This window comes from Helicoverpa zea, chromosome 15 (assembly GCF_022581195.2).
Source record: "Helicoverpa zea isolate HzStark_Cry1AcR chromosome 15, ilHelZeax1.1, whole genome shotgun sequence".
Classification (NCBI taxonomy): domain Eukaryota; kingdom Metazoa; phylum Arthropoda; class Insecta; order Lepidoptera; family Noctuidae; genus Helicoverpa; species Helicoverpa zea.
This window is the reverse complement of record NC_061466.1, coordinates 2,633,277-2,705,365: the sequence shown is the minus strand read 5'-3', so window position 1 is coordinate 2,705,365 and position 72,089 is coordinate 2,633,277. Positions and strand designations below refer to the sequence as shown.

At 34.4% G+C, this 72,089-nt stretch overlaps 1 protein-coding gene across 1 annotated transcript; it reads right to left on the bottom strand.

Moving 5' to 3' along the window:
- Window positions 1-28,656: 28,656 nt before the first annotated feature.
- On the bottom strand, window positions 28,657-69,261 carry LOC124636758 (furin-like protease 2). The gene is made up of 12 exons (XM_047172889.1): window positions 69,096-69,261; window positions 43,165-43,269; window positions 39,759-39,890; window positions 36,723-36,857; window positions 36,256-36,563; window positions 34,425-36,185; window positions 34,128-34,243; window positions 33,940-34,057; window positions 33,309-33,863; window positions 32,732-32,829; window positions 31,081-31,268; window positions 28,657-30,434 (listed from the first exon to the last, which is right to left on the bottom strand). The coding sequence occupies exons 1-12, from the start codon at window positions 69,237-69,239 to the stop codon at window positions 30,270-30,272; spliced, it is 3,825 nt and encodes a 1,274-aa protein (XP_047028845.1). The 5' UTR covers window positions 69,240-69,261; the 3' UTR covers window positions 28,657-30,269.
- Between the last annotated feature and the right edge of the window lie 2,828 nt (window positions 69,262-72,089).

Here is a 72,089-nt window from a genome sequence, read left to right as displayed (position 1 = left end):
TCTGGCATTTGTTCGGTGTCTGACCGGCTATAGTTCGGCCGTTCAGAGAATGCGTTCCTGACACCTATCAGTTAGTCAGGACTAGTGATGGGCACAACATAACACTGAGTTCGTTACCGTTCCCCCAAAATAAACCGCCGCATTATTTTAAGATTATTTTCGTTTTAAATTGGCGGAATCATTTAAAATTTATATTTTAGTTATTTAAGTGGAAACCAAAAAAAGGTAATATTCATATAATAAAATCGTTTTATTTATTCTTTGTTACAAAGTTACAATCTGTATTTCTATGCAATAAAGTAAGTACATTGAATTGAATGTGCGTACAGAATATTAATCAGACTCCGATTCGCTTGAGGAGGTGGTGTCTTCATCATCATCTTCGCCTACGTGTATAATTATATTAGGTATTATCAATAACAGAATCAATCCTGATATCTCGGTCAAAACCTTCCAAAATCAGGTTTTTAGAGCTCTACCTCACTGGGACGCCATGGCGACGTCGCAAGCGGCACAGGTCTGGCTACTTCTGGCATCCAAATGTCGCCAAGTCGAGTGGCCATGGCGTCTCGACAGTCAATTGTTTACGTCGTCGCTCAAGAAATTGCAAGCTAATTGGCGACCACATTGGCGACTGTGTGAGGGAGGTGCGCTTTAACGTGTACATTATAGTGGCTACTGTGGCCACGTCGCGTCGCCAAGTTGCCACGGTAGCCAGAAGCCACATAGGGAACTGTAGCTCGTGGCCACGCCTCCAATTTGGCGACGTTGCGACGTTCCATACATTTCAATACTAACTGCTTGGATACGTAGCCGGCGACGTCGTCATTGGCGTCCTAATGAGGCAGGGCACTTAGTCTTAGCGCACGAAACGACAACAAACGACTATTTAGCGTCACAAAATGACGGCCCATGATGCCATTTGGGGTTACCAATTTCAACCTAAATATAAAAATGCTACTTTCTTTCGCGCGTTCAGTTTGATCATACTTTTATTTTTATATTTCATAAAAGTTATCCTATAGTCCATTATTTTCAAATTCTTAAAAAGAAAAACAAAAAGTATTATTTTATATTATAAGTATAACTGTATAAGAACCATCAACCAGAACAGATTACGATACTTGCCTGTTATTTTTAGCACAGCACTACAAATATAAAGCGCTGACATAACCTTGTAATAGCGCAGTATAGATTTAGAAAAATATTGTTTACCAAGTTATTTGACACTCAATTTGGCACAAAATTACAACATTCATTGATTATTATTGATATAATAATGTTGTTTTAATGCTCAACAATTGTTAAAACGATAAACAACCAGCAAAAATATTTTTATCGTACTGCAACGCCATTACAAAGTTACGTCGTCAGTTCAATCGCGATGTGTCAGAAACGCATTCTCTGAGCGGCCGAACTATAACAACTTTGATTGAATTCACGATTTTCGACTGTTTAGTTTGCAGTATGCGCGCACGCTTAATGGCTACCTATCATGAACCGTGACAGCTAGTCTAAACATGATTTTCAATTTTGCATAACTCTAGCAAATTGATATTAAATTCTGATTGTATGGACATTTGCATGTCCGGCGATTAGAATGTTTTTGGCGGGTACATTTGTAATTTGGTAATTAATTGAGTTTGTATGATGTAATAATATATTAAACTGTTGATGCTGTTCTACTCAAAAAGGTAGTCACAAATTAACATAATTATAATGTTAAGGGTAGAATTAATAAATTGTCTCGTCTTCTTTATTATTCACAAATATTTGTGGCTATATATTTTTTGAGCAAAATCTATTTTTTAACGTTAGTTCTTAAGTGCTAAAAATAGCTAGCAAAATTATTGGAAGGTTTGGCATTTTGCAAGTGTCAATTTAGTCTGCGAGATTGAAAAACAGACTATAACTACTTCTACTAACTAACTACCGAATACTTTTCTTACTTATGCTATATCTATACTCCGATTATATCTATCTAATCTTTGATTTTCATACTTACGTACTTAATATTAACCTCCTAATACTACTTATATAACTTAACATATATAATACTAATATTACATATATAATTACATATATAATACTAATATATATATAATATAATACTAATATATACTAATATATTAATTTTATAATTATTGTAAACTTAACTTAATAGAACCTATAATAGTAAGTCAATAGTTTAGAAATCTGATCCAACAGATAAACTGTGTATACAGTTTTGTTGGACATTTTATATTTTTTATAATGTAAAATGTACCTTCTAAGCAATAAATAAATAAATAAATAAATAATAAATAGTTAATATTTTTTATTCTGCTAGACGAGTTATCCGCTGCCTACATCAAAACTGCTACACTAATTTTCATCTCAAAAAACAGGCGGTGATGCAGTAAATCACCCAGCACGAGACTATATGACTATACTATCCAGTATATTGAAGTCCGTGAGATTAAACCGACGTTATTAAACCTTACTAGCGAACACGCCGCGCGAAGCTCTGACACATTTTATTTACGTACATAAGTATATTTGGGGGCACACCTTCCTAGAACATTCAACCTTAAAGCTAAGAAGTTTGAGTTCAAATTTGAATGACAGTTGTGGTTATTTAGTACCAATAGAACGGTATGTAGTATCCTATCAATTTTTATTCAACTCTTTGCTTAGATGTCTTGTTTATTGATGTTAATGTTGCATGGCTACGATATTTTGCGACAATGACAATCATTTCGTTGGGTCTGCAAATTATTTTATTTTAAATTTCAATATATAGATGGTATAACAAAGCTATAGTATAAGCTAGAGGAAAGTTTTCAAATTATTTTATTGAAAAATGTGCTATTTCTCGAGAATAGTAGCGGCAATCATAGGAGAAACAATATTCTAGGCGACTTTAATAACACTTTTAATTCATAATAATGTTAAAATTTGTCTTCGTGGTAATTAATTGTACGAAATATGCTGTATGTATGTAATATGCTGTTTATGCTGTATTTTTCAAAGATGTTAAGTATCTAGACACACGGCAGTGTGTCCGCCAAGTTCGAGCAAAAAAAGCGACACACTGGCCGTGGGTTATATTACACGAACCATTTCGGGCCAAATTCGACCCCCCTGAAACTCAAAATCTATTTTATTTATGCATATCAAATTTCTAGTATCTGTTGAGACCCCCTCCCTTATCTAAAATACAAAATTTCATTAATATACCTATTGTAGGTCTTGAGATATAGACGTCAGAAAATAGCTATTTTAACTATACACTCACTGACTGACTGATTCACTGACTCACTCATCAAAAACCTAGACCACTTCCAATGGTCGTATTGACTTGAAATTTGGCATGGAGGTAGGTCTTTATGTCAAGGTAAAGGGAAAAATCTGAAAATGGCCAAGTGTGAGTCGGTTTCAAAATAATGAAGGTGTTTTATACCCGGTGTAAGTTTATACCCCTAAGGAACTAAAACTACTAAATTTATCTATATTTATATAATATATCTTCGAATGGTACAAAGGTTTGTATTTAGTCAAAGTAAAGTAAAAATCAGAAAACGGCCAAGTGTGAATCACTTTCGAAAATAACGAATGTGTAACTTTGATCCACGAACATAATATATGATAACATGTCATGTCAGTCAGTTGGTAAATCTAGTCCATTTATTTAATCTAGTTCATTTCTTTGTAAGAAACATAGTGCATATAAAAAAATCTAAAAGATAGTATAAATGAGACATTTCTTTAACTAACTTCATCATAAGAAAAAATAAAAATAAACAACCTTACAAAAATAAATGAAATCCCACCCAAAACAAAAATGTGAAAGACTGCCAAGTTCGATAATATGGGAATGCTTCGCCTATAAAAGAAGTGAGATCTGAATAAGTACCAAGTTCCATACACATACCTCAGTTAAAAATAGTTGCTTTTTAATGATGTTACTTGGCAAGTTTTAATAGAAAATTAAATACTTGATTCATTGCGTTTAGTAGGTTTATAACGGTGTATGAAAACTTGCCAAGTAACATCATTAAAAAGCAACTATTTTTAACTGAGGTATGTGTATGGAACTTGGTACTTATTCAGATCTCACTTCTTTTATAGGCGAAGCATTCCCATATTATCGAACTTGGCAGTCTTTCACATTTTTGTTTTGGGTGGGTAGCTACTTACACTTAACACAAAAGACATAAAAAGTTTTTAAACCTCCTTTTACACGTCATTGTGAGTTATATAGCATCCGCCACTTAAGCAAGATTAGCTTTTACTATCCAGAGCTTAAGGAAAAACAAACTTTTAATATTAGAGGTATATGAGTTTAAAAATAAAGTCAATAATTACTTATACACAGTGCAATTTTACTTACTGTAAATCTCATATCATCATCATCATTATCTGGTCATTAAAAAAAATATTTTCAAAATTGGCCTTCAGATTTCACAAAACATGATTGGTTGTTAATCCAACTTCAGTTTTTCAATTCGGGAATGTCTAAGTAGTTTCAAATTCAGACGAAAATAGCCTCATGAATCAACAAAGACTAGCCTCCGTTTTCCTTAACTGATCCGTTTGTCGAAGGAAAACTCAATACTAAATTTTATGTTTTACCCCAGCAAATACAATTAAGTATGTTTTGAAGGACAACTGAAGCTTAAAACTCAAGCTAAAATGGTAATAGTATTTTTATAAGTAAAATGGTTTCATATCTTAAAAGAAAAAGTACCGATGAGGTATAAATAATATCTTTAGTTTACAAGTTAATATAAATTAAGGAGAACAAAAGAAGTTCGTTCATCCTAAAACTTTTAAAAGCGTAATAACTTGGATAAAAATTATGAGTCCGTCTATTATATTTTTTGGTTAATTTTAGTTATAAACAAGATAGCAGTATCTCACTGATATCTTGATTAAATTGTTCGTAGAATATTTTAAAGGAGGTCTTCGAGACCTTTGTTGTCTTGCTGCATGGTGCAAAACAAAGCGAATTGGGCAGCGTTTTAAAGTCCGTATGAGTGTAATGCCCAATAGCTGGTATGTAGCAGTCGTTTATTCCCCAAAAGCAAGCAATAATGTTTTGTTTTTAATGTTGTCTGTGTGAATAGACAAACTGTCATTTCTAGCCTAGGTAAAGGCATTTATATACCTAAATCTCACTAAGCTGCTCAAACTTTTTTACACGTGTTATTTTTTAACGATCTACTGACCAATTTATTTTTTACTGAACGAATTAAGTAATTTACTACAAAAAAATTAAGATATTATCAAACGACAAAATCAAACCCTTACACATCATTAAACAATGAAAATACAGCAGAAAACTATAGTACCTTTTCCAAAGTGATTCACAAACTTACCTACAGATATTCAGTAGACCCCAGCCACACTTTGAAGCCCCCGAGTCAATGGTAATAGTTGCAGAACTTTGACAAAAGTTAACTTTACCATAAATTCTGTGAAGTGGGGTATCGTAATTTGAAGGCTAGTGTAATGGATCAAACTGATACCATTATAAATGGATTGGTGATTTATTGTGTTCGGAACTGCTTTTAAGTTAGGAAGGTTTAGTTACGATGGTGTTACCGGTTTATTGCATTACTTAAAAAATGCTAGTAAAAAGCTAGAACATATTTTCAAGTCTGATTTTTTTGGTCTTCGCGTTAAAACCTAGATTTTTTGCGAAATAATATGTTAAAACTCACAATGTAAAAAAAGATCTTGTCCGAAGAAAATTGCTCGTGTATCCCTCTCCGACTCTTAACTTAAGACACTACACCACCATTGTATTCTAAACGAATTTCAACCCTAAATTTTCGTAATCCGAGTATGAGTTACGACTCAAGTACCAATTATTAAATTATATGACGTTTTTATCTTTATGTTTTGTACTACTGCTATACTGACTACACAAACATATTAAAAAAAATGTTTAAGCTTAAAGCAATTGCATATTGAAACAAATGTTTGAGAAACCAAGATGTTTTCCTAGCGGGTTACCTAAGAATAACATTTGCCTAGTTGTACGCTTCATTTGAAGAGCAATATTGCAAAATACAGGACTAACAATTAGGTATTATTTACTCTTTAAATTTATTCCTTTTACATTATTAAGAAGTATTTGCAGCAAATAGAACATTAATTATATAATTTGTATCTACATTATATCTTTAAATAAAAAAGTGATTGTGAGAATCCAAAATGTTTATTTTGATTTTTGTTTTACTTTATGTTATCGCATAGTATAAGTTATATGCAGAAACAACAATAAACAAGTCATGATTTATGAAAAGCCATTCGATATTTTTGATGTCAATCGTAAAACTGTATATCTACTATTTTGAATGTTTAAATGATTTACAGATAAAGTTGATTGCATTGCTCAGAAAAATAGAATATGCTTTGTGCGGTTTCTTAGTACCTTTATCCTTAACTATTCATTTTTAAGAGAAAGTTAGTAGAAGTATACAGTAGACACTAATTTACATACGAACAATGAACATATCTACTTGTATGACTACTTACTAAATACTCAGTTTATCTGTATCTCATTGTAAAAAAAAACATATATATATATAATTAACGACAGATATCTTGTTTCCCGCATAAAAATAAAAACAAAACGAACAAATTAGTAAAATAAATTAATCTGAGGCCGCCAATACGACCCAAAGATTTTGTATATTTTTAATTGAGATGGCTGAAATGATACCTCATTTGGCAAAAATATAAAATCATTATGAAACATGAGAATATCTATTTTAATGTTTCAGCGAATTTAATACCAATGAGGTTCGTTATAATTTAATTGGTGTCTGAAATCTCCTTTTCTGGGATACAGTTCATTCCATTAGTCACCCTGCGTACTAAGTTTCTTGTTAAGTATTCATTAATTTTCATTATTTTTGTCAATACATATACAGATATTCTACGTAGAAAAATATTTAAAAAGTAATTTTTGAAGACTAGAAATTTTCTAAAATGTAGAAAATAATAAATTGAATATTTACGATGATTTTATTTTTAGCGCACACGTAAATTAGTCCAATGTAGCTTCAAATAAGTTACTTAAATGTACCTTTCTCATAGCAAAACTCACAAACAATTAGTCTTTTTTAGAGAAATATTGAAAGTTCCTTCTTCCTTCAAACACCAAAATATAAACAAAAGCCAACGAGAACCTTCTGCCCGATATAATGAGTAAAGATAATTATTATTATTACGCAGATAACCGTTGTACAAGGGGTACGCTCATCTCAGTTGTTCCGTCTAACATGACTAAAACATAGTTTAGTTATGCTCTAATAATTTAAACTTACTCCTAACTTATTCGTTTGTTTAGATAATTTTCAGCTCCGCTTCTCATTATAACGCGAATTAAATAGAATTTGCTACCTCAGTGCTGATACATACGGTTGCTTCAAATTAGTGTAACAAGTTGTAAAGTAGGTATGTACTTGGAATGTAATAAATAGTCAATTATGTGTTATATTTTTAGATTTCATATTCAGAAGTCCTTAGAAATATATATTTCGACACTATGGTAGCACATTTTTTTTTTCTTAAAGGGCTTACCGCAATTTACACATTCACTATTCAGGTACAAAAGACTAATGAGAAGGAAATGCATATACTTTTCAATTAAACATTGAAAACTGTGGCGATTCTTACCAGATTACATTTTTAAGACTATCATTTTCTATCTTTCATAAAATTATACATGAATTGCGCTCTTATTTTAATTTTACTTTTTAATTGGCTTGTTATCTTTCACGGCCGTGTATCTCCACGATCGAGACGCGGCAAACAGTAGGTTTTACTCCGTCAGCACCCCAGGGGTGTAACACGCAGATTTACGCTATTATCTTCCCGCGACTCCGCCTTCACATAATTAATTGGACAATTCTTACTGTTAAGACCTCGCTCTATATAATTTATATTACTTTAAGGTGATGCTTATGTTTCCTTGTAATTGTATGTGTGTAAGGACAACGTACTTTACACATTCATGGTTATTTTCATGGAGACATCTAGATGGTGTTCTATCCTTTTATGCCGTCTAAAAATATTTTTAACATAAAGATTATCTATTTTCTGAATAAATGTTTTGAACATGAATGTTTTTTACATTTATTTCTTTGTTAAATACTTTTAATTTGTTCACTTAAAAAATAAATATAAAACTAATTCTGCATGAATTGACTCTAATGCAAATATCTAAACTATAAAATGTCTATTTGACTGACTGTAATTTTTATCGACGAAACAACTTATAATTACATGTCATAAACAGTTGTTGAATTACAAAACTCATTATCGATAAAAGAACATTTCTTCGAAACCATGATTAAATTATGATGAGATCCGTTTAAGAAGATAAAATACTTATTTTATGATCTTTTACATGTCTTTTGTTTTATCTTCAGATATTCAAAAAAGGTTTCTAAGGTATTAAATAAATATATTTTAATAAGCTTAACAAAAACAGTTATCTTTAATTTGTTGCAATTTTTTAGTTTATTGTTATTCAGTACGATTAAAAAAGATATTTTAAAAAACTGTAACGTAAAGTGCGGGTTGCAAAGATAATTTAGCTAATATGATCTTTCTCCTATGGGAATAAGTAATTAATTGCATCGCTCTTTGACCCATAATCCCTTAGTTTTACTTCTAACTACACTCACGGGAGATGTTTAGTTAACTACATTATTTGGTCCACTCAGTCCTTTAAACATAAAACTTTTTAAAGTTAAATAATTTGTACGAAAAGCCTCCAACCACTTGACCATCATTTTATGTCCTTCAATAGCGTATTTAAGTCTTCGTGGTTGCTTTAGATTACTCGCACAATACATATAAAAGAATAACCAATATCGGCCAAATACCAGATCATTATTATGTGCATACTACCATTCCTCTTCACACTGATTTATAAGCCCGAACAAACTATCGCCCGACTAAAAGTTTGTAGTGTATGGAAACTCTTAACCCTAATATACTCATGATTGTTTTTTTCTCTATTTCCAATGATTTGTGCAAATATTTAGTTTGTGTGAATAGTGTATAGAGCAAATATTATCCGACCAAACATAATTCTCGTTGCATACATATTTTATGCGCCCTGTTTTAGGGTTCACTATTATATATTCATTGTAATACGATGTTCCTGGTATTTGCAATGGAATTAAATAGATCATTAATGGAGGTGTTATGTTATATTAGCTATAATTGTTTGAGTTGGTTTTAATTTATAATATGATCAAAAAAATATTAAATGTGAAATCACATTCACCCAGTGTAAGAGAGGTAAAGTAATTAAATGAACCCTTTCAATCTTATCAGTTCTAAATCGCCAAATAATAAATTACAAAACAAATGAACCACCATAGCTTAGGCAACCCACCTGAACATTTCCAATCACATAATTAAATAATTAAAACGTAAGCCACAAAACCAATACAGGCTTGTTTTTCTTTAATCCCATGATCAGGGCCGAAAAAATATATACGGAACCCTCTTTCTAACTCACGATTCGATATTGCCGATATTACTTTATAGAGTATAGGTATATTTATGGGTCTATTGTTATTTAAACTTAACGAGGTATGTGTAAGGGGGTAGGTATATAAAAAAATCTATTGAATCCGTAGAAGCAGATTTCCCCAGTGTACTCACGGCGACTGACCGTTGGTTTACCGAGTAGAATTGGAAAAAATGGCGCTGGCAATTTTTTGCTTTTTTCCATTCGTATACCTAGTGGAGTGTAAGTAATTTCGTTAATTAGTAGTTGTTTTGTAGCGCTGTACTATTTTTAGTTGGGGAAATCCCTGGACAGCCGTTTTCATTTTATCTGTGTGATAAATTCAGTCGGACTGCGCTTTCATATTGCAAAGGAAATAAAATTATTGTATGTACGTATAGGAAAATGAAACATTTGAGAAAAAATAGTGTTTTGCGTGCTGAAAGGCGAGTAAATAGGTTAAGCAATAATTATTATGATATTCTTAGTTGATTATAATTTTTTACTCATATTATGTTGCTTTGAATTATGTACCAGCTATCGTTGTAATGAATACGCCAAAAAGCGAGTCCTTATATAAAAAAAAGAATTGAATAATGATATTCTCAAAAAGTTTGTTAGTTAAAAATTGAATAGACTTAGAAAAGTAACTTCAAAACAACACAAAAACATTTCACATTTTCGCAAAAAATCCACTCAACCCTTACACAAAACTATAATTTGATAATCAAAAATATACGTTACACTAGCGAGTAGCCCCAAATGAAACCATTTCGCATTACCGTCGACTCGAAAACTTATTTAATCTAACTTTTGATAATTTTCACGTTTTTTTTTCTGCATCCCTGTGGAGAGACCTAGCTAATGTCACTTTTGCATTACATTTAAAGTTCCTTAGTATTTGGGTATAGAATCACTTTATCCACATTACATCCTTGGCCTCACGCCAGGACGTTGCTGTTTTCATTTTACTGCCAACCATATTCTGAATACTCCAAGACTTTATTGTAATAACAAAGGAAAAATTGAAAACGAAGTGGCTTGATATTTTGTCTGTGAGGGGGTAATTTTGACACACTGTGCGCCGAAGAGCGATTTCGAACGACGCTTGTTTACTGATGGTAAAAGCTATGCACGCACGAGTCTTGCTTTGCTACATGATAAATATTTAAGGGTACACTGCAAACTTTTAGTCGGTTGATAGTTTGGACTCATAAACCAGTATAAAAATGAATAAGCACATTACAAAGATATTTAGCCGCTATCACACCGACTGAAAACTTTAATTGGAATCAAGATCTTAAAGAAAAAAAGATTCCAAGATTTTCTTACATACATTGTTACAAGTGAAGCTAATGTAAGCGTGTTAAAAATGGGCTAAATGTCGGCGGACTGTTTTTATCTGCATTGTGTGGGTACAGAAGGTGAAAATTTCATCTGTTCCACTATTCGGTTATTTGTCAAATATTATAATGATCAACTAAGTGATTCCTTAAAAACATCGTATTTATTAAAACATCTCAACAATGCCATTACTAAACTGTAACTTCCCTTTCAAATAAAACCTGTCCACTTTTAGTTCTCATCCTCTTATCTAAAGTACACAAGAATAAAAATAACGAACAATGACACCCGTGTCCCAGGCACAGTAAACTGTTGCAACTTGCAACAAACTTAATCAACAAAAAGGTGCAGTGGGACAACTAGTTTTTTTCCTATAAAAAGAACTTAGCGTAACTTTTTGAAACAACTAAAAAATGTAGTTTTAAAATCTCTTGCCAAAATGATGTTGTAAAATCATGCCCACTTTTTTAAATTGCAAAAAGGATCAGAAAGAGCAAGCTTAAAATGGATGGCCTAATAATTTTACATAAAAGCTATAAGTTTACATAAAATAGGGTGTTATGTTTTCAGTAGTTATTTGAGTATATCATCACCACACTTTCTCCTGTTCAACTTTAAACACAAGCCTCTTCATACACAGAAGGAAAGGGCGTTTAACTAAGCTTACCCAGGGAGGATTACAAATTCAAAATCAATCTTTCCTCTACGATGTTTTCCTTCACCGAAAACCAAGATACACTTGAAAGAAAATTATAACTTTAAAAGTTACACTGATATTTACTAGATCTGAAATTAAACCCGCACACTCCTCTCGAGATTCAACTGTTTTAACCACTAGGTCACCACAACTCGTAATATAATATTCACGTCAATACACTATCCAGGTGGGTTTCCTTATCCACAATACAAACAAACAGCCAGTCATTTCATACGTCTGTTGTTTACCCAGTTAATTCGGGTTTCTCTAAGAGATTAGCAAGGGCGGGATATGAGCAAGTTCAACCTTGCTACATTAATCATCTCCAAAGATATCGTTGTGAAACAATAGAACTAGTTATTGTTTTACTAGCGTATCTCTCCCTAATATAGTCGCTGTTCTAACAAGAGTATTAATAATTGTCACGTCATTATAAACTTTAACATTTGATAAGATAAGGGTATTAATACGAAGTGGCGGCCTGGAGCAGTTAATCAAATGAAGCACAATGTTACTGGTTCAAATTCTTATACGTATTTAGGAAGTTATGAAAGAAACGACAGTCAGGGTAAGAAAAAAATCTTGATCAGTGCTTTTAGCTTCTTAGTATGAAAAGGGCAACCAACAATGGAACATAACAATTTAAATAGAATACTCAAGACTCAAAATGACAATTGACAATCTCATCTCCACAATGTAAATGTAAAATCTCCTAAAATGTAATTAAAAAACTTCCACCATTATTAAAACGTCCACATACTGGGGATTATGAAAAAAGTTCCGTATTTCGTTCAATATGTTAAACTTCCTCAAGGATCGGTTACACGGACGAAAGTTCGCGCAAACTTAAGTCTTGGTTTATTGTGATTGCTCTTAATACTTTTAAGACGGTCGGCGCATTGCGGTGTAACTGTACAATCGGAACTTAGTCAAAGAGAATAAAACTCGCAACAATATGCAATGGCTGCTTTTACTCGGGCGAAAGCGTAAACTGAGTTTAGTCGTTATTCTTAAAATGGGGCAATCGAATGGTTCGGAATCACGATATTCTGTGATTGTGTTGATTGTTCAAACTTTTTGGTTAGGGTTTGCGCTTTCTCAGAATTTTATTCGAATTAATGTGTTTTATGTTTTATGTTCGACGACCTCTGTGGCGCAAAGGTCACCAAGCCGGACTGCCGAATCTGAGGTCCCGGGTTCGATTCCCGGTTCGATCGACATTTGTGTGATGAGCATGCTTGTTGGTCGTGGTCTGGGTGTTACAATATGTATTTATAAATATGTATATATGTAGCTATATGTAGTTTATCAGTTGTGTTAGCACCCATAACACAAGTTAATTAATAACTTAGCGTGGGGCTAACCGACCGTGTGTGAAAAGGTGTCCCGACATTATTATTATATTATATTATATTATTATTTAGTTCGAAGTAAATGCAGTTTTATTGGTTCAATGACTCGTATTCTGTTTTGATTATGTAATCGTTGTTAGGTGCGCGTAAACGTTTGAAAAATAATAATTTGTCTTCTCAAGAACGTCAGTATATCAAAAGCAAATATAAAGCTCATTCAGTGTACAATGATGGAGATTTAAAGAATCCCAAAACCTTAATGAACCAACCACCCACCACAATCACACTAAAAACCAGCTAAATAAACAACCGAAAATAAAATTTGTCACACAAAATTCACCATTAAACTTTATTAATAACTCGAGTTTCGGTCGAATATCGCTTGTCACCGAATTTAATGCAATTCATTTAATACTGACACAAAATAACTAGCGGTTATTGTTTCCAATACGAATTCAATGGAATAAATTCAGTCGATGATTATTTTTATAAATACATCATTCATCGGTTTCATTTTACAAAATCGTTTTAATTGGACTGATTCCGATAATGGTGTTGTTAATTGTGAAATTGGTCGCTTTTAATGAACTTCGGGTAATTACTTAGTGACAATGAAGGTCGTTGGTCGCGGCATTCTGAACTTTGTGGTTAGGGAAAATGTAGTGTTAGTATTTACATAGAATACAATATTTAACATACATTCTTTTCTAAAAGACCAAATTTAATTTTCACTTTAATAAATTCAATTTTATATTTAGTTTATAAAGTAGGTAAAGTTCTTCCTTTGTGGATTAAAATCGTTAGTAAAATTACCCCTCTAAAATGCACTCAATTAAGCCCCTAATGAAGGCATCGTATTAAAGGCCGGTTTTGTTAGTTGCAGAAGAACCTTGTATCACAAGATGTCCGTAGTACAATGAAGAGCCTGTTGTGTACCATTGTTAGAGCCACCATTGTTCCAAACTCCAGCCAAAGGGTTTCGCCTTTTACGCCACGAGGAGAGCCCTCGCCGCCTCTGATAAATTTACTTATAGCTGCAAGTGAAGTGAATGGCAATGAAAAGTTAAGCGGTGCCTTTTTTTTAATGAAGAATTTTTGGCAAAGGAAATAAATCTGACAGCCTTTTATGCCAGTATTAACACGCAATGGGGTGCGATAAAAAAATAATTGCTTTTTTAAGAAGGTTCAAAAATATTAAGGTTTTAATATACCTAGCTAAGATGTGGTGAGATAAGTGAATACATACGTTTTATATTAAATAAAGTTATGGCTCATAATTCTTAGGATTATGTCTCCTTCGTAACGGAAGCTTAAGAAATGTTTGCTTGGAAATTTGGTAATTAGGTTGCTCAAGTATTTAAGATTAATTTAAAGCAGGGTAAGCACAGCTCCAGTGCCGTTTTTGAAACCAAGTTTATCTGGCTCCAACAAAAACTCCATCCATAATATAAGCTGAAATATTTCAGCAATTTAATTAACAAAATTCCAAACTAACAAAGTGAGCGTTGAAAAAAGCAAAAAAGCGTTAATTTGCGAGTTAAACCGATAGTTCATGTTCACCATTTTGTTAGACTAGACTTCGAATCTATAAAATAACAAGACCAGCTGAAGTATTAATAAAATTATTTTATAATTTGTTAGGTACGTTAGACGAATAAAGGCGGAAAGGTAGTGAAAAGTTATAAGGTTTTAACTTTTCTCTAAACTAGTGGCTTGAGGTAAAGGAAAACGTAACGTAGCGTAAAGTCGTAGACACAATATAGGTATAATATACCTAGGCACTTAAGACCAAATCATACACAAAGCTGGTAAGCTGTGATACCTTTATTTTAAAGTTTTACAAACGTAGTGAAAAACATTGGTGACACAGAGAAAAGAATACAGGTGGTACAGAGAAAAGAATTGGTGACATCGAAATAATAAAATAATCTGTCGTCATCACAATTGTCGATACATTTCGCTCCAATAGGATGGAATGCGTGAAAAATCAAGTGTTTCCACTTGAGAGCGCCGTAACCGTAGACCGACGAACCCTTTTTTTTTAATCGCATAGGTAGCAGATTTTCAATCAATAAACCACACATTTCCTACATTACACGCGAGGTTCCCTCGGGGACCTAGGAACCGTTAGAAAATATCAAAGCTAAAACCACGTTTATTGCATTCGTTGCGTTTTTTCTTCAATCTCCGCGTATTTTTATTTTTAGAAAACGGCGATGGATCGTAGAAAAAATATAGGGCTATAGATCGTTTTGTATAGGGTCTTTGGGGCCATTAATCTCCGTCAGAAGTCAGAGAGCCGACCTCAAAAATTCAACGTCCTTGCATTGTCCAGCCTTTCTGTGCCGAGTCATGGCGAGACCATGGTACCGAGATGTGATTGATAAGTTTCACCAACTTTATTATAAATAACTCCTCTTTTGTATACGACGTTTGACATAGTCACAACAAAAATATCCCACATCGCATTGAAAATGTTCTGCACAATGTAAAATTAATCACGAAGTGTTATTAATTAGGTTGGCAAAACCGTAAAACTGATTAATTTATTCAGGTAACACAAATATTCATTAACCGATATTGACCAAACTTTCATGTATTATTATAATAATATGGTCACCGTATTAGTTGTGAATATTATCAAACCAGTGCAGTTAATTATGGAGTAATACATTTTTTTATTTATAATTAGGTAAGTAACTTTTAGATGTAGAATATGCCTGCTTACGGAAAATGAACTAAAAAGTAGGATCTCGAACATTGCAATAATAACTAAGAAGATGTATGATACAAGAGCCTGTTTTAAGGCTATACATTATTTAATAACAAAGGAAGAGTTTTGCAAAGCGTATAATGATCACACGTTGTTCCAGAACTTTTGCATCGAGTTTCAACTCCACCAAAGTCACAGACATGACGCGATATAATAATTCAAAATTTCAAGACATCTCACTTCTGTTACAAAAGTAATTTGCAACAAAACATTTAATTACAGTCACAATCTTACATACAGTTCGTAACTCGATCCAATTCGAACAATGGTATCTCCCTCGTCAAATCATAAAAGATTATTCTAAGTCACTCTTAAAGTTATTAATTCGACATGAAACGTTAGATAAATCAGTACACAATTCCTCGAGGGGGGAACGGATCCTCACTGAGAAATGGCCTGTTTTGTTTAAAACCATCATTATACTTGATGGAGTCTATTGTTTTGCGAAAGTGCGGGTCGAAATGGAAAGGATTATTCATTTCTCTCAGTCAAAAGACAGTTTCTAAAGTTCCGCAACTTAAAATGTGATGACTGGGAATAAATTCCATTTGTTTGGCATCGAACTTTGTGCTAATTAGCATAGTGCTATGTAAGTAGCGGCGCATTAAACTAGCTATAACTCGCGGCTCCTGCCATATCTATCACACTTAAATGTGAGAGCTTACGTAGGCGCCAGTTCAAGTTTGCAATATTAGCTTTTCTGCACACCAATAAAAAACAGCGCGACTTACGAATGTACTCAACTGAATAGCAGTCGCACATAACCCTTGGCCCATTTCATAATTTATTTCCCGTGATAAAATAAAGCAAGCACATTTTCGAACGCAATTTCTATATTTAAAGGCTTTCCGTTTCGTTCCTTCGTCGGAATTTTATTTGAATAAAAATGTTTCTTTCATTACGGACATAAAAAGTGTTTGAGCATACATGGCCGTTCGCGCTGGACCAAGTGCCGCCACTAATATCTTTATTGCGTCTATACCAAATGTTTACGAGCCCTGCCCACGCTTATTGTGGCCCAACACGACACAACAAGCCGCTCTTTTCGTAATATACTGTCGATTTAGTTTGTCGTTCGCCATTTTTTTTATCTTAATAACACTATTTACTGTTATTGCTCTCACAAACTATTAATGTATTATTGGAAGACGTAGCGAATTGACAGCCGTCTTTATTTTCATGATTCTTCTTTATTATTTGCCTGAGTTTCATTTGTTTATTGTTTGTGTCCTTTGATGATAATGGACCGCAGACTTTGCCAAACTCGATACTTAGTTTTCAACTTAATTCTTTTCTGTTTTTTATTTATTCCAAAATCAAGTTTATTGATGGGAGTAATTTTTGTTCGCTAATTTTAAAAACACATATTCTGTAAGGCTTCCATTTCTTTTGGTTTAAAGTTCCTGAAAAATTAAGGTTTATGAGTTGGTAATATAAAATATCATCTGTCATGCCAACCTTAAGGGTTTCCTAAGATGCACTTTAAACTCGTAAGTACAATTTGAAGCACTTACGTTTATGTACCCCATAAACATTTGAGCGTCATCCCGCAAGTGTTAAATATATGCAAGTTTATAACAAGTACCTAAAGGCAGGAGATAAGCTTCATTCACGTCAGGATATCATATTTCTCTGATGATGAAATACCTTATGAATTCATGAGGTAAGTAAAAAGCACCACACTTTAATTTATTCAAAAATATTTTACATGCACTGGTATTATGTAAACTTTTAATTAATTGAACTTTTTGTTTCATGTACCTATATCATATCAATAATATAGTGACAGTTACAATTACCACCAAATCGAGTGCGTACATCAATTGCAAAATTAGAGTGGCTGCCAGCGCCACACCCAAGGGATGGCTAAGTATATCATTATAAATCATCCCATGCCAATTTCGGGCACTTCATTACCAAACGATATGTGTTCGCGTAATATATGGAGGTCACTTCAGTCCACGACTGTCAGCTCGACAAAAAAAAGTGTGGAAATATGGAAGCCTCGTATGATATACCCAACCCTTGTCAAACTGCTATACTCAGACCGATGTTATTTGAAAATAAATAGGTGGCCACCTAATTTGCATAGGATGTCCCTCTGTTAAAGCAGATAGGGTATAGTGACGTTTTTGTATTTATGTTGTATACGACACTTTTAGTTCTGTCCCGTTTTTGTGGGATCCGATACTTTTACCCTTTGAGGGTTGAACTTTAATGTGATGTCATAATGTTGGTGTTTTTAGAAGTGAACGGGGTAAGTCGTAACTAGTTTACTCTTGAGGATGTCAGTTGCTGTTATTTGAGTAAGGATGCGTATTAGTTTAATTGATAGGGTATAGAGCGCAAGTTTTATGGGAGAAGTTTAAAATTATATTTATAGCTATAAACTTTGATAAATTGCATATGACTAGAATAATATGTTACAACTTATCTTTAATGCCCCAATAATAAGCAACGAAATGTTAATTTATACCTTCCTAATTTCACCTCCAGTTATCAATTTACGTGTTAAAAGGGATCCCAAAAACAGACATATAATCATACATACAAACAGACATAACTGTATTCACCCTTATATGAAGAGTGCTACATCAAAGGTCTCGATTTAAATGCCATCAGCACATTTTTTGTGTGAACAAATATTTCACATTTGTCCATTTACATCGAGGGTTCATCAAATTGGACTTAATTAAAGGTTTGGTACATACTCCGTGGAGTTTTATGTATATTATGTGTTAGGTAATAAGTACCCTTCATGTAAGTGATGAGAGGACGAGAATAAATAAATATTTTGGCCTAAGGATTGCCTTTAATCCCGACTTAAAAAGCATTTTAAATAGGTTGACACGTGAGTAGAATTCTGGTAGATGCTATTATATTCTTCAGTTTGGATATAGTAATGATGCATTGGATATATGTATGTAGTATGGCCATTTTTCTGACGTAGTTTGATCAAATCGAAGAGAATGTAAAAAAGTTTCATTTTAAATATTAATACCTATACATTTTTTTATAAGAAGTCCATGTTGGTAATTTTAATTTCCACGTTATCGTGGAACATCTACTTAATAGCAGAATGTTGATGATATTATTTAAAGCTCAAGCGTAATTTACTTTCTACAATTGTTAAATAAATTACACAATACTGTTGTTGCACATGGAACATTTTATGTTTCTTCGGTTCATTTCAGTTAATGCATGCAACATTAATCGCGACTGTGAAGCAGGTATTTTAAGTGCTTGTAATATTTGCACGGAGGTAAATCCTTTTTTTTTGTAAGCTGTAAGTTACAGATCGTGAGATATTACTTTTTTTTAAATATTGTATGTGACGTATTACTCGCGGAACCAGTAACTGGATAGAGAAATGATAAATAGGTAAGTATCTTTAAAATCAACCAAAGCCTTAACATAATGGGAACATTTTAGTTGGTCACCAAATTTTTTAGTTGGTCTCTTAAGTACCTACAAGCTAGATACCTGATCTTTGTAGTATGCAAACTACAATTAATCCTTGTTCTGAGATCCAACTATTGGCCGACTAAAAGTTTGCAGTTGCGTGATAATTTTTACTCTTTAGTTTACTCATTATATATAGGTTATCAAACATAAATTAAATAAAGATTTATTTTTTTATTTGACTTGGTAAAGCAACGAAATACCTTAGGACAGTAACACATGGACAATATTTATTTATCCTTCATGCTCTTAGTAAGGGTAAAGTCGGCAGTCACAAATAAATTAATTAATTTAACCCCACTCAACATATTTTTGAAATTCATCAAACATTTTCATGAAAGTCCCGAAGTAATGTAATAAGCGTGATTTAAAACTGATGGGGAAGAACTCCGGAAAATTGTAATAAAGTTCTTCAACCAGTAAAAGAAAGATAAATTCAGCTGAAAATTTAAAATTTATAAAATAAAAAATAAATAAAATATTTACTCTGAACTGAAAGATAGGTATATAAAATATTCTTCTTGAGTGAGTAATTTCCTTGTCATTATTCGAAATGTGTTTCTCAATATTAAATATTTATATTATGCCAATGATCACATGAAAAAATACTGACAGCTGATTCGATATTTAAAACATTTAAAAGAAAATGAACTTTAAAAAATAAAATGATGAAATTATCACAAACTGAGAAACATACTGTAATGCTAATATTTTGAGGTTCCTCCCACTACCAAAAGAGAAGTAAAGTATTTCTCAATATTTTAATTATCATTGTAATTAAAATATGCCCATACCTCTATCAATACAATTAAATTCCATAATATTTTTATCTTCAAAACTCACTTTGCACATCATCACATTTCTTAATTATTAAATACACATATTTTCTGCCATTACTCAGCTCCATTTTAAAACTAAAAGTCGACGGTCGTAAAAAAGAAAACCAGTAATGTGGAGCAAATAAAAATGCATAAAAAGACTGTGGGAAACGGAAAAAATATTAATTAGCATCCATACAGACAAAATGCAGCTGCTATTTCACAAGCATTAATTAATTAATGTCTTATGACTGAAGAACGAAGATACACATAGCTATAGCTTTGCATCAAGTGGAATGAGTATCTAAAATCAAAAATACGCCTCGGTTATGGAGTGAAGAAATTTTAAGGGGGCCAATTGAATTCAAAGAAAATCTTAACAAAGCCAAGACCGACCAATTTGCAACAGCAAACATTGAAATAGAAATTGTGAAATTTGTGACGAATAAACTGTTTTTAGCTCGTAAATTAGCATGGCCGCCCGATCGCGATGGAAATCATTTTCACTTAAAACTGGGTGGGGGTGTAGGGTGAGCGATTGAGCGATGACGGCATAAATAGAAGTGTTTGGACTTTGGCACAAATTGCTTCTAAGCATTGTGGATGTAACTGAATAACAATCATAGTATCATTACAAGTAGGTAAGTAGGTATAGGTTGATTGTTACCATGATTAACATACGCTAATTCCTTCTTAATGGGAAGATACCTATGCTCCTCAAGGGGGCAGTCAAAAAGGGTGACATTAATGATGATGTTGAAATCTACAGACATTGAGAGAAATCTTCTCACAACCAAGTCAACTTCACATTTTATCACATGACTAACACAAACATCAACTCACCGCAGTAATTTAAAAGACGACAGAAAAATGAAAATAAATACAATTATTCAAATATAATGTCTCGCTTCCCGCGTTCACTGCGTCAGTGTGAACAGACGGCGTGCCTCTGAGATAATAAAATTTAAAAGGGCAAACTTCGTCGTCTATAGGACGGAATGAAAAGTGATTTGCCTAATCCACTTCTCAATTTTCCGACTCACTGGTCTTTGAGAATTACAGTCACTATCGGCCACAACGCTCTTGTATGTGCGGCTTGAATGATAAAAATTATGATCATTTGTTTATGGGGTAAGTTTACCTACAGGTTTTTTTATAGCTTTTTTGAACACTTGTTGATGATTTTTTTACCTGGTTTATGACGTTTTTTGTAACTTCCAATCATAAGTTAATGGAATAGAAACTGATGTTGTCTAAAATACAGGAGTGCCAGCAATTATGATAACAACAGTACTTTTACACTACCGGATCATACGGGCAGTATCGTCTGATACAAGCAGTGGGTTTTGTGTCGTCTGTAATGTGTCGCTCGCAAAATACCGAGCAGAAAATTCGCTGGTGTGAAAGCACTGTTAATGGCATACAGATAATATAGTTTTTTTACAAATCTTTGCAGAAATGTTTACAGTGTCGGGTAAAAAAAGCTGTAAAATTTTCTTTTGAAGCCTGTCATGTATTTTAAGCCCAACCTAACTAGTAAAATAACAAAAATGTCCGAATATGTCTTGAAATGGATATATTCTTGTTGAGTTTTCAGTGTAAAGCATAATGCTTGTAAATCTATTCATATCAAGATGACGGCCGTTGACATTCTAAGCACGTTTTAGGCCAGCTTTATTTAGGTCTTTATTTTTAGAAGTTTTAACTATGTATAAGTACCTAGTAATTATGCCAAAAATGTTTTAAGTTTATTTTGATCCTGGCATTAAAACAATGTTTTCAGTAATTTAGTATTTATACCTAAAACGAATCGAAATATTTCTACAAAAATATTAACATTTATATAAACATACATACCTATATGTTTGTATAAATGTTAATTTTTACCTACATATAATTTGTCTAAGTATATACATACTTGATATACCTATACCTACGTAGTAATTACATCTGTTTAGTGATACGGTATTCAGTAATACCAGCTATGTGCTAATTGGGTTTCGACCTAATCCCTCTAAATGTATTGAATATCTTTATTTTAATTATCGGAATTTGTATAGTCTGTGGTAGCGTTATTATATTCCTTTATGGCAATTAAATAAATGATTGGTATCTGTATTTATAAACCTTAATGTTTTTGAATAGTCTTTATCAATGTTATATTAATTTGTAAATATGTATAATTTTAGAAGTCTTCAAGTATTCAAAATTCGCTCACTTTCTGACCATTAAAAGTGATCGGTCAATAAAAAACACTATGACGTATTATGTACTTACACAATTTTTTTAAGCCCTTAGTACCTACTTTTTTCCTTTCTCCATGTAAATTGATCTATCTCTCCCTCAAAAATAATAAGTAACATTAAGTCTGTTAAAACAGCGTTTGAGTACCAAATCTGAATCCAAAACTATACATACAACTACGATTTATCCTATTTCAACAATTGAAAACCACATGCGAGATCCGAATTATTATTAGTCTACCTACATCCAAGGGATTTTGAACCTAAATCGAACAAGATAAAGTCTATAATCCAATATTGCAAGCTTCCTTACCCACGGGGGAGTTTTTCTCAAAAAGATAACAACTTCAGATCCTATTGTCGCCAGGATCTTTATATTAATTACAGACATAAAAATGATTAATGACTAAAATCTGGAAACAATGCTTAGGAATCCGTATTTATTGGACGCCCTCGGCCGGTATTTGTCATCAAGACAAATTATTTGCCCAATGTTTGTTCCGCCATTTTTAATATTTCCCCCCTTCTCTCTGTCGTTTATTTTTGTGTGATGTTATTTATTTGATGTTGATATCAATTTATTTGCACCTCAGTTTTGTGGATGCTGTGTATATCTATAGTTATGAATGATACTTTGTGTTAAACTTACAAGAATTGAACTACTTTTATATTTATTGTCATTGTGTAAATACTTATTACGTTTATTTATAAGCCATTATGAATATTCACAAAATTGCAAATCAGAGCAAAACTACAGTCATATCAAAATCCTGTAATTCACTAGGTACTATAGTCACTACATATTTAACAAATGTTGTAAAGCAATACAATAAAACAAGAACTATTCATAAGCAATGTTCTGTCAGCAAGTATTGTATTTGTTAAGAAAATAAACTAGTAACGTAACCCTCTTCACAACTACTGCTGAGCACTTAATTCCAAACCCCAAACTAGAGCTGTGGCACAATTTCGCAGAATTTCACAAAGAAAACCTCAGGAATCTTAGTAATCATCTGGTCAACCTTTGATCCTTCAAACCTCTATACAATTGACCGTTGCTAAGAAACACTTCACGGGACCTCCCACCCCCCTCATACTGTACCACAATTGATTGTTTAACGGAGGGGGATATACGGCTAAAGAGGTCAACTTATGTTGGTCTTTACACGTTTTTCAAACAAAGCAAATCAATAATTCAAGAATCGGGACGCCAGGGGTCCGTTGGAAATATTTCCTTTTATTTTCGCTCCTGAGAGATGCTTTTAAATTTTTTATAGACAAACTTGAGGTTTTAAAGATAAAGGCTAAGTAAAATTTGTTAAGTGTTTCCCCGCCTTTTTGTAATGGATGAACAAGTTCAGGTATTTTTTGCTTATTTTTAGAACATTTATGGTATATAAATAGAATATGAGTGAGTTCTTTGGAAGGGAAGTTACAGTATTAAAATCCAAAGTCCGGCATCGAATCAACTTTGATCAGATTTGCGTGTGTCCATTACGTGTCTCAATGTTTAATGCAGGTCGTAGATAGCCAAAGCTCGAGTAGGTGCAGCCTAATATCACATTTGTCGTAAACAAAAATGATGTTATCTTTTAATTTTATTAGACTTTTTAGAAGAGATGTAACCTAGTACTCAGCGAAAAAACCTAGCTCATTGTCGTAAAAAAAACTTAACCTAATTTTCGTTCAGAAGTGCCAAAATTTGTCTCATCACACAAATAGGCTAACAAAACTGGCGCATACTTCCCATGTAACGATATTATCTAGTTGCTATACCTACTTTATAAGCAAAGGCCGAACTTCAAAGGATCACAGTTATTTACAGCAAAAAGCAAAATCCGTATAAACCGATTTATCGTAACAAAGTTACTTTATAAGTACGAAGGTTTAATCTAACGAACCTAATTATTCAAGGTGGATTTTTCCGCGTAATTCAATATCTTTAAGCAAAATTCCTGAATGTTTTATGTCGAGTGTCCCTCTTTGATTTATTTTGTAGCCGGTTCTACGAGGAAAACGATGATATTGGTAATTTTGTTATTTTACATTTTTATATAAATTTCTCGTGACCAGAAGGCTGGCTATTACCTCGGACAAAGAATCAGCATGGCGATCCAACGAGGTAATGCTGCCAGCCTCTTGGGCACGCTCCCAGTTGACAGCGATGGGGACGAATTTTTTGACGCTTTTTAGTTGTTTGTTTTACTAGGATAGTTTTTGATTTTTATTGTAAATATGTATTGTAAATATTAGTATTGTAATTAATAAAAAAATTTAACAATTTCTGTGTAATTTTAGAGATCGTACACACATGCCCTTTTATCTGAATTGACGCCATCATCACGCCATATGTAAACAAACGACGGAGGAAGGATAAACAAATGCAAACATTTATAGCAATTTTCGTCTTCCATAATTTACGGGATACCCTTGATGTAATGTATAACTAATAGGAAAGAGAAGAATGAGACTAAGAAGCATATCCCAAAGTCTGTATTAAAATCACAGTTTCTTTATCGTACAAGTAAGTTACATTGCATGTAACTTCACCTACCATAAGTATGTTTGCAAAAGTTCCACAATCCCACGTATTCTCAATACCTTTCAATCGGCTACAAAGAAAACTGAACATGAAACTGGAAAACTGAAATCAATTCTACAAACCCTAGACAAAGAAACCGTGTAATATAAATAGGAATAGTATAAAAGACGTCGATTTCTCCGTAGGCAGGTAAGCGCATTTCTCTTCGAGGAAAGTAAGAACAGTTGAACGAAACAGTTTGACCTTCAAATGTTGGCGTGAATTATTTAAAAGTTGCGCACAGATATTTATTGGTTCACCTGAAAGTTGTGGTGATCTCGAGACTGCTCGAGAAAGTGTTTCGAATACCAAACGTATTGCTACTCTGATTGCGATGTTGTTGAAGATGTGTTTATGAATCTTTAACGCGATATTCCCGTTTCGTATCGATAAAATGCCGATACAAAAGATAGAATTTTGTTTCGCAAATAAATAAGATCGTGGTTTTGGTTCAAGTAGGAGATAAAACTATTAATCATTCAGAATTTAATTGTATTTTATATTTCTACTATTCCTGAAGCTTGAAATCAACCTATTTACGAAAGAACAATGACATTAATTTATTTCTACTTAAAATTCTTTGCGGCTAGTACAAATTGAGCAAATATTATTCTTATTTACCCACCCTTTGTCCATGAAAAACAAAGTCCGAGCGTTAATTTATAAAAAAAGGGAACGAATAACATTTCTGGGGTTAATTTAGCGGTCGCTTAAAATAAATCTCTCTTTTCTTTCATTTGTTCTTTCTTTCGATTCGCCTCAGTTTGGTGTGTGAGGAAATCGGCCGGCCTGTGAAGTAACTATGTACAAAACATGAAAGAAAATCAAAGGTTCGGCCCTCGGTTTTGAAGATATTTATGGAGAGTTAAGGCGGTATTTTGGGCAGTCAAAAAATTTGGTACCACGGAAATTCCTGTTTACAAAGATATGGTTTCTATTGACTTTGTGTTATAGAAGATGTTTTTTGTGTTGGTCATTTGAGGAACCATGTGGATGTTGAGAAGACGTCAAAAATTTTAATGTGGATTTCAGCAGCTTTAACAAAGTTTAATGGAAGAACTAACTTCCTAATCTATTATAGCAATTAATAAACAAAGCGAATTATGACTAAATTAATGCTAGTTCATCAAATGTATATCTTACAAAACTTCAATCAAACTAACCTTTCAGTAAACAAGTTCACCTATACAAAAAACCTAGACACCCACAACTAAACCCGAAACAGCCGCAATCTATCACCATTTCTCCAACTTCCTCCCACGATCCTCCTATCAAATGATCTCCCAAACGTAAGAACATTACTTGAGATTCCTACAAAAGGCTAACACAAATCTAATCCTAGATTTCCTTGGGCCATTCACATTGGAACAGTCGTTTAACACATTGTGCTTCGCTATGGAAATAAAGGCTTATTTTCTCAAAGCATTTGTTCCTTTCCAGAAGATGTATTTTGGATGCGAAACAGTTTATCTCCGGAGTTAGTAGGTCTTGAGACACAGGGTTGGGAAGAATGTGCAGTTTTTTTCTTATTTGTATGTACTTGGAGAGGATGAGAGTGAGTAGTCTATCACAAATAGGTTGATTTATCATCATGATTACCCTTTTTATTATCACACTGCTGTACTAATGGCTGAATAGATTCAAAATCGAAGCCAAAACTGCCAACTGCCAACAGTTTTAATTACCACAATTTCTAAAAAATGAAAAAAATAATCCTATGTTTATTTAATACATTTTTGGTTTAAAATTGCCTTTTGTTCAATCCGCAATTTTGAAAAGCCGATTCGTTATTGGATATCACCACTTTGGTTCAGATTTTTTCAGACAAAATATTTAGCCACATACTGCAATCAAAATAATGATTTTTTTTTTGAAACAACATTAAATTTTTATGAACATTTTCATGTTGACATAAAGCTATTTTGTACAAATAATTTTATCAACCTTTAAAACGTTTAGATAGCAAGCCACGTAACATAGCTATATACGCCCTGCTGAAATATTAATTTTACAAAACTTTTAGTATTTGTTGACCGGACAGTGGAGTCTTGTATAAAGATTACGTTTTTACCTTTTGTGTATGGAGCCTTAAAAAGCGGTCAATAACATAACCCCTGGTAAGCCTAGAATTAAGTCAGACTTAAGGACATGGCACATTATAGCAGCGCCGCAACAGCACGGCAGCAGCACGGCATCGCCTCGAATTTAGACTACGGCTAGCTGCCAGCGCGCTAAACACGCGCTGTCCGCTCCGTCTCTCCGCGTCCGTCGGCGCGCCGTTGGCGCGCCGGCCGCGCGCCGGCCGCGAGGTGTAAGCTTGCTGCCACCGCAAACTCAATATTATTTTAAAACAGTTATGATTGAACACGACTCAATGACGTTGTTTCGCTGCCGGCTCGGAGTCGGCGCGTAATTAGCACGCCGTCGGCGCGCTGTACGCATGAGGTCCGCTCGCTTGCAGCACGCGGGCGGCGAGTCGAGTTGTGTGGTATTGACATTACGAAATATATTATAATATACACGATTTAATGCTCTCAATTGAATAACAACTTAAATGCTGGTGTGGAGCCGTGCTGTTGCGGTGCCGCTATACTGTGGCATAACCTTTATTCTTTCAAAATGGTTGTACAAAACAAACGTCAGTGTGTCTCCCGGTTACGTATCGTCGTTAGGAGTCGAGGTAATCCGTTTTTATTGTCGCACCACTAATGGTGTCATTTTTATACAACCCACCGAGATATAACCGTTAAATTAAAAGCTAATATCCTTTTAGGCATTCTGGAAGTTGTATTATAAATTATGTACTTATCGAATATTTGTGATGAACTGCGTATGATGCACACAGGTACTCAGCTTAGACTGGAAGCCGACCCTAACAGAGTTGGGAAAAGTTCGATTGCATTACAAGTTAGACAAAATAATACGAATGTGTGAAATGTATCGTTCACGCAAAAACTGCCGAATGGATTTTGATGAAACTTCACAGTAATGTAGCTTATAAATCAGAGTATTATAAAGCATGTTTTTATCCGGGTGCAGAAATTATTAAAATGCGATTGATTATTTCCCCCGGGTTGTGAACAAAGTAAAACTGTAAAATAATAAACTCAAATGTAATTATTGATAGTTCTTTGATTACGCTAAATGTGTTTAACAAAAAGCAAATTACTGACTGAATTAAGTAATTAAATATAAAATCCGATATTGAGTGATGTGATGATAAATTGAATATTAATATTAAGTTTTTACTTGTATAATGTTTAATGAAGCTAGTAGTTTATAAGGTAGCAAGCTAGCTATTTACATAACGTAGAAATTGAGAAATATTGTGCCATAGAGAATTTATATTTACTTGCTTTTTTGAGCACGATTTTTCACCAAACAAACTTTTGTCATTGTGATTCACAATTCAGGTTTTCTTTAGACTACGGTATCTGTACTATTACTGAGTGACAGTTTTTTTTTAAGGTAAAACTTCTATTACGGATGTTGTCGGGTTTATACTTATATTATTTAATCCCGACTCTTCCAATCACGGTCACTGGCAGACTAAGGTGTTGGTCGTCTCGATATTATAGTTACCAACAGCTACTCTCCATTTTGTTGATTATTAGCTCACTGTATTTTTAGGTCTAGGAGTGTTTGGCTTGGATTTGGATTTAATAGCTTCTATGATAGTTTTTTTTTTATTATTCTGGTTGATCGAGTATGTGAAAGGATAACTTCTTACATACTTACAATAAACATATTGAATTGGTTTTCACTTCTAGACAGGTTTTTATGCATGTTTTAAATACTGCAATTTTAACTTTATTTTGGTCACGGCAACTCCGAATTTTAGGGATAAAAAAATAAAACAACAAATATAAATTATCCGTCATAAAAACCATCGATATATTTACAATTGTCAATTATTTACATATTTACACGATTGCACACTATTACAGTAATAATTGAACCGTATTTACACAGTACAGTACTTCAAACAATAACATTAAACAAATAAAACTTTAGATATGTTAACTTTACTATGAAAACAATGTTCCACGTATAACTTTAAGCGGTGTTTTGGGTCCCATGAAAACATACTGGTCCGTTGTTAGACCGACATTACTTTTCATTGAATGATTCTACCAATACGCACACACGCGCAATTTTAAACGCGTAGCTACCTATTATTCTGCGGGGATATAAGAGTACTTAATTACAAACACAATAACAACTTTTCATCAACATTTAAAAATACATTGATCGAAGGTCAATGTATTTTTTTTTAACTGTGACTGATGTCAACAATTTCCAAGAAATAACGATATTTGTTTTATTTATTTCCTACTGCAGAGTTGTATCGGTAATAAAATAAGGCAAAACATATTTCTCAAATGCAAGAATCAAACCAGTAAGGCGTATTTGTTCCGGCATCGCTTTTTGCCAATCTAATTGAACGTTCTTCGAACCCAAACCACTTATCTGTGCCGTTTTCCCTTTATTCTCTTCACAAATCCATGTTAAATGCGAATTCCAATAGAAAGTAATATCTGCCTTATGGAATTTTGGTAACACAGTGCAGAAACGACTAGACATTTTGACAATTCCAAATTGATTTTTTTGGGTAATAGGGCGAAGCAATACGCTCACAAAAAAGTTAATGCTCACTGTTTAATTTGAAGATATATTGTATTCTATTTAATTGCAATAAAAATTTGTTTATGCAAAACTAAACATTAGCTGTAAAATTCAATAACTTATCTAAATATACTTTTAAACTTAATGTTTTAAAATGGCACTGAGAATGGCGCGACCTATGTATATATAATGCAATAAAAGTTGTTCATGAATAACAATTTTAAAATATATGTAATGACATTAAAAACTTTGATAAAATAACTTTACTAAAATAAACACACACTGAAACAGTAATTTAAAATTATTTGTAAAAACTGCCTATACAATTTGCAGACTAATATAGAAATATGCTTCACCCTTAATAAAACATAAATTCTGGCATCCCACAACATGGCCACATAAACTAATTAAAAATACAATTTATGTACTTCATATGCGAGATGAATTGCATCCATTTGCATAGAAATGTTAAACTAAGTTCGTATGCAAGAAATGTAATAACATGGTCGTAGTCTAAAACTGTAAACACAATTATAATTAGAAGCGGACTTTTTTTAAGTCATTTGCATTGCATCGACTTTTAAGACATATCTAAATTCATTACAAATCGTCACTATCAATTAAAATAAATTATTTCTTATAGAAATAGTCAATTTAAAATACAAATTCTTTGGTTTTAAAAAAGGGGCAACAATTCCTCGTATAGCATCATTTAGACCATAAAATAACCACACAATAGTTAGGTAGTATTTACTCCAACTATGTACAATAAGGATCGTATATTGAAACTCCTACATATCAGTCTGCAGTGTAAAATATACTCTAATTACATCATCTCGAAGATTCATAATTGCTATGTGGGTTCTTCGAGTTCACTTTTAGTTTGTATTTGTGCACTGTCAACGGCTTTCAAAGTGGTTGATGACGTCAGCGCTATCAAGTCTTCATCGATGGTAGTCAATTGTGAGTATTCTGTCTTCGGGTATATCGTCCTGTATTTATATTTTCTTGATTTAATCTGTGGGAAAAAACATTTCTTAATTTTTTTTACATAATTAATGGTCATTGGTTAGCTGTAGTGATGAGTATAACTTTTGAAAAAAGTCCTATGTGTTTATTCGTATTGAGTTAGAAAATTTTCATGATAAAATATTCAGTGCTAGCGTACTATAGTTTCAAACCAATTCTGACGAAAAGCAATTTGATTTAAAACTGTTTTTTCACATTTTACACATTCAGTAACATAGTACAATTTTGTATCGCGGGTGAGTTTGTGGCACAAATATCACGAATGCTAAAATTCTGCTGCAAAAAAACTTGGCACATTGTTTATTGACATTCAAATATATTCACAAATGTTACAACTAAAACAGAACTTTACAATACTAGCTGTTTTCCCGGGGTTTCATCGGGAAACTTCGTTGAACGAATGAACAAACTTGTTCGAGAATAGTGTAAATTAAAATATATTTTTCAAAGTAAATAAACTGCAGTAGTTTGGGAGCCTTTAGGGTCCAAGTTTTCTGGAAAGTATACTTGCGGGTTGCTGTAGATCGGGCAAAGTGGTGAGACCTCAGGGGAGGGTATTTATCCAGGAGACGTCTTTTGGCAGACTAGACGATGGTGAAAACAAAAAGAAATTCCTATTTATAATATTAATTTACCTTAACAGCAATGATAATGACGACCGTCGCTAGTAACACGGCAGCCACACTCCACACGACCACAGAATTTCGTTCTAGAAGGTTCGTGGCGTCCTTCGAGTCTTCTATAAAGAACGAAGCTGTGATGTGTGTGCGAATGTTCTCGGCTATCCGCCTCTTACCGGCTGATGAGCCATTAAGACATCCTCCTGGAACAATGTCGCTATTTTAATAATAATAAAATAGTTGTGGAGATAGTTTCATAATAGATTTGGTAGTGACAGACTGTTTTAGCTACAGTGATTAAATATTTAAGAGGAAATAGATAACACTTCTCTTAAAGGTTATGCTTATCTAAAGAAAAAAAAACAATCATGAATAATATTGCTTATTGCCGATTTATGCTTTATGGCCGATTATTCAATCATCAGTTAACTTCGTTAAGTTGATATTTTCTAATCACAAAATCTGTCATAACTTCCGATTGAAACATTGGCTCTAAGTCGACGAAAAAGTTATTAGATATTTCGAATATCTTAGTATTTCGATTCTAATTGAATTCTGTGAATATGGCACCTATTTCTCGCATAACGGAATAAAATTCACCCTGAAGAGAAAATGACACGTCATCGTACCACGAATCTAACTGAACATTGGACAATAGTAATAAACGTGGTTTTCCCCGAATTTCCTAACCCGTACCTTTCGTACACAAAGCCTTGAACTAACAAAAGGTATTTGTTGAGGATATCAATAGATTCTCATAGTTTACCTTTGACTTGAGGGCATTGCCAGAATGTAAGGTCAACTGCGAATTTAATTACTTTGCGTGATTGGAAATATTCTTAGGGTTGTGTGTGCCGATAAAGTGATTGGAATTTAGGTACCATAGCATATGGTCTTCAAATCCATTAATAATCTTTTGTATATTTTATTTAGAACAAAACCATAAAGACGAAAATATTCAATCGTTTCCTTAAACGGTTAAAAGTATTCTTATCTACCGTGACAATTGTTATTCCTTCTTACTTTACCTAAGCACCTACATAAGCTTAGTAGTTATTCCAGCTTTTCTTTGTGTCCGTATTAAAATTATCTACAAGAACATCACATAATTGACACGACCATTATCAATGATTATAACCTACTTTCCAAGAATTCGATTACAAAACTTGTTCGCGAATGACTTTAAGGAAATAGGACATAGAACGTCGTAAATAAGATGAAGCGCTCTTTAGAGATTTATAAATCACAAAACTTGGTGCCGTTTACTTCTGGATGTACCCAAAAGTTAGTCGAGGGCTTTATTTCACACTTCTTTCTTGTGATCTAAATATGAGGTGTTTTAATATTTGCTAAATTGCTATCATTAAAAGATGTAAGTAAACACTAAAAGGGGTAGAAATAGTATTCCTTAATACACATAACAACAAATGAAAATGTCTACTTCTTTAGAGTGCAAGTTAATTTCATATTATATATTGAGAATATGATCATTGTTGTTTATTAATATTTTTTCTATCGATGTTAGTTATACGAGTAGTAAATATTTGTTTAAAGAATTTTATAATTTTATTTGTTTAGTGCCATTCTTAAAATCCCTGGAATACCTTGGAGTTATCGGCAAAAAAAAAATAATTTAGTTTAAAAAATAACTATGAAATAAACTTACCTATATCCTTATCACAGTGACAGCAATCCGTCTGATTGCTATTTACGAAAAGCGATACCATACTCTCGGTGCAGCATGGCAAACATTTGTGGTTCACTCTGCAAACAAAAAATGTGTTTATACTACCGTTTTATTTGCTCTACACAAGCCACAAACAACGGCATGTACCGACCTACCCTACATATCAGCCGATGAAAAACTTCCACTGAAGTTCAATTTAGCTTATACGAGTAAACTTTGAAAATTCTATTTTGAATAAAAGTTTATAGTAGAAAAAAATTTTGTTCAAACCTATTCTTTATCAAACTTAAAATGATATTTTTGTGCGAATTTTACTAGTTATTGTGATTGATTTAGATCGGTATTCTCTCTATTTTAATAATTCAAAAATAAAAACTGATTGTAACTAACATATGCTTAAACCATTAATAAACAAAAGAAATGAAAATGGGATCAAATATTCAACTAAGTACCATTAAGAGCCACTATTTACTCAGCTGCGGTAACCCGAGGTGTGTGGATTGATTCAGTATGTTTATGAATGTTTGTTATTAATTATTGACATTGAACCTCTCACCTATCTAAACGAAGTGGATGGGCACACGTGACGCAACTGGTCGGCCCAGGTCCTGAGCAGGACCTACAGGAATCATGGCACGGACGACAAGTCCTCGATCTAGGCTCATAGTACTGGGAACTAAGGCACTCCACGCATAAGCCGTTCTCTAGGGAAAAATGAGGAGGACACGACGTACAGCGCTGCGGCCCAGCGCCGTGACAGTCTTGGCAGTAGTGGTGACAGCGGCGACAGCTGTCCTGCCAGGGGAAAAAGTTCTGGGGACATTCAGGCCGGCACTCGCCAGCCGCCAGCCTCCAGTCAGGGGGACATGATGCACATTGATCTCTTCTAGGACCCGTGCACGTTTCACACGACAAGTAACATTTGGAACAGGTTCCTTCATCAGGGTAGTAGCCGGGAGCGCACGTCGCTCGACACGTCCCCGACTGCAAGCGTAAGGCACCAGCACACATCGTGCAATTCAATCTTGACACACAGCTCTTACAAGTGTGTGGACACGGCGAACATCTTCCTGCCGTCTGATACGAACCCTGTCCGCACTCAGCCACGCACCTAAAATAAATATTTCATGTTAACTGAACACTTGAAACCGTACAGGAAAAGTTCTATATGGATAAAGGGCCATTACCTCGATCCTTGTAACAACAAGGGACTCGAACAAGACAAACAGTCCCACTCGTTCGATCCGCTACATTTCTCACAGGTAGAGTGGCAATTTTTACACCTTCCCCCTTCATAGTACTCACCTGCAAAAAGTCACTTTAAGTTTGCCGGAACTAAAAGGAGAAAAAATCATTATTGAAGGACATTACTTACTCGTATCGCATTTGTCATTGCCATTGGGGAGACAAGTCCCACTCTTAGTGAGACTCCATTTCTCTTGGCAAACAGAACAAATGGCACACGTGCAAATTGAACAGCCAATTGGACACCTAAAACAACACGGAGTTTTGTTCTTTAAACAGGATTAAATATAAAGACGACAATTAAACGCTCAAACATTGTACAGTTCAAAGCGAGGCGTTTGAAATTCTCTGCGTTCGCAAGATTGACGACCTCTGTTTCATCACGAAATGGAATGCAAAGTTAAATTATTATAACAATAACACTTACGGCAAACATTCTCTTCTTTGGGCGTCGGCATAATATCCTGGAGGGCATTTTGGTACGCACCGATTTTTGAATGCGTAATCACCAATGCGACACGAAACACAGGCATTTTCACTGGGGCCGTGGCAAGATTCGCACGTTTCGTGACACGGCATGCATCCAAAATCATCTTTTTGGTGTGTTCCCGGTGGACAAGCCGCTAAACAAGACCCATTGTATAAAACATAGTTATGGGCACAAGAGGAGCACATGTCTGCTTTTTCAGAGCATGTGTCGCAATGCTCAGCGCATGGGAAACATGCATTTGCATCGGGATCTTCATAGTATCCGTCGGGGCACTGTTGTAAACAAACAGCTAAATCAACTACTAATAAATGGGCGGGCGCGCACGTGAGACAGGAATCCTGGCCAGCGCCGGCACATGTTTCGCACGACTCGTGACACGGCCAACAAACTCCACCTTGGTTAACGAAGCTTCTCGGAGGACATCGAGACACACATGTATTATCTAAACGATAATGCTTGCAGGCAACGCACTGAGTTGGCCCCTTCCCATAACAACCTTGTGAATCACATTCCGGATCGCACAGTCTTTGTACTTGTTTATCGTTGGCATCTGCCAAAACATTTTTCCTTTGTGCTGAGGGAATATTTTTGGGGTAATTGCGTCTATCAGAAATGCCGAGTTCGATTTCGTTGAGGAATTGTGAGTACTCCGAGGCGTCGTAAACATCGTTAATATGATAAGCCTTCTCTTCCTGATAAACATTGTTTGAATTAAAATAGCTTTTATTTCGTAACCGTATCGGACTCGTAGCCGTGCCGTAAAATATTAACTGCCACTTTTTCAATATGCCCGGTTGAGTGACGTGGATATTACCGGCGTTTAATATCTGAAGGGTCCAACGCCCTTCGGCACTTTCTCCCCAAAAATGGACACTTAAAAACGGCCAATCGTCGAAGTTAGAACTCGTTGCGTCATGCGTCCTCTCAAATAAAAGGGTGGAAGTAGTCCCCATTGGCGACGTAAGCAATATCCGTAAATTTCCTCTAGGGAAAAAGCTCAGTGAAATTTTACATTGAACGTGTTCCAAAAATCTGACCTCGTTCATCGTCCCGCTGCACCCATTCACATCCATGTGCACTGATATCGTATAACCGAAAGATGTTTCAATAGACTTGTCCTCGTTTATTTCTTGTGACTTACAAATGTGCTGAGGGGGTACGTTTGTCCATTGTTCGGCTAATGTTACCATCTGAGCGGCGTCCATTAGTCCATAGCCAAACTTGTGACTCACTTTTCTTTTTACGCCATTTACGATCCATCCTTCTTCCTTTTCTAACGGTTGTGACCGAGAGGTCAATACGACTAGATGTTGCATGTCCCGCCACGTCAGTAATGGATTCGCTTCTAAGGCTAATGCACAAATACCGGCGGCTAATGGCGCCGATGCCGATGTGCCTGTGTGGTCTACTGTGCAGATGTGATCCGGCCTTAATTGTACGTCCATATCTACGGTAGCTACACTTTTATCCCGGCCAGGCGTTCCTGAACTGTAAGTTGAAGCTATTGTTGATGAGCATTCTTCTAAATACCACGGTTTATAACCCCCTTGAGTCGCACTAGAAATAGAAATAGTAAATATGCTATTCGCATATCCATCACAATTGCAAGAGTCCGTATGCCTGCCACCGTTTCCCGACGCCCATATAAAAATAGATCCTTTCCCCCCTCTTCCGTTCGTCACACCATTTATAAACGCCCTGAAACAAAGCACTTTTTAATGAGCTCGCCTGTAACCATTCCTCTAAATCGCATGCAATTAGACAATACCTTCTAGCCAAAGGGCCGGGGCCGTCAACTGTTTTGCCGTCGTCCTCAGGCCCCCAGGACGCGCTATAGATATCTATGTGGTGAGTGTTAAAGCCGAGTGCTTGGGCTTCCACTGCGTCGTTAACAAGTCCGTCGAGCATCCTGACTCCTCCAATGCTGGCGTTGTAAGCGATGCCGACCCCGCAATATCTATTGTAGGCAACCGCAGCCACTTCGCCCGCGCACCGGGTGCCGTGTTTATTGTCGCCATTGTCCTGCGGTGTCGGGTCCGTGTCGTTCCCATTTATGTCTGTCGATGCTGCAGGATCCTACAATATCGGGTTTCCGTTCAATACACTTCAGTTACGTAATACATGAGCGCTAAAGAGAAATCGTTTGTTCCAAATTGGGTTTTCATTTGACAGTTCTTAGCTGCCGTGATAAATGGGTGTTTCAATATACTTTAAGAAGATATTAATAATATTTACGTAATTCTGTGAAAGGTCCGGGTGGTTGGGTTGTATACCGTCGTCAAGGATAGTGATGACGACTCCTTTCCCAGTGTATCCCTTTCTCCAAGCGTAGCCGACGTTCATGTCTAATCCGTCCGCAGCGCCGCCGTTCTGAAATAAAAATAAGGTTAATATCTGGAAATAAGTTAGAAATACACTCAAGTGGACGGATATTACGCTTTGTGCAGTGAATACTTAATGTAAGTGTTGGTGTTGACTTAGAATGCAAGCGTAGCGGTCGGACGGGAAATGTGCCGGAATATGCTGGAGCACGGATAATGCGAAACAAAGTAAGAATTAGTACCTACTATAAACAACTGTCGAGGCTAGGATTTAAAACGTTCCACTTCATATCATTTGTCTTTCTTAGGAGACCTTATATCTAGATTATTATGTTGGGCAAAACTGATTGGTTAAGAAAAACGATTACAGTTAAGAATAATATGCAGCAGAAAGAATCTATTATCCTGACTTTCAAGCTAAATAATAATCTAATATTATTTTAATCGACGAATTTAAACTTAAATTTTGTAACATTATAAAGCTCCATCAAAATATTTTCGAAATATAAAAAAAGTATATTTCGCTATCGCTCCTCACGTGACCTACAAGCCCAGTACATACAAAGTCGCGTGCAAGTAATAGATACGTGCGTGCCACAAAGGTGGTTTACCTGACATATAACTATGCACGTCACAATTTTCATGTTTCCTAACTACGGAATATAGCAGTAATTAACATTTTATACCCATAAAATAAAATAAAGCTATTCATTTAGTTGGCCGTAAAAATATTTGCCCCCAAAAACAACAACTATACGTAATGACTAAAATAAGGATGGCTACATAGGCTGACATGATGATGACGAAAAGAAACCTTAATACCTACTTAACATTTGCATTATGAATAGGTATACCTATACGTGGTTATAGGCTTTGCTCAATTTGGGTATTCTATCATTTATCTCAAATGGCTCATGGCTCTACTTAACTCCAGTTGCAAGATACCCCAATAAAACATATTAAAAGCTCTTCCAAAGCTAAACTAAATTCATCACCCCGACGAAACACCTCGGAATATTTTATTCAAGTAAATTCATTCTCACTTCAGTCAACCCCTGTACAATAAAACTGTACCCGAATAAAATAGGAAACATTACGAGTGACCTTATAAAACAATAGTACATCAAGGTCACGTGTAATATCCTAAAGCTAGGTACAGACTACGCGTTCGATGTACGCGTCATCATCAGTAATGCGCATAGACATAGGCAAGAGTCGGAACGCGTGATCAACTTTATATGGTTTTTGCCAGCGGCTTCACCTGCTTCCTGTGGGAAATTGCTTGTGTATCCGGACAAAAAGTATCCTATAGCTTTCCTCGATAAATGGTCTATCTAAAACTGAAATAATTTGTCGAATCGGACCAGAAGTTCCTGAGATTAACGCGTTCAAACAAAAATAAACGACGTCAACAGCCTTAATATCGATATAGCAGTATAGATTATTTATAGCAGTTTAGGTACTGAACAAATATTATACGCGTAGTGTAAACGCCCAGTCTGTACGTAGCTTTACGTCAGCAAGATGTACGCTTTATACTCAATCTAGGGACTAAACTACTGAATTAGTAATTCCCCCACTATTCTTTGTCGGATGAATTTTAGCGCAAAGTTCAAATGATACCGTCTCGCTTTATTCAGCTGAAGTTCAGCGACTCGGTACACTCGTACTATTAAATTATGCTTAACATCTGCCTCTGAAATGTTCTGCAATATTTTGTACTTGGTCTGAATTTTAAGTTTTACATTATTTTTATATGTTGCCTAATTGCTTGATATTGTTGCTGTTATCACGTATTTTGTGAATTAAATGAATTCACTGAAAATAATATATGATCCAACTTCTTCATTAATTAAACAGTAATACAATTACAACAAACTCGATTTTAATGATCATTATGATGTCCATTGCTACACATTTGCTAGTTATTTCAGACAAACTTTCTACGATCACAATATAACACAAATTAAGTAACCACGTATTGAATTACCCACATAATTAGAGAAAACAAAAATTACGCAAGATTTTTAATTCTACTCTCTTTTAAAGATAGAGAAAAAAACATTTTGCATTTTAATGCGTCCTTTAATTGTTATGAAGGGCCGGACGCTCATAAAAACACAATGGGAAGTACTTTATCAGAAGAACCTAAACGATTAAAAATCTTTGTCGTTTTACTTTACATTGTCTATATTGTCCTCATTCACATTTATTAAAATGTAATAAATATTTTATGTTTGAAGAACTTAGTAATCAATACATAAAAGCTAACTTAACAAATATATCATTGTACTTTTTAAATATAATATATAAATATATCGTTGTAGTCACTGTACTTTTTACAAAAAATCTAACTGACTTCAGCACTAACCCACGGCCTTGTCTTAAGTCTGACAAATACTATGGTGACAAAACTCATCAAAATCGGTTCAGCCAAACGTAAGATAATCGCGCACAAAAGCCGGTCAAACTAACAACCTCCTTGATTAAAAATTGACCTTAAGCAACATGACGTTATTGGGTCATTCTACTTTTACATTCTAACCAAACTCGAACAAACAATTCTGCAGACTAAAACAACGCAAACATTTCAAAACTCAATTATGTTAACGCGAAAGATCAAATCAGTGTCATTTAGTTGCAAAAATAAAATAAATTTTGACCAGAACAGAAATGACGCAATTTTACGTGGAATGACCTATTTTTTTACTTTTCGTAATGGAAGATTCCTTAACAGGTTTCATTAAAGAAGATGGCTGGAAATGCGTTTAAAATACGTCAAACAAAACTTAAGGCCAAAATGCGATACGGAAAAGTGGTAAACGATGATGATAACATTTAAATATTTTTATTGTCTTGATTTTAAAATATTAAATAAAGCGTATATTCTACAAATTAAATTTAAAGTTTAATTTCAACCACTAAATGATTTATAACTTGATCTGATTACCAAATACCACTGCTCTTTGAACAGCGGGTCAGGGAAGGCAGGCGCGCTGGACTGCCTCATGACATGCCTCGGCCTCGACTGATGGTCCCTCTTGGACCTCCGTAGCTCCCTCTGCTGCATCACCCATCTCACCTATCAAATAAAACTTAGTTAGTCATGTTTGTGTTAGGCAATGTTAAGTAATAGAGCTCGGCTGAAATCTGAGAACTGACATTTGCAGACAGTCTTGTGCAGTAAACTTCCATTTATGTATATGTTAAAAGTGGCATTTTATTTCTACTGATAAAAGTATTTTTTTTTAATACATATACTCGTTCTCTACTCACAAAGCCACCGCGACGATGATTTTTTAAAACATGTTTTGGGTAACGATAAAAAAAAGTCTGAAGTCAATCGAAGAAGACAAACATAGATTCTTTAATGTGTAATTATAAAAAACAAGTGCGAGTCGGACTCGTGCACGAAGGGTTCCGTAAATTACAGTTAAATCAACCTATCTCAAAAACTATAAGAGATACTTTGATCAAACCAAAAATCGTTGAAAGAGTTAATTAGCATGCATCACCTCTATTTTTTTTAGAATTTTATACCCCGTAGTTATAAAAATAGAGGGGGGGGACATACTTTTTACGACTTTGAGAGCTGATATCTCAAAAACCGTTCACTTTAAGAAAAATGTTTTTTAGAAAACTTTATATCATTTTAAAAGACCTTTCCATTGATACCCCACACGGGTATATACATCGAAAAAAAAAATTTCATCCCTCAGTTACATGTATGGGGGGCCCCACCCCCAATTCTTTTTTTTACTATTTAGTGTCATATTTTTGTAGCGGTTCATACAACACATATTCCCATCAAATTTCATCACTGTAGTACTTATAGTTTCCGAGTAAATCGGCTGTGACAGACGGACAGACGGACAGACGGACAGACGGACATGACGAAACTATAAGGGTTCCGTTTTTGCCATTTTGGCTACGGAACCCTAAAAAGAGGGCAATATGGTGTAATAACACGTTATTATGGGGTATATGTCCAGTAATATATTTTAATGCATGCTCAGCTCCATTAAAATAAAGCGTGGGCACATGTAACTCTATTTATCAACCTTTAATGTACACGAAAATATGGGTTGTCAAACAGACCGAACGCCCATGCTCTATAGACAAATTTAATGTCTTGTCGATTAAAACTACATAAGTAAACCTATAAAACTTTTCCACAGTATCCAAAACCATTAATGTAGGATCGTTACTTACGTTACAAAATGTGGGTTGTCACGTTTTAGTCATAAACGGGCCATATTAACCACGTCTAGAACTAGTGAAGTTGGCAACACTGATAATACCTATTATGCCTTAACTTAGGATATTGGTGTTACTAACTAATTGTGTTTCGGAGGTCAAATACTTGCTCCTCGTGAAATTTAAGCGTATTATGCGAGAATTGGTTATTGTTTTGCTGTTGTAGTGTTTCTTCTGAACTTATTTATATTAATTCAACAAAATGTTAATACACACGTTCAGTATAAATACTAATATTAACGATAACCATAATGGTATAGGTGTAAAATGATAAAGGTACCACTTATTAATCTTTTAAAAAACGATTTGTTGTTAAAACGACTTATCATACACATCGATACTAGAAAGTAACAACACCTACTCAATCCACAAATAGGTTAGTATCACTCAATGTATGTTGAACGTCCAATCGATCTTTGCATCAACAAAACTATGTCTACTAGAAATAGATAAGTACCTAAAACATGGACAAAGTGATCTTTTCATCGGCCCAGACTCTATTCTAGGCAAGCAGTCAACAAGAAAACTTCATGGTTGACTAAAGCCCATTCAAATTAGAAGATTAACCAACTAGGATCTAGTTTAGAACACAGAGTAATGAAAGATGAGCGGAGATGCCACAATGCAGGTAGGTCAGGCGCCTTCTTCTAGGTCAAATTCGGTGGGCACGACCAAAACGATCAGTTACGAGAAAACTAATGAATTCTTTGGGATATCTGTCAACGATATTTATTATTACAAAAAATAATTGAGTCCAAAGAAGGCGTGTAAGGTTTTTTTTTTTTTTTTATTTGTTTCTTTCACATAAAACTACACATTTACCTTAAACTAGGCATGCAATTAGACCTCTAAGGTCTGTCTTAGCATGCCATGGCCAGTGATTGGATCAACGCGCTCATTACAATTATGTATTGATAAGGTCAATTAAATAATCTTTTAGTTTACGTTTAATACTTTTATTGTTCAGTGAGTCTCTAAAGTCAACTGGAATCTGGTTGAGTATAGTAGGTATCATGAACGAAGCGGTGCGTCTACCATAAAAATTATTTTTACGTGGCACTTGTAGCAATTTTGATTTGGCTTGACGTGACGATTTGAGGTCGAAAGCTGTAACGTTCCTCATCCCCCGCACACCCGCATTTTGGCGCGGTACTTTCCGTTATTGCACCTCCGCCAGTCATTTTGTTTTCCATGGCATAGAATCAATTATTCAAAACGGTACAAGTCATGATATTGGAGGCTGTAACTTTAAGGATTATCCCAATGAATAATTTGATGGTGGACCGATGTCAATCAAATTAGCGTGTATTGATTGACCTCGTAAACAGAGTGGGGCTTACTGGGGCTACAGTTTCAGTGTAAGACAATTTGGCGGAGTGTTGAGTTTGTGAAACGATAGTGAATTTTGGTTTCCCTTTGTTATTTACATACACCGTATTATATCATTTTGTGCCTATTTCAGCTTACCTTAAAATTGCATTACCATGACAAATAAATGTTCTCACAAATTACATATCTTCTTTCTTTTTTTTTATATTGGTAATTTTATGAAACTCCCTATCGAAAGAATTAAATTTTTCCATGCTCATACACACGCTTATATCTTAATCAATTTATTAAACATGAGCCTATTACTATCTTGATAATTAGCCCGAAACTTAAACTTGAACTTAAACAAGTGATGTAAATAACCTATGTCTGGTATTTTTTGCTGAGCCATTAATTAACTTTTTTAATTACATTTTCAGCCCTCAGATAAAGTACCTTTGACCTAGAAAAGTTGTGTAAATATTAATTATCTTATTTGGTTTTAATCTCTTTTTTTTCGATGTTTTTTAGTTACAGATAAGTGGGAATATTTTGATGTAATTAATCTTTGAGTGATTAATTTCTTCTAAAGTAAAAGAAACACGATCTTTTTAGTAGAGAAAAAAAGGTCATAATTGGAATAGTCTTAACAGGTTGGACTATTGAAAACTGCTGAACAATATTATTATAACGTTTGATGACGTATGATACTGACTACCACATTATTTCGAAGAATTAAGCATGACGTTTTAAATATATTTATATTTTTTAAGATATATTTATATATTTACCTGTGGGTCATTTTTTAAAGTGTGGAAATGGCTGAGACTGGCGTTCGGTGATCTCTTACTGACGTGTGGATGTGACAGTAGGAAGTAGTGCTTCAAGTTCCCAATCTGTAAAGGAAAATAGACGTTAATGCAATGCCATTAGGTTCAAAATGGAGTTTTTTGTTTATTTGCTAAGTAATTTTTGAACTACTAAAAAAATATATACCTAACTAGAAAACGAAGACTCATAGCAAAAGTCTCTGTTTACGTCAACTGATCTATTTGCGATAAACCATTATGATAATACATTCAAGTTGAACTGTACCAATAATTTATTTTCGAGCCTCGATATTTGATAACTAGCAGAGAACAATCTAATATTTATGTGTAACAAACATAATCCTATACAGTAAAGTATTTACGACCAACTCAGAGCATGTACTATATCGACACAGGCAAAGATTTTAGTAAATCGTCAGCTCAATCCTAAGCTACGTCGTAGCAGCTACGAGATTACGTGGCTACGACGTAGCTCGTAGCATCAGCGTAGACACCTTCAATGAACGATATAACTCCTTTAATATGTTTGTATGTAGCATATATAATTTATACATGATTATCTTGTATTATTCATACAGGATAACTTAGTTCATTATACTTGACAAACAGGATGTTAATTTGTCATTAGCTATTATAATTGTTTTGTATTAATAGGCTAATCCCGATTCGCAGTACCGTAATCTATCGATAATTTGTTAATCAATCTGTAATGAATTGCTAGTGGTATTTGAAGGGGAATATAGTTCTACTAAATATTAATTCATGCAAAATATTATTACGTCTATTTATCTCTATGGAACTTATACCACCATCTCTAGTTAGTTTCAGGTAAATAATAACTTTTGATTACAAAATAATATTGTTTCGCAAAAAATCACATGTATTTAAAGATAAAAACAGGAAAATGAAAGATAAAAATTCCGGGAAAAGAAAAAGAATGAAAACACGAAGAAATAACATTTATTATTAACTGCTCGGACATCAATCTCAAGACGTTAAGATGTTTATTTTAACGTATTTTTGTTATACAATTAGGACAATATAAATTATGAAGAGAATAGCAGAAGTTTTCCGTGTCTGTTATCTTCATAAATTGACACGTTGAAAATCCCTCCCTCTACTCTAATGTTGTGATTTTTAAATATTTGTAAAACCGCAGGAAAACGGCTAGTTATAAAAACTGTGTACAATACAATACTCCTTGCGTCTGCTTAGCGTGCCCAACATTAAAACGACTTATCAAATAAATAGATAAACTTAAACGTTATGAGCTATTCTAACTAGAAACATAGTTCATTATTAAGTTCGTAAATAGATTTAAAATAATAGTTTTTTTTTTGCCATTTAAAGCTACTCAAATATGTAAAATAAATTCCATAAAAATAAGGCTGAACAAGTAAATAGAGTTTATGTAAAAAGATAAAGTCTCATTCGAAGACCCATTTCACATAGCCATAGAATATACATAAAGTACCAAAAATCAACACAACACAGAAGCTAAAAACTCAAACACATTTTATCCACCATAAAAAATGACAAGCAATTGTTATGTCGGGGATCGAATCGGCTGTCGTTTTGTCCGACAAAAGGCCGTTGTGTCCGCAACTGTGTCACTGATACCCACTGTGCACCCCCATGCAGTTTGGAACGTCCAACCCCTGGGGCCATTTCATTGTGACAATTTTGTAACTGTTGGAAACATTTTTGTGAGTTGTTTATTTATAAGTAACTAACTTTCGCCCTGCAACTTAGTATTTTTTGGCATTACAGAAATCGAAAAATCAGAAGCGGAACTTGTAGACCATGTCAAAGATATAATTCAAGAATCAGGCACCCATCTAAATAGCCAGGAAATTAGCAATATTTATAGAATTGGTAAGGATAAAAATGTCAAGAACCGCCCTATCGTACTTTCCATCACATCTCTATGGAAAAAACACTTGATTTTGAAAAACAAGTCAAAGCTGCCACCAGGTGTATATGTAAAAGAAGACTACTCAAAGGAAATATTGGAAAAGCGGAAGCAACTACAGGTACAAGTGGAAGAGGAAAGAAAGAAAGGAAATATAGCCTTTTTAAGACATGACAAAATAATAATAAAAGGATCAATGGCAGTAAACAGAGACAAAAGGAAAAGAGAAGAACACGACTCACCTAATTCAACATCTCAGAAGAAAATAGACTTAAAAAGCAACCTGTCAAGCAAACCAGCTAGTACACCTGCTAAGGGAAAAGAAATCCTAAAACCCAACATACTTAACTACGTGGAACGAAACCGATCTGCCTCACTGACAGAGATCCCAAAAAACCAATAATGACCACCGGCACCCGGAACCAAGCTAAAATAACAAATACCAAAACTACATATACACAAACTGAAAAATACACCCCAAGCCGGTTGGTCACCGTGGGGAAAGAAGACCACTACCCTCCAGCAAATAAAGTAAATAAAGTATCCAAAGAAAAACCAAATAATATCTATATAGCCACCCTAAACGCACTTTCATTAAGGACAGCAGAAAAACTCTCCGAACTAGAAATAGCTTTGAGTGAAATCAAATGGGATATTCTTGGTATTAGCGAAGTGAGACGAATAGGAAATCATATTGAAGAACATAACGACTACATCCTGTACTACATCGGGGAAACAAAGGGCCAATATGGAGTTGGATTTATGGTGAAAAAACATCTAAAGAAACAAATCTCAGAATTTAGAGGCATATCTGAAAGAATAGCAGTACTAAACATACAATTACAAGGCTACAGAAACCAGTGGACTATAGTCCAAATATATGCGCCAACAGAAGCAGCAGACGAAACAGTAAAAGATGAATTCTACTACCAACTTTCAACCACACTAGAGACTGCCCATAAGAATATTATTGTCATGGGAGACTTCAATGGTAAAATAGGCAAACGGCAACATGGTGAAGACTCAGTAGTGGGAAACTACGGCATAGGTAAAAGAAGCAAGAACGGGAAAAGACTCGTGAATATGGCCCTGGAAAATAATTTAACCATACTAAATAGCGTTTACAAGAAAAGACATGCCAGGAAGTGGACCTGGATGTCGCCCGATGGGACCTACCGTAACGAAATAGACTTCATAACCAGTAATCGACCCGATTCCTTTAAAGACACTAGCGTAATAAATAACTTTAACTTCAATAGTAACCATCGCATGGTCAGAGCTATATTATCTGACAAACAACAAAAGAAACAAAGGAAACACTTCCATCATAGGAAAAATGAGTGGACAGCCGATATAACGCCTCAAAACATCACGACACCCAAAGGAAAAGATAAAACACAAGAAATTTACAACAGAGAAATAAACAATATGTACTACAGAAAAACAACCAAGACAAAGATAAACGAATGTACACTAAGCTCTAAAACCAAGGATCTCATTCAAAAAAGAAAAGAACTACTTATAAACAGGAAAAGTAAAGCAACATTAACGGAAATTACTGAACTGAGCAAAGAAATAGGTCGCAATTTAAAACAAGACAAGTTGAATAAAAGAATCAAATGCATCCAAAATCACATAACCAAAACTGGGGGTATTAATAAAGCACTCAAAGAATTAAGAGAAGTGACGTCATGGGTCCCAAAACTAAAAAACAAAAACAACAAGGAAGAAACAAGAAGACAGCCAATTTTAAAGATAGCGACAGACTATTACCGAGAACTATACTCCACCAGAAACACCTTAAAATTCAACGTAAACCTCGTTGATGAAACGGAAGACATCCCTCCGATTCTCGAAAGAGAAGTCCAACATGCGATTGAAACTCAGAAAAATGATAAAGCACCCGGACCTGATCATATAACTAATGAGATGATGAAAGCAACATTGTCAGAAACAACACCAAAACTAACCAACTTGTTTAATCTTATCCTAAATACGGAATATATACCTTCGCAATGGACATTAAGCTCTATAATACTCATCTACAAGAAAGGAGACAGATTGGACATGGGAAATTATCGGCCAATAAGTCTCATGTCAAACTTATACAAGGTGTTCTCGAAAATAATACTAAAACGCATCACTACGAAACTAGATGAACAACAGCCAAGAGAACAAGCTGGATTTCGATCGGGGTTTGCAACTATAGACCATATACATGTTGTAAATCAGCTTATTGAAAAATGTCAGGAATATAATTATCCGGTATACATGGCGTTTGTGGACTATATGAAAGCATTCGACTGCCTAGAACATCATTTCATTTGGGAAGCCCTGAAAAACCAAGGAATAGAAAGCAAATATATAAGGTTAATAAAAAATGTATATGCAAACAGCAAAGCACGAATAAAATTGGAAACAGAAGGAGAAATATTCTCCATACACAGAGGAGTGAGGCAGGGAGATCCACTCTCTCCAAAACTTTTCTCCGCCGTGTTGGAAGAAGTCATCAGGAAGATGGAATGGGATAACTTAGGGATTAACATAAATGGAACACGTTTGAATCATTTGAGATTCGCGGACGATATTATACTTATATCAGATAATGCAGAGTGCCTTAACAACATGCTCCAAGATTTGGCAAATGAGAGCAAAAAGGTGGGCCTAATAATGAACAAAACAAAAACTAAAATAATAACAAATAGATCACAAAGAAGTATCTTTATAGATCAGGAAGAAATAGAATATGTAAATTCCTATATATATCTCGGCCAACTTATTGCTTTCAACAACCATATGGATGCAGAAATAGAAAGGCGGGTAGCCAATGCCTGGAAACGGTTCTGGTCTCTCAAGGAAGTGCTAAAAAGTAAACAATATACTACTGCAATGAAAAGGAAAGTATACAACACATGCATATTACCCATCCTCACTTATGGTTGCCAGACCTGGGCCAACACACAGAAACAAAACCAAAAACTGACCACGTGCCAGAGAGCTATGGAGAGGAGTATGCTGGGCTACACCATAAAGGACAGAAAGAGAGCTATAGATCTAAGACAAATCACGAGACTAGAAGATGTTGTAGTCAAAACTAAAAAACTTAAGTGGAGATGGGCAGGCCACATGATGAGAGAGAGTAGGAATAAATGGACAAAAGATATTACCGAATGGAATCCTAGATTTCAAACAAAAAGGAAACGAGGAAGGCAAAGAAAACGTTGGTCTGATGACATAAGAAAGAATGCAGGTACACTATGGCATAGATTAACTTACACAAGAGTAAAATGGAAAGAGCTGGAGGAGGCCTATGTGTCACAAGGACACGCTGACACCAAACCAGAAAGGAGAAATTAAGAATAGTAATAGGATTAGGAAATAAATACTTACAATGTAAATACATCTAGTTGCATGCTAAAACTTAATAGTGAATTGTACACATTTATTGTACACATTTATGTTGGCAATAAAGGCTTAATAAAGCTTTCGCCCGCGGTTTCACCCGCATTCCGTAGTCGTCCGCGTCCCCGGATGGTCACAAAAATCCTTCTTCTGGGTCTAAGTTACCTCCCCTCTAATTTTCAGCCAAATCGGTCAAGAAGTTTTCATGTTATGTCGTGACAACGGAAAGCGGGTTTCATTTATATATATAGATTTATCGTACTTAATGTAGATGGTCTGTTATTTTGTCTGTCGTTTTATACAAAAAGAAGTTGTGTCCACGACTGTGTCAGTGATACCCACTGTGCACACCCATGCAATTTGGAACGTTTTGTAGCTATCGGAAAACATTTTTCTATAAATATAAATAGTAATTTATAAGAAATTTTAATGTGGTGGTTTATTATTTAGTAAGTAAAGTAAAAATGTTATAAATATATTATGTGTATGCATGTTTATTACTTCTTTACACGGGAACGGATGAAAGTGTTTTGACGAAATTAATGACAATAATATAGCCTATACATCTGAGTAACAAAGGCTACTTTTTATCCTAGTGTGGAGATTAGTTTAACCAGGAAGCTGATGAAACAACAAACGGAAGCAGTTAAATTTATTTCAAATGAAAGTTTGATACAAAAGGATCAATTTAATAGTTATAATCCATTTAAAACGTCCAAAATAAGGTCAAGCACTTTGTGACTGTTTATCCGTACTCTAGCCAGCCCATTGTTACAAACGGCACTAATTAATTTTAGAATACCTTTGTACAGTTATAAAACCATTATTTTGTCGGAAATTTGACAATTGGGTACTTTGTACTGAATTGAGTAAATAATTAATTATTTTCGGTAGGTAGGCTGTTACTAGGTAGTTAAATGGAAAATTGGCTGTGGTTATGTGATATTCGTCTGTTTTTGAATGACTGACCATCAAATAGAACTTTTGACAGCTGTGTCAGAATTCTACCTCAAATATGTGTTGGTATGGGTAGAAAAACATTGCCGTTTAACATGATAGAAGCAAATATTATGTTAACGTTCACGTATTTATAGTAGCCGGCATATAACTTGGCAAGGATTTGGGACCTTTAATAAGTTTGAGCTCGCACATAGTGCACTAAATTTTACAAAAAACTGGTCCCTGTTATTGCTTGTGCATTATTCTATGGTTACTGACATCCTTTAGTGGCGATTATGTCTGCTTGAAAAAAATAGGACTTGTTTTCATCTCACGATTCTTGCCAAGTTACGTGCCGGGAACTATACAATAATTCTAGTCTCTATTTCCACTTTATTGTTACGTTAAAATTCTTTTAAAATCTTTTGAGAGACCTTTCAACAATAAAAAACCCTGTTAAAAATATTAATCCGGTACAAATACTCAATGGGGTCTCAAGGAGGGCGATTAATTTCGAATTAATCAAGCTAATGATCGTAATTGGCAGTAACCTGAGCGGCCTACTTAGCGTCACACGGAGCGGATTATCATAATCCCCCGGGAAACATTACGAGTTCAAATGTGTGGCACGTCGCATACATACCTAGGCAATAACTATTTTACGACTTATTGTTGAAAGTTTATAGGGTAAAAAATAAAATTGATTATCATTAAATCTTAATTGCAAATTAACAATATAATAGCTACATTAGTTATTGACAACATTAAATTAAATTTGAACTTTTTTCGTAGTATTATCCTTGATTACAGTACCATTATTGAACTTGTTTATTTTTTGAAATCTTAAGGGCACAATGAACCATCCAAATATGGATAAAGCAGGAAAAAAACTGCTTTACCTATTAAAAGCTTCGAAGTTATTGTCATAGACTATTAATACAAAAAAAAATGAAAAACCTATTTCCCAACTAAATCTTTTATAACCACCGTGATTTCGAGTTTCTCAAAGGAATAATACCTAGTAGAATTTTGTGGAGCAAATGTTTGGTTCCCACTAAGTGCTATCTGAGTTCACACGAGTATAAAGTGTTGAGGTTTAAGATTGCATTGGTGCATAACTTGTGACCAGTTATTGTGCCTCTGGGAGACCAAGATAAGGAGCTACTTTATTTCACTTTTATATTTCTAACGTCACAAGTAGGTACATGCAACAGGTTTTTCTTAAGTCATTTTTGGGTTGGTACAAGTATTGGAATTTTTGGGATGTAATCTTGTGATCATTTGTTTTGAACATATTTTTAAATATTAGTATAAAAAAAAACATACCGGCTGAATTGAGAACCTCCTCCTTTTTGGGAAGTCGGTTAAAAATAAACCTTGACATTCATATTTAACTTGTTCTGGAGTTTAATTCGAAGTGTATGTAAGTTCAATTCGTTTCAATTCATTCATTATTTGTTGTTTTTATGACGCTCGCAACGTTCAGTTCGCTTCACTGGTTCAGTTTGCTTATTTTTAAAGCTATACCATTCTTTCGTTTTATTCTAGGCCATTTCAAAAAAAGTATATTTATTCCTTTGAAGTAGATAGATAAAACAATTTAATACTTAATAGTAGCTACACGTGCTGCTTATTAAAGTTTATCACAGGATAATTTCAAGGCAGTTTTCATCATCAAATAAAATGATTGAGGTTTGTTTTCCCCAAGAATTTAGGTAATATATTAATGAGTAATTAGCCACGTGTTGCCAGTTACTTAGTCAAATGTTTGATTAATTGGCCTTTACTTTATTTACTGTAATTAGGGGAAAATTATTTCTTATAGTAACAGACATCTTTTAGGACTATAAGACCCGTAACATAAAGTATTAAATCAAGCACCATTTAATATAAGCACTTTTAAGCACAATTAAGAAGTGAGAACATAGTAATAAAACATAATATTGCTCTAACGATATTCTAATAAGCCAGCCGGCAAGCTAAATGTTTTCTCAGTAGAAACTTTGCGCGAGAAATCTTACTTAACACACTCAGTTGCGCCTAATTTATGACTATGAGAGACCTTTAGTTCTGTTTATTGGGCTGTTTGCAGACAAACAAAGGAGAATCTAGCGTTACAAGGGAATCTTTGTTTGTATCTACACTATTATAAAAGCGTAATGTGTTTGTTTGTTCGGGCTTTACGCAAAAGCCAAAGATTTTTTTTAATGTTCATGTTTTTTAAACACTTTCAAAAGTACAAGTACTTAGTTGGTAAGCTCTTCGCGATCGATTACCTAAGTCACAAATACTTTTCATATCATAACCTATAAAACAAACTTTTCTACAAAAACATGCATTCAATTTAATTGTGTAATGATTTATTCATTATCAGATAAACATGGAGCAAATAAACAGTAGTTCTTAGTTGACATAATTACGTCTTTATCCAAAAGACATAATACACGTAGCTCTTGGCTACTCTAGTTTAAAGTCAAAGTCAAAGTATTTATTATTTGTAAATTAAATATTCTGCATTTGAAAACTACCATTATTGCTTTTATAATTGCCACTACTCGTCTTCTTAAACAATAATTTAAAAGCAATAGCAGCTCTGAACGTTTATTGCAGTTGCCATCGATAGCCAATAGAACTTTAAGTACAGATGAAACGGTCAATGAATATACGTTCACAATATAAAGTACGCCACAGAACAAAATGACGAGCGGAGATGCCTAAGAAAGTAGTGTTGCCAAAATGCGGGTGTTTGAGAAACGACTAATGTAACTGGCTGCGGCCCCATTTGCCTTATTTGAAACCAAGCTTTGTCAGATGTCTTATGGAACCCAAACGCGAAGTTCATTTAAAGTAACTGATCGTTATGGTCACGCCTACTGATCGTTAGTTGACCTACCTACACGAAGGCGCCTGACCTACCAGCCTTGTGTCATCTCCACTCATCTTTATTTCCTCTGTGGGTGCAGTGAATTGGCCGCTTCACGAAGACTTCTCCAAGTGCGTTGAAGCGAGATTCCAATTATCCAAAGCTTTTGTTCCGTCTCACTCCGTTGCGCCATTGTCACACTCGCACATTCAATGAATATTTTTCATTCATTAATTAATATCTATTTTAGAAATGTTCTATGGAAAGTGTACCCTTCCGTACCCAACGTGTTCGGTATTGTTGTTTAATTGATTTTCAGCGTTATCTGCGCCCAAACTGTAATGGAACGTGTTTACTGAAAAGGCTTTTACGTATTTGTAGCACGCGTTAAACGAAGGGTAAGCTCTATTCTATTAACATGGTATTTTAAGGCTTTTGTTTAAAAGGATCTTCTATTATTTAAATTAATCTTATGCGTATGAAGTAACACAGAGTAATTTAGTTTTGAATTTAGGTTATTTGAAATAAGTCTGAGTTGTGAAAACCTAGAAGACTCAAAGATTTTAAATTAAATCGAAAATAAAGTATTTGATTTCGATTTGTATCGAAACCTTAATCTGAACTCAGACAGAATGACCTTAATGACTATTCCCCGAGGAAACAAATTTGTATTGAGCTTCTTCATTATTTATTGATGGATTTTAAAAGTCGAGGGAATTTTACCAAGCAGAGTGATTGACCTTTGACGCAGGTAAATTATAAATAGCTGCGACTATAAAATATAACGTAGATAACTTTTAAGATAAAAGGAAGTCATTAGTTGAACACGGTCCAATTCTTCCAATTCCAATTATCTAAGTACCGATAAATCATCGAAACCCAATTACAAACACTAAACTCTCATTCAAGACAAACAGTATGAAGGCCAGTGTTCCAATAAAAAAATTGAAACACTCAAACTGAAAACAAACAGTACTTGAGGAACCTCGCAACTTCCAACGCCATCTGTTGGCGAACCAATGTAACTACAGTTCGATGCGAGGAAACTTCCAAGCGTTTCGAGGTCGCCTATTTTTCCTTAGCGATTTACATTCTTTTCACATTTAGACCAAATGAGCGTACCCCGTAATGAATTTGGGAAGTACTCTCCTGTGTTATGACGAATTTTTATAAGGACCTCGTTTAATATAGACTTGATTCCGTCGCCACGGCGATGTTTTTGAGCACGATTCTGTGATTACTTTTTGATAGTTTCGTTGGGTGCCAAATACAAATGCTGAATATTATTTTGTTTCCAGATTGTTGTTCAAAGGTCAGAGGGTAAAATGTTGTTCGTTAATCCGGAAATTGTGGCTACATTTAAAGCTTTAGACTTGAGTTATGTTAGAGTCGAAATGGAATCTACGTTAATGTGTTTCAGTGTATCTATTGACGCGTAGAATTTCGTAAAAAAAGCGGACCGTAAGAGAAGTTTTGGTGGGCCACAGTTGTGTGAATACCCCGTGACAAATAAACAACTAAAATACATATAAAAAGGGACATCGTTCCCCATCGACGTTTGATAGGCAGTTAATTGTTTGCTTGTTTTCCCATGGTAATCCACAAAAAGCCATTTAAAATTGAATGCAGGCCTGTTACAGCTAGTCGATGTAGTAGATTTAAAAGTAATATAAACAAAAAACTTAAACCTTCTATTCTTGCAAATGAAGATCCTAATGTCATGTATGGATCACTCTTCGATGTTGTAGAAAAGGAATTCAATTCCACGTTTAAGACTAAAACCATGACTGTCAATGCTACCTCTGCCAACTTTAATAAATGGGCTACTGAAGGTATTTACAAAAGTCGAGCGAGGCTTTACGAGTTATACGGTATGAAAATGTACAGGTTTGATACTCCGTTCTTAGATTATGTTAGAAAATATTCAAAATTATTTAAACAAATTTGTAATGTTGCTAAAGCAAAATATTTAAGTAATACAATAAAAAATTCTTCTAATAAAGTAAAGACTACTTGGAAAATTATTAATCAGGAAACTGGAAAATCGACAAATATTGAGAATAAATTAGAAATAGTCGCTGATAATAAACGTATTAGTAATGCGGCTGACGTAGCCATGGCATTTAATGAGTTCTTTGCTAGCATACCTTTAACTACGACTCGCTCCTTGAGTTCTTCTGCTACGGACGCTGAGAATCTCCTGCATAATAGTGTCCCAAAGTGTGACGCTATTTTTAGTTTTGAGCAAATAACGCCAATTGATGTTATTAACGTTTTTAATTCGCTGAACTTAAAAAACAGTGGTGACTATTGGGGCATTTCCATTAAACTATTAAAGAATATTATCGACATTGTTGCCCCCTATCTTGCTATCACATTTAATAAATGTATTGAAACCGGAGTTTTTCCCGACCTAATGAAACTAAGTAAAGTCATTCCTTTATTTAAATCAGGCGATAAGAAGGATGTAAATAATTTTAGACCCATATCCATCTTACCCGCTTTTAGTAAAATATTCGAAAAATTAGTACTCAAGCAGTTACAAAGATATTTCAATGTTAATAGCCTCCTTCATAGTGAACAATATGGCTTCACAAAAGGTCGTTCGACAACAGATGCTGGTGTAGCTCTTTTAAAACACATTTTTAATGCGTGGGAAAACTCTCAGAATGCCATTGGAGTATTCTGTGATCTCTCCAAAGCATTCGATTGTGTGCACCACGATACGCTTCTACGTAAATTACGTTATTACGGAGTCCAAAATGAAGCTCTTAGCGTAATAGAATCCTATTTAAAGAACAGAGTGCAATGCGTAGATGTCAATGGCGTCAAATCATCAGGTTTATCAGTCCAATTAGGTGTGCCACAGGGCTCAATATTAGGTCCGTTCTTATTCCTGGTATATATTAATGATCTACCATACCATCTGAAGAATATCTGTGACGTTGTACTGTTTGCAGATGACACTTCACTTATTTTTAAAGTCGACAGAAATAGGGATCAATTTGACGACGTAAACAGTGCACTTTCGTTGGTTACACACTGGTTTAGTACTAATAACTTGGTCTTAAATGCGAAGAAAACAAAATGCCTTAAATTTACTCTACCGAACGTGAAAAACCTAGGCCCGAATATTATATTAAGTAACGAGGTTCTAGAAACTGTCAAATCCACAGTATTTCTTGGTATATCAGTCGATAGCAGACTTCAGTGGGGCTCGCATATAGCTAGCCTCGCGGGAAGGCTTAGCTCAGCTGCGTACGCCGTCAGAAAAGTAAGACAATTCACTGACGTAGACACAGCTCGAGTAGTCTATTTTAGCTACTTTCACAGCGTTATGTCCTACGGTATTCTTCTGTGGGGCAAAGCTGCTGATATTCAAAACATATTTGTATTACAAAAACGAGCTGTTCGTGCGATATACCGGTTAGGTAGTAGACATTCGCTAAGAGAGCTTTTTAAAGAAATAGGCATTCTTACTGTGGCATCACAATTTATCTTTGCCAATATACTCTACATTAGGCAAAATATTCATTTGTACACCAAAAAAAGCGATGTTCACAGTATTAACACTAGAAACAAGCATAAACTGTGTGTACCCACTCACAGACTTCATAAGGTTCATGGATCATTTTTGGGGCTCGGTATCCGCTTTTACAATAAACTACCTCTAACTTTACTACAATTACCGTTTAATGCATTTAAATTACAAGTAAAGTCAATTCTTTCAAAGAAGGCTTATTATAGCATTAATGATTATTTAAATGATAGGAATAGTTGGTCGCTAAGTTGAACGCAAGGCAGCTCATTCTTGTTATCACTATAATTAAATTATTAACTTATTATAATTTTTTTACATTGTTTGACATTACTTCTGACATTAATTTGATTTTTAATTTTGCTTAGCATTGTTTCTTTATGGCTTGCTAGTACTGCAGTACTTCTTACATATTCTACTTTTCTTGAATAGCTGCAAGCACGTCATGCTCCCTTAGACGGTATGGCCAGCGGTAGCGTTGGGGGTCGGGTTGTCCCCTTCCCTCAAAAATGTGCGAAGGGGGCGATGGCTGATCCTCGCGTTATACTCGTGAACGGGTGCTGCTGGCGGTACCAGGTCGTGTTGGTGGCTATTGACACTATTCATAATAGTATGATTTTCTATTAGCTTTTTTTGGAGAAAATAATAATACTGTAGTCCTGGCAGGTACACCTTGTTTGTGTTGCTACAACATAATCATCTGCGCATGTGGGTGGGCACGCCGATTTTATGCTTATATTAAAAATACATTTCTATTTTATTATTAGGAGGCTTTAGATACACTTAACAGACTATAAGTAATGCTTGAGTACCTACTTAGTCTTTATGGGTGTAAATCTGTGTGCTAGCCTACTTGTGTTAAGTTTGTATTTTTTTTTCTTTCCTAATTTTATATAATGGTTATCATGTGATAATGATATTTTTATTTGACTTGTTTTGTATACATTCTGGTTCTTCAAACCTTACAGACAGACATGTGTTGCTGGGGAGTTTGTTGCGCCACTTCTTCTTCCCAGCAAAAACACATAGGAAGTGGTGAAGGGCGGGCGTTTTGGGGACTGTCTTTTGTTTTTGACGTTCGAAAAGTGCTGATTTATCAGCCTAATTTGAATAAACGATTTTGAGTTTTGAGTTTGAGTTTGAATTGATGGATTGTGATACCAGCATGATCCCCACGGTACCCCAGTCACGAGAATAATTTATTTTGCTTTTGTTTGCCTTCCCTTTACTATGTGATAAACTCTTTTTTCCTTGCTTCCATATTTTTGACGGTGGCAGATGAGATTGGTTGGTGATTGATAAATCGTAGATTTTATACTTCGGCCGTTCAGAGAATGCGTTCCTGACACCTATCAGTTAGTCACGACTAGTGATGGGCACAACATAACACTGAGTTCGTTACCGTTCCTTCAAAATGAACCGCCGCATTATTTTAAGATTATTTTCGTTTTAAATTGGCGGAATCATTTGTTTTATATTTTAGTTATTTAAGTGGAAACCAAAAAAAGGTAATATTCATATAATGAAATTGTTTTATTTATTCTTTGTTACAAGTACATTGAATTGAATGTGCGAATAGAATATTAATCAGACTCCGATTTGCTTGAGGAGGTGGTGTCTTCATCATGTCTTCATCATGTCTTCATCATCAATGGTGTCTTCATTGATAAATAAATAAATAAAATAAATAAATAAATAAAATCATCTTCGCCTACATGTATAATTATATTATTATCAATAACAGAATCAATCCTGATATCTCGGTCTAACAAAAGCCGGGTAATCAAATAAAAACAGATCGAAAACACTTGAAAAACGTGGTCTATGCGCACGAAACGACAACGGACGACTGTTTTAGCGTCACAAAATGGCGGCCCATAACGCCATTTGGGGTTACCATTTTTAATCTAAGTATAAAAATGCGGTTTGGTCATAGTTTTATTTTTATATTTCATAAAAGTTATAATTAAGTCTTATAGTCCATTATTTTCCAATTCTTAAAAAGAAAATCAAAACGTATTATTTTATATTATAACTGTATAAGAACAGATTACGATACTTGCCTGTTATTTTTAGCACAGCACTACAAAATATAAACCGCTGACATAACCTTGTAATAGCGCAGTATAGATTTAGAAAAATATTGTTTACCAAGTTATTTGACACTCAGTTTGGCACAAAATTATAACATTCATTGATTATTGATATAATAATGTTGTTTTAATGCTCCTCAATTGTTAAAACGGTAAACAACCAGCAAAAATATTTTTATCGTAACTGCAACGCCATTGCAAAGTTACGTCGTCAGTTCAATCGCGACGTGTCAGGAACGCATTCTCTGAATGGCCGAACTATAGTGTTGTTATTGCTGTCTATAAATTTTCGATGTTTTGTTGATGTTCACCTTGAACTTTGTTGAGTGGATTCATAAATAAATATGTATAAGGGATGGTTGTGTGAGAACTTTTTGACAAAAAATAAAGCTTGTTCTAGTATTCCTCTTTTATGTTTTTTCCTTATAAAAGGCCGTTGTTCTAGCTAAACAACACGTATGAAGGGTACATCGACGGACAGCTCGTTGATGATTGACAGTCGATAAGCTCGCTAATACTCGGTGTAACGCTCGAAACACGTTCCTGCCTACCCGTATAAATAATACAGTTTGGTTTAGAGTTTAGCAGTTCTGCAACTGTGAAAGATTCACGAATATTAACATAATATGAGTTATGGAATAGTAAAATATTTAAGTACCTAATAACTTTCTATTTCATTACATATATTTACTTGAATTCCAAGAAAAGCAAAGTTTCCAACTTATTATGCTAATACCCAGACCATATGATACTTTTAAAACAATATGAAACAAACTTAAAAGTCTTCGTAATTCTCGTTACCTCCTAGGTATAAAAAGTAAACATTTCAAAAACCCATACTTATAGGCTGTAAACATACATATATTTCACTGAATGCCTTTTTACGACAAACTTCAAGAAAAACAGGTGGTCCTTTAGACGTAATACTACCCAATAATAACTCTTTTCACAGTAATTCGTCAGCACTGGGCCGGATAAAGTCCAAAGCAAGAACTTTTGTAACTGAAAGTACTTCGAACTTGGTGCCGATGAAGAAAAAACTTTTCTCTCTGACAGTCCGTGATTTCAAGCATTCTGTGTGGGTGTAATCTTGGCGCTAGGCACATGTTTTGTAGCTATTTCTTAGGGTTTTATATTAATTTTACTGAAAGTTATTTAACTTTCGCGAAAAGGGAATATACTTTGTAAACTAAAAGTGAAGACTAAATAAATGGAGAAGACAAATTTTATCACGCTACTTTACTTGCAACATAGAACACGGGTTGTAGTTTCTAATTCAGTTTTCTAGCAGATATAAAATTATAGAGAGCTTTCGTTTGTTTAAATAAAAAAAATATATAAAGCGGTGCGAAACTTAAATAAAACGCCTAGTTCATCTTACGAAACAAAAAGTAATAGCTGAGTAAAGCAGTAATTTGAGTACTAATTCAGGGCTTTTAGGCGTCATTACAAGGCGGCTTATTATAGGTAAAACCTTTTACCCTACACCGTAACATGCCGAAATGTTCCTAATAGTTCCGTAGTACAATTTCACAGGCACATAAACATTAAAACGCCTGAAAAAAGTAGAAGAATATTAAACAAATATTAGAGATTCGAATCTAACACTAAAATTAACCGTAAATTACCGTTGAAGTCATATTAACCCTCCAGTGACGGCGTGACACGTAACAAAAAGCTGTTCATGTTTCATTACTTTCAGCTTGAGCGCCGTTAGCCATGTAAATAGCAGTGAAGGGTTATTCAACCGATGGCCCTGGTTGGGGTAATAGCTGACCTCTAATATTGTGTATTTATTTTTATTACAGATGTGGAGGGATATGCGATCTTGATATCTGATATTTTGATGGTTTTGTAAGACATATTAAGCAAAATAAAATTGGTACAACAAATTCAAGATTTCCTCCTGACTCTTAACTACCATGTCAGTTCTTAATTTTCATGATAAAGACTGAAAGGTAATGGAAATGTTAGCATTTAAATGAAACTTGAAAAGCCTTAAAAATACCTGCCAAAGTTATGAATATTTTATAGTTATTAAAAAGAAACCCTAATTTATACAAGAAAAATATAATGTCCAAAAGCGCTTCCAGAATAAAATTCGCTTTTCTAATTTAATATAAATCTCAACAAAGTCTAACCTAATTTAAGATTCGTCGTTAACTTCCAAAAAATGATTACATTTAGAGTGAAAAACATTAGTATTCGTGTCTCGTTGTTTTAGAGATAAACTACGGTACGTACCTGCCTTATAAATATGTACCGAATTTCTGGTTTTATTTGCAATGTTAGACTTTACCTCGCTTCACCTACATAATTAAATTCTTTTGTGGGTACTAAGACACGAAGGCTCGGGGGAGTCAGTCTATGTTCAGGGTATAAGAATTTAAATAGAAAAAATGGGGTGGTGGGTCCACACATAGTTGGTGAGAGTCAGAGTATGGTGGTAAAGAATATCTTGAATACTTTAATATTTAGCTGCCTCCTGAAATATCCACATATTACTTGATACCAGAAAAAACATTTAAAAAAACATATTCCTGTACAGCACATTGAATAACGTAGCAGATTAAAATCGCCTTGAAGTTTCTTAAGTCAGGTAGAAAACTAGCTCAGCTTATAGACCGGTATCGATGGGAGAACAGGTGCACAGCCACCTTTGAAATAAACTACAGTAACAAACTACATAATCAAGATCGGGTTTTAAGATGTTGCAGACTCAGTCCTGGCTGGGTAGAATAAAATTATCTACTGCTGCGCTCGTTTTATATTACAAGGAAGCTGAAAAGGGTTGTGTTTCTTGATTTTCTTGAAGAATATTTTTGCTGCGTGATAATAAAAAAGGACTTAGATTTTGCCATAATGGTTTACCTCATATTGCAGCATATAATTGTTGCATGTGTGTTACGCTTGATGAAAAAATAATGCTGCTTTGATTTTTCCCTAAAACCTAATACTTAAGTACCTCAAGCTTATACCTATGTATTATATTTTGGTCCTGCCAATAAGCAGAAAGATGACTCGCAGTGCCTTTGTTAGTAATTTTCGAACCACATCAATAAATCTTGCCCGAGTATGACTCAACTAAAATGTTGTTTTACACACTAAAATCAGGTTACCTACATTGTCCCGGACAAAGCTTTCTGCAAACTTTAGCTTTGCCTTAGAGACCACGAGATAAGAATATAGTACTTTCCTCACTTTCAAGTACTAAAAATATAATTGTCGTTCGCACTCGATATTCAACTCTGCCTTCTCGTAACAAAGTTGAATTTGGATTACAACGCATTTAGTTTCCTGAAGTAGGTTAAAAGCATTAGCGAAGGTGTAATTATGTAACCTGTACTTATTCTTTTCGCTAAAGCAAGTCTTTAACGAATTTAATGTTTAGTTTTTTTCTTTACAGTGGAAAATACTGTAATAAAAGAATTATGAACTTATTTCTAGAATTATTATTTTTGTCGGTTTTTGAGAAACTACAAATGCGGAAACAATTTTTTGTAATAATTGATATATTTTAACATTTAGGGTTTTAGCTCTTACCCTTTCCTGTAAAAAGGATGTTGTAGGTGTTTCATATTAGGTAGGTACACAATTTTTACTTTTACGTGTTTTTCTGCATTCATTATGACATACCTTTCCAGCGTCTGTTGACAATAGAGATGATGAGGCATACTAGTAAGGTAATAGATGCGTACAGAAAAAAATACATATCACCTACTATCGTTTAACATGTACCTATCATTGTCCGTGTCATATGAGGACTATTCTCTATTTTTCCGTCAGATACAAGTACCTATTACTTATTGTAAAACAAAACTCCAAGATCTGCCTCCTGCCTGTTCACGATTATCTCAAAAAAACTTTTTACAAAAAAATAAAACCGACTCCCAAAAACACTGAAAAGCAAAAAAAAAACTATTCTTAGGTGCATCGGCCTAGAAGTCGGTGTCTAATGGATGTAACTAAGTTTATAACGCCACCGACTTCTAGGCCAATGCACCTAAGAATAGTTTTTTTTTGCTTTTCAGTGTTTTTGGGAGTCGGTTTTATTTTTTTGTAAAAAGTTTTTTATTTTTAGCTTTTCAGTGACAAGCATAGTTGTCACTATCCGCATGTCATATCCGCAGTGGAAAGTTCTCATCAATACGAACAATATAAGCCCAAGCACGAGGTAGTTTACATATTCAATTGTCGAGTTCCCTCGACCTTCGCTGGTCTCCATCATCAGGTCAGCTTCAAACCTTCACTGTTGCAAAGGTCTCGTCAATACGAACAAAATAAGCCCAAACACGAGGTAGTTTTTTACACATTCATTGTTCAAGTTCCCTCGACCTTCTCTGGTCTTCATCATCAGGTCAGCTCCAAGCCTTCACCATTGCATAGTGTTATCAGACATGCGCCTTAGTGTCAAGTTTTTACCCTACGTATGCCTACGATTTTCGAAAGTTGCCCTCGATTTCTCAGGGTTTCCATCATCAGATCCTGACCTGGTGACTATGGGACCACCTGGGAGGTAAACCCTATCAAACAAAAAAAAAATTTTGCAAATCGGTCGAAGCGTCTCTGAGTAATCGGTGAACATACATAAAAAATAAAAAAAAAAAAAAAAAAAAAAAAAAAAAGATCCCGACGAATTGAGAACCTCCTCCTTTTTGGGAAGTCGGTTAAAAAATCCTGAACAGTTTTTATGCGGTTTTTGCCAATACATAAAATGAGAAATTTTGCTTTTTCGCTAGTTATGTAATGGCATCCGATTTGCAGTGCTTGATATAAGAAAACAAAATTCTCCTCTCTAAACAGCAATACCGGTTTTCGGTAATACCCAAACATAGTATAACGATCGCAGTAGTTATATAAAAGGTTTGACTACTCCTGGGAATCGACATATGTTTACTAACTGTAATCTCTCTCCCCTACCGTTTGATCCAGCATCCTATGAGAAACCGTTCATGTGTTTATAAGTACCCCTTACTTTGGCGGCAATAGTACGGTTATAGGGATGGGATGGGGACTGAGATGTAGTGATTTCTGATAGCTATAGTGCATTATATGTATGATACAAGATATATCATGTATATAATAGTAGTAAGCATATCAGATAGAAGGTACATCAAAAAAATATTGTTCAATGTGTACGGCAAATTCTTACATTTAAAATGTAACTTAAGATAAATCTTTCATTAATTTTATTCAAATTAAAACAAAAACACAAAGCTACACTATAAATATTACATTTTCAATTATCTTCCCACTGGCTTCAGACACTTATTTACCGAACACCTCTCGAAGGAAAAAAAAAAACAAATGACAAAAAAAAGTCTTTCAAGTTTTATGTTCGGCATTTTTATGAAGATTACAAAAAGAACGTTAATATACCTACTTACTCACATTACTTTTAACGACGGATAAACTAAAGTCAAAAACAACGGACCTAGGATAATAAAAATCTAGGTCTGAAAGGCAATATTTAGCATCAACAGTTCGGTAAGTACCTTATTATGCTGAATATGAATTAGGATTATACCCTCGGTTCTTACTGCATAGACAGGCAGTTTTGTCGTATTTATGAACTAGGCTAGGTATGCCAGAAATTGTAGCATTCCAATAATTTGTTAAATGTGAAGTTGACTTAACTACAGATTTCTGATTTTAGATTTGGACAAAGCATACGATTACACTAAGCTCCTTGTATTTCTTGTTCTGACTAAAAAAAAAATTGCCGTTAAGTATCTCTTTTCATCCTCTACGCTTGAACGGAAAATGTTTAAACCCTACTGTAAATCAGAAATATATTCAAATTGTATTTATCCAGAAAAGTGAAAAAATCCCTCGAGTCGGAAGCAGAAAAAATATCAAACTACGAGGTAAAATGTCAATGATCATAGAATTTATTTGGGAAACTGTAAGTTAAGCATACAAACCTACACAAGGCACTTAAAATTGACCGTAGGAACTAAAACAAGGCGTCTATAAGTCGAGAAAACCTACGCGTGGCACTTCACCCACGCCTTAAAGAGTATGTCAGCCAGAACGAAGACTTTTACCTCCAACCTCTAAAGGGATTGAAATCTATAAATAGAAAGTCTCCTAATAAGGTTTGTGGGCCACTTCAATCAAATAATATTTCCCTTTGATTTGTCTTAAGCAAGAAATAGGACAGGTAAATAGTCACACGTGCGGAGAATACAAGACTATTGTAAACAATATACTATATAGCCACGTGTAAGTTGCCTATATAATATTATATTCTATAAATAGTACAGGTAAGATAGAGGCGATGGATTGCAAGACCTCGTCTATGAAACGTGATCGTGAAGCATATATATTTTCTCGCCCGTTTCTCGAAATATCAACTTGCTGGAATAAAAATATTGTGTCAAGCTTTACATACTCTACATGATTTCAAATATTTCAGTTAGTATATATCTTAAAAAGCATCTCAATATGAGGCAAATTTTATAGAAACAAAAAAGGCTTTCAGACTTTTTGCTAACGTCTCCACTCAAATTAGTTAAATGGGGTGTAATGTGAGATAAGTTTATATCTAGTCTGTGACACATCAAGTAGTGTTATGTAGTACGTTTGCTTCGTGTCATAATACTATTGTTATCTGGATATCAATAGACCCATCTGTAGACAATGTAGGTACTTGTGAAGGGCACCGGGGACAACTGAGTTACTGAATAGTGTACATGTTTGAATCAGATCTTGCGATTGACTTTAAGGGTAAGGCTAGAGTGTATCTGGTGCATTGCAATGTTTTACGTAGATTATAAAGGTAAATTTTCAACATACTCATAGAGTCTGCACTTCTTATAACAATAAAAAAAGAAACAATAGTACCTACAACAAAACCTAAAAATAACATTTGAAAATGTTTCATATTTTAAGAAGGAATACACCTTCAACAAGCTTTAGCCAAACCTTGCCCTTTACAGAGTTCTATTAATAAATTACTAAAGATTCTCACGAAATCAATACACATACTTATTGCGATTTATACAAATATACTCGTTAACATGAAATATTAATTTGGAATAAGCATCTGGGTTCATTAATTTTCTGCTGTGTTCAAAATTGATGTATTCGATATATTCGATTTTTATTTTTTTATTACATGAGTGACTCATACATATAATCATATAGACACAAATCATTGATATCATAATATTAATTTAAGGATCATAACCCGTTATTTCCAGGATTTAGAATCCAGAATCCGACGTATAACGGAGCGACAAAGTTGAACCTCACGTGTGCTCATAATTTTACCTTTAACCTTCAAACTGGAGTTGCGTGACCCCGACATCGAAAACCGGTGAAAGTATTCTCGAACGAACTTTTTGGACACTCTATTAATATTTATAGACGTAGAGGGTTCAAATTAATTTAGTTACTTAATCAAATCGTGACTATTTTCATAATAGACATTTTGAGTAATATTTAAGTGTCATGTTTTCACGCGTAGGCGTTTTTCTGTAACAAAATTATATGATTTCAGGAAATACTAATAAATTATATGAAGAGTTATTATCAAATAAGTAGGTTTCTAGCGAGAATTTTATTGAGAAGATTCATTATAATATCATGAGGCTTAACTTAATAATTCATCAATATGTAAATTGAAACTTACTTCTTACTTCTGAGAGCCTATAAATTGAAGAGATTTTATCTGATCACTGGGTTCTCTGAATTTTTCGTAAAGCCTAATTTAAAATTCGCGTCACTTACCCATGAGACAAAAACACGCAAATACTTTCGGGGAAAATCTAATTTCTTTAAAAATATATATAAAATTAAGCTGGGACTCTCGGAAATATTAATTTCCGGCGACTTAAAAATACCGCCGCGAACCATTTCTTGAACAAAAAATATGGTGACCCCAAAAATAAATCGTCGGATTAATCCTCTCATTAATCCTCTATCTTGAGGCCTCTGTAACAATTGATTACGTCACGAGGAGATCATCTCTCGTCTCCCTCTCTTTACGACGAATGTCGTCATTTGTCTTTGAGATTTTTCCGTCATTTTCTTTTTTTTTTGAGAAGGAGCTTAAAATGTCATTTGAAATTAAAACGGATTACGGTATTTGACGGTAATGAGGATGAACCAGCGTCCTTACTTGTGCTATAGGTGCTTATGTTTTTTAACGTGATCAAGAAACGCAAATGTTTTTTTTTTCCTTAACTTAGTAATGACAATTCTCAAGGAATATTTATTTTACTTCTTAACTCCAACATATCGGCAAGTCTTTTTGTTGGAATAGCAAACAACTACCTACATATGATGAGTGATTTTCACCTCGTATCCACATCAAAAGGGATCCGACTAATAGGTATTATTATCTTATAAGGGTCAGGTATATACAGTAAGATACATATAAATTAATCCACTTTCAATTACCGAGTGCTATTCACATAGTGCTAATCTACGTATTGACAAGTTATTGTCCTATTCATTAGAAACGTCTTATTTAGGCTTATATTCCTTATATTTCTTACATTCTTTACGACAATTGAGAACCTATATACGTAATTATGTATGACAACATTTACACTTCATGGTTATTACGCCGACTATATACTTGTAACTTCCTAACGTAAAAATTACGCACGTAATTCTCCTAAGTTGTAAGAGGTTATAAAAAAATACTTTACAAGCAATATATGTTCTATAGTAACTTACGTGATCCTAACTTAAAAGTCCAAGGTCGGCTTTCGGTAACTACATGAAAACGTGTCAAACCCTATAACATCAATAAAGTAATCTAAATATTAATAATTAATTTAGTGTCAGTATAAACTACTAGCTATCACCCACGGCATCAACGGCAAGGTTTGTTCATAAAACACTACCTTTAATTATTATGTCGATATAGCGCTTGGGGAATGCTGTTTTAAAATTATTTATACAAAACGCATCAGTACTTAAATGTCACTCTACTAAATTCATGATAATATTAGTTAACATAAAAGTGCAAAAATATAGTCAAACAATCTTAAAGTAGTCAGTTCGAAAATATTGCACAGCATACCAAAGAAAAATACATTTTATAATAGGAACGCTTGCTGTAGTCGATAAAAAAGTTCAAATAACAGAACCTATATAATACGAATTCCAAAAATAATTTCAACAATAGAGATGCGAATTGCTTCTACTTAAAACAGTTCCAGAAGCAAAGGAATTTACTATACAGCCTTTACGTGAGTTTGTAACTAAAATATTCCATTTCATAGTCAAAAGCATCAGAGTTATGCCTTTCATTTACAGACGGTTTACTAGCAAAATGGCACGAAACTCCAGAACAAAGTTTAAATAAAATTAGCCTCGAATATTTAGCGGTAAATTGCTTGGTTCATTTATATTTCTTTGGCTGATGGAAAATCGTCAGCTGTATGAAAAATCTTAAGTGATGAAGTTTTTAAGTTGGCTTTCTAGACTCCCATAGGGTTATTGATGTCTGTACGATACGGTGATACTGTACATTTCTAGAAGATACTCAAAATAGTAATAATAGAAAAAAGAATCATTACTTTTCAAACCATTTTACGAAAAGGAAAAAAAAACAAATACGTTGAATAGCAAAAAGGCGTAACACAATTACCAAAGAGGACGTAGCAAAGAGTTTGTGAGCTCCATTAACTAAAATGAAATTCTAAATTCAAACATAACCTAGAATAATTTTGCCGCCTAAACAGAATGTTGAGCGCTCCCCCAGCGCGGAGGTATGTATTTTGCTTATCTAATCGTGACTCGGCTGTAAAGCTATGATTATATCATTATTCCTCTTTGATCACTCCATCTATGAATATTTGAGTTATTCGCTACTATTTGTTTTGCAATAATGTTACGCTCCTGAATTTTTGCACGAGATATAATTTAAGTAGGTTAGAGGATGAATTTTGTTTTGTATTGAATAGAGATGTAAACATGCACTTTGAAAGCCACAAAAGTTTAACCATTTTTCAAAGTATTATAGGTGAATATGTTATTTCATACCAAGCCCAATTTTTCCATATCTAGTTTCGAAGCCGTATATATTTTATCAATGTAATCTATGTAGATAATTCCTAGTATTCACAAAAAGCTCAATTTGAAATCCAATAGCATTGAACATCAGAATAGAACTCCAAAATATTAGAACTAAGTAATACTTCATTGCTACCATGTTCGAACACAAGTTAACAATAACATTTAACTATAACTCGATATAGACTTAAATTCTCCGATTTTGGGCCCAGAACATGTGGCGTAAATCTCACTAGTTTTATCCGAGACATTTATCAAAGTTTCCCACAAAGGGACGCTTAGTTTCCTTGAAAGTTGAAAAGTAGTACGCGTTTACTGTATTAAGGAGAACTTACAAAACCTTTTACTTAGAAATCAGAAGTACTTATCTGAACTATTAATCGAGTTTCTTTGAAAATCAACACAAATACGATTGCAATGAAAAATGTATCTATAGAAACTGTTAATGAACCGTGGGACGTTAGTTTTCTCACCGATGTAATGCAAGTTTTTGATAGGAGCTTGGTAAATATATCAGTTAAAAAAAAATATGTTCCATTTAATATAACGATAATACACACATAATTGTCAATCATCATCATAATTTTTCCAGGATCAAAGTGATGTTAATACCACAAGTATTTTCCAAGCAAGATCTTTAGAAAATACTGTTTTACGCTATTTTACCTTTCCCAAACTACTGCATACTTCGTCAGTATTTTAGCAAATCCGCTACAGCCATTACATTTTATCGAGACTTTAAATCTAAACGATACTACCGCGTCTAGTATTAGAACTACTTGAAATTCTGCTTGAACCGTTTATGAACACGAAAGGAAGTAAATAATTGATTCCTTCAATGTTTCCAAAAGTAATCATATAGTTCATATTTTTCCATCACTCAGAATGACGAAAGATTTTCTAAAGACAGCGAAAACACCATCATTCAAGTGATTCCGAAACTAACATTAAAGCGGAACTAAAACCCGGCTCTTTATGAGAAATGAAGACGCGCCCGTTCCAAACAGTTCATTAATAACGTCCATACAATAAGCTTTTTCTTAGTTCTCGCAGAAATGAAAGAAAAACAACGCAAGATAGATCACTTGTCCGCAGCATCCCATCCACACTTACCTCCCCGTGATTAATGAAGCCATGTCTATGCGCCAGGTCATGGGCCCGCTCCGGCCCGCCGGGGACGAACACTGCGAACTGGTGATGGTACAGAGGCACACAGACGTCCAACACTGTCAGTACCACGACCACGTAAGCTAACATCGCGCAAACCGCGCATCGCACGCTACTACCTAACTAAGACCCGAACCACCAACAGAACCATTATAAGTCTCAACACTCGCGAATGTAATTTTGACTTGTTCGAGCGACGTCCGTTCTATACGACGTCTCCGCGAAGACTGACTCCGCGTGACTGGAGGTCTTTTGGTCTGTTTTTCCCGGGCGCATGCGCGAAACTTGGCGCCCTTTCTTAGTCCACTCTACCCAAACGTATTGTGTGTAGCGTCAATTGTCTTGAATAACTAATTGGTTTTCATCAATGTACGTACTTTAACGAGGTAAGTGATTAAACTAATTTCTTTAATTAAATATGAAACATAATTTTGTAAGAGTTATAGCTGTGTTAGATGTAAATTGCTTGGAAAGGGGTATTATTAAAGAAGTTCAATTATAGAGTAGTTAAAGCTTGGTAGTTGGGGGTAGACAGAAGTAGTAGTACACTCTCAGAGAGATGTTTTAGTGAATAACGCATCAGGCAGCTGTGCGGCGACATTAAACTACAATGTGGCACAATAACGCAGTATTAGCACAGTCGTGGTATGCGGAAAGCACTAACAATACCATTTAACTTTGAAGTGGTATTGTAAAGTTCCGTTTCGGGCCATATAGCAATATATTTATAGGTGTCGGCGATGTATTGGCGGAAATAACTTTCCTGTGTAAATGCCTGAAAAAGAATGGAACTGCACTGTCTGACAATTTACTGGTACTGCGGCTTTGTCTGTTTAATCTTGAAACTCTATACGATTGAAAAAGTATAAATTGTAAAGAATATGTGTATCTAGCAAACCTTAGCATACGTTCTAGAAAAAGTAGGAAATAACTTTTCACAAATAAACGCCATGGTTATGCATTATTGATAATTTTATGCTACTTGAATACAGTTAAGGTCTCAGACTAGTGTGAGATTTAAGAAACATGTTACTCCACTAACGGGTGTCGACACTTGTCCAAATCTGATATCCATTTAAGTAATAAGTACCTAATACATAATCCAAAAAAACATGTGTTCCCAAATGATAAAATATTGTGATATAGCAGATTTGAATAAAAGGCGTTATGTTTATTTTATGTTTGGCGACACACGCCCCGTTTTACGAGTGTTGATAAACATACTCGTAAACAAGTTCAATTAATTTTCTCTTACAGTTTCCGAATTGATAACTTTTGATAGACAAGTTTAATATTATTTAGCAGTACCTACTTTACTAAAACATCCTGAAGCCTTTTGAGACATGAAAGTATAACTGAAAATAATGGATCCGTATTACCATTTTATTAATCATGTAATAAGTATTTATTTTTATGAAAGAGTATGTTATGAAGTAACTTTTAAAAAACACTTCTTGAAATATTATTTTCTACTTATCTAACGCCTTTTCGCTCGATCTACCACTACACCAGTGCTGTAGAGTTTAGCTCAAAATATCTGACGTTCTATGAAGCAAAGTGAGCAAGTGAGATAGGTTAGAGCGTTCAACTGCGCGTGACGTCATAACCGATCTCCTTTACGACGGATAACAAGGTGCTACGAGCCTTTGAAATGTTCACAACCTATCGGCTCAGGAGGCTACTGTATTACTATATTGAATACCTCACACCTTACGTGGTAGACGGCTACTTTGATTTTCAATTGGAAATGTAAGTTACCTACAATTGCTGAGGACATCTGGACTTGTGACATGATTGGTTTCTTTTTTTTTTCATCACTACATAGTATAAAACAAAGTCGCTTTTTCTGTCCCTATGTCCCTTTGTACGCTTCAATCTTCAAAAATACGCACCCGATTCTCATGCAGTTTTTTTAAATACATAAAGTGATTCAAGAGGAAGGTTTACTTATGTGTATAATAATAACATTCATTATATAGTGGGGAAATACTGTTTTCCCGTGCGAAGCTGGGGGGCAGGTCGCTAGTTATTTATATATTATTAAACATCCCAATTGAAAACCTCCTTTTTCGGGAGTCGGTTAAACGAAAAAAATTGTTTTTTTATTTTATTAGAAGGACTTACCGATATTATGAGGTTTGGGCCTCTGCAGTCTCGTACATGATATTTTTAGTAAAAAATCGTTTCAACAAACAGGTCTCCTGTCATCACAACCACGATTACGTCATCAGTATACTTTAATTAGACTTGTACGCGGGGTTTTAGGAAAAATATTAAATTACGCTCGTAATTAAGAGGCCGGCGATTTGTGAGCGACACACTTTGAATAATAATGTCGTTGGATGCCGCCGAAACAATTATGATATTGGATTTGAGCTGTGGCTGTGTCTGTCATGTTTTTGATATTTTTATAATACCAGTTCTCTTCTCAAATTCATTATGCAATGAACCATTTTTAAAAAGAACAGCCACGGTAATATTAGCGGAAAACCTAACAATATTTCATTTTCACGTTGTTTGAACCAGTCTACCTCAATGAAACATAGGACAAATAACAAAAAGCATTTCAAATATTGTAACACAAAAAATGTTTAATCGACTCGCTGCAAGTAAAAGACTGGTACTTAGCTACATTCAGTTAGACTGGAACCCTACCCCGACATTGTTCGGAAAAGGCTAGGCAGATGATAATGAAGTACATGTTAAGTTATTGAGTTCGTACTCTAGAGGTACTTACAGTTCTTATTGGCAAGTTATGACGAAGCCGACTAACTACTGCAGTTATCCCCACAAACTGACCTATCCCTTGACCTTACGTACTTAAGGGAAGCTATACAAACGTCACTTACTTCATAATTCGACCAGTTCCATCTTACAATTGACGTTGCTATGCGTTAGTGTTATATTTTGTCACAACGTGAAGCCCAATTTATGAATAGT

Excerpts from the sequence above, each read along its gene's own strand:
- LOC124636758 (XM_047172889.1), bottom strand. The coding sequence starts at position 69,239 with ATGTTAGCTTACGTGGTCGTGGTACTGACAGTGTTGGACGTCTGTGTG. Across the intron at positions 36,186-36,255 it reads CCCGGCCCTTTGGCTAGAAG|GGCGTTTATAAATGGTGTGA; the intron begins GTATTGTCTAAT and ends GCTTTGTTTCAG. Across the intron at positions 34,058-34,127 it reads CAATGACAAATGCGATACGA|GTGAGTACTATGAAGGGGGA; the intron begins GTAAGTAATGTC and ends GACTTTTTGCAG.